Here is a 71,879-nt window from a genome sequence, read left to right on the forward strand (position 1 = left end):
TCATTCTAAAGTTTGTTACCAATTGTCTGTCACTCTGTCTAAAGTGTGTCACCAATTTTAATAGACGAACCAAGTCATGTCTATTAAAATTTTTTATACGACTCTTTTGCTCGATAAAGCTGTGTTCGGTGATGTTTCAAATCAATGGAAAATGCTAATTGAAATGTTAGTGAAGAAATTAAAAATTTATTACATAATTATTTCCGCAACTTTATTCTTGACGCGGTTTGTTCACTGCTGTTCACGATCTTGCATCTCTCGGAATCGGAAAGTGGAAATTGTTGTCGTCGGGCAATATTCATGCGTGTACACGCAGTGTCGATTGCGAGTAAGCATCATAGGACGCCAGTAAATCTTGTCCTGGATTTTATTGATTTTTCTGTTGACGTAAGTGGGCGGAGTTAGTCAGAGAATTGCCTCTTCGAATATTACCCTGTCCTACGTATTTCAATCAGCGGATAAAAATGTCGCGAACATCCCGTTTTGTTATTTAAAAAATAGTAGCGATGGCCGATCTTTGCAAAGTGTGTAATCTGATTTCCGGTGTGGATGCATCTGGTGGATTAACGAATGCATTGGATAAAGTTAATCGAAATAATGATGCTGCGCTAAAGAAAACACGAAGAAAAACGTTCCGTCCATGATTGATTTCGCTTCGCGGTTTAATCGATCGCTCGCTCTTGCATTAGCGTTATTACAGCGAGTTTGGTACAGCACGCATTATCGATTTTCCTTCCGCTTACATTAGGGAGAGCACCAGGATAGGGGAATCATCTTCGATTGGGGCGATACACCCTATACACGCGGACGCTTTACCGGCGTCTCTTGTGCATTTACATTAAAACAGACAAAGGATTTCTCGGGCAATTATTAAAACAGTTTTGTGTGGATGAACTCAATTCAATATTAACGCGATTCAGAGCGAAAGTCATCTTGAATTATATCTAATTTTCGTCTGCTGTCTTATACAATCTTATACTCCAATTTCCTCCCAGACGAAGAAAATCGTTCTCGATGAGGAAACAGTTCTCCTGCGATTCTCCTGCTGCAACGCTCGGTGACCTTGACCTCGTGCTCGGTTTCAGGGTCTAGGACTCGAGACGCCGTCGGTCATTGCATCCTCGAACGATCAACTGTGATCGACATTGCGCTCGGCGGATAGCGACAAAAGAAGAGAGTGGGAGAGAGACGTGGTGACGATTACAGGAAGCCGTACGAGAGAGAGAAGGAGAGATCGAGAAAAATGACCCCCACTCGCGGTAACGAGGAGATAGAGGGGCGCTCGTATAAAGACTATGCCTACAGCCCTGTACCAGTGAGTTCCTCTTCGGCGGTGTTTGATACCGCCACCCCCGACAAGGAATCTGTGCAGTTGAACGTGGAACGCGACAAGAAATTCTGCAGGACATCATCGTGCGTCGTCGCCGTACATCACCCCGAAAGCATGACGGAGAAGGGCTCGAAGCTGGTCCAGTTCCTGGCCGCGGCGGCGGGTAAGTCTCCCAACAAGGGGTTGAGCACCCTGCGGGATAAGAGCGATTGATGCATTAAGGATTTCCTGATTTTTGCAAGTCGGATTGATGTCTCTTTATTGTTTTTTTTTTTTTTTTTTTTTAAGTGGAGTTTGCAGTAGAGTTGAAAAAATGTTTTATACTTCTATACTTGGCGTTTAACATTTGTTTGATGATAGCGATTGTAATAGACAATTCTCATAATTACGACTAACAAGTCGTAAATAATCGGTTTTACATTAGCGGCTCGATTAATCTGCGGCCTGATGTTGATAGAGCTCTTTGACACGTAGCCAAGTTCAAAGTCGTTTCGACTATTTTTATTTTCAAAGCCTAAGGACACAAGCCTAAGGTGAAGAGACACTTCTTTCATAAAATAGACGTTAAAACTCATGATATTACAGCGTTAAACTGGATTTCATTCTTTCAATAAGATTCCTTCAATAAGATCTAAACATAAGATCACTTCGAATTCCTTCGAGAAGAATAGATTAAGTACTTCTTGAAGTTCTTAGAGGCAGCATGGCGCAGTCTCTTGTAGGGTTTAGCAGACAGATTAGTTGATGGGACAATGGATCACTCGATTCGCTTTTTAACGGTGCATTTACTCCCTTTGATATGAATGATATTCATTGAGGAAGATGAAGAGGTGCAATCCCGGCTCGCACCACGTGTTGTACGTTGCAGCTGCAGATGCAGACTGCACATGCGTGTAGCACGATTTTTTCGGCGTTGATTATTGCTATCGGCGAAAATTATTATCTAGAATTTGTGTTAAGCATATCTTTAAATATTTTACGACTGCTTCGATATCTTTTATCTTTTTAAATTCTGGCTTAGTGGTCAGTTATTTAAAAAAAAAATGAACTTGCCATATAACAAAGCAAGATTTAATTTTAACGGTCATTATATTAAAAGCAGTTTATATGAAATTTTAAAGGAGATTGTACGGTATTTGCATGTGCATGACATGAACAACAATATTTTAAAAATTGCAATGGAAATATTGAATCAGGTGAATACATGCAGCAATTTGTGCAGCAATGGTGCATCCAAGTGCAAATATTATTGTAATAATATTAAACAGTATTTGCGTCGCGTGTATATTCTTCATCGCTAATTGCTCAATTATCATTACATGTTAACACTAAAGATAACAAATGCAATTTGCGTAAATCGGTAGAACAACACGGTTGCACTTTTTATCAAACGTAACGGATAAAAGACCGAGAATTTATTAAAATAACTGAATTTTGATTTAAAAAAGTATTTTTAAGCATTTACGGTATGTTGAAAAATATTCTTCTTTCAAAGAAAAGAATAAGCTCGTCAGGAACGCAAATTTTCTAAATTACAATATTAAAATCTCTTCTGCGGCGAAAAACATCAAAATTGTCGAGTCGCGCAAAAAAAGGAGCGTTTAATCAAATCTCTATTAAATTCGCACAATGTGCGGCAAAAATGAAAAAACCGAAATCATTATTCGGCTCGATAATCGCGGCGATGATTGAGGCATGATTAATGCAATAGTTTACGGCATTAGCATCGGAAACAGCCGCGCGGAGTAAAACGAGTGCGATTCACGTCCATCGTCGAGTCCTTCGCGTAGCCGATTGTCGGGAATATTAAACGATTTGCATCCGGTGCTCGACCGAATTCAATCTTAACTGACAAAGATCGCAATCGGCTTAAACTACTTCCTCATTACCGGTGTACGAGCGGCGGCTCCGAAGCGGTGAATCCCCCGCGGGAACGGATCGCTTGAATTCGTAATGGCAACTGTGAGTTTCTCTATCTATCTCCCTCTGTCGCTTTCTCTCTCTGATCGTTCTAATCGATAATGATTACCGATCGAATTGGCGGAAATCCCGTTTCCAAAATTGAGAACCGAAGGCGAGCAAAGGAAGTGGAACCACGCGCTTCTCTTGCCGTTCTCGCGGCGTTATTAAATTACCGTCCTTTTCCTCTCTCTCTTTCTCTCTCTGTCTCTCTCAATCATATTCTATGAGAGTATCCTCAAGTGCGGAGCTGAATTACTGAAATTTTCGCGGATGCAACGGAATGACACGGTTTCGGGATGGAGATCCAAATCGCCTGCGACACGCGACGATCGCGAATTCTGCGGTCCGCGTGATCGGCACGCACGCGATCGAGACGCACGAGTCGGAGGAGCAACAAAATCCTTGAGCGGAGAACGGATGTCTCCCTCGCATTATCCGCTTAATCATGTATTTATACGGGAATTAACCGGGTGATTTCTATTTGTTATAAACATGAGCGTGGCGTACCGACTCCGACCGTCAATCGTAGCATCGACTTGTCCTCGTGACGTCAAAGTACTCGTTGACCAGAAAGGCCAGACATTTCATGGCCGTGCTCGTTAGCTATAGACATTTGCCAGGACGCGTGTACCGATGCTGTTTTGCGATCTTGCGATTTGTCAACGCGATCTATGTCAACGAACGAGCTTCCGGTCGCGCACGCAACGCACTTCTCCGCCTGCGGAATTTTTTGCACAATCAATGCGACTTTTTTCTGCGCGTTTCAGAAGCTGCGCCGCTTCGTTTCCCCCTGTCCATCTGAAATTTCCGGCCCCATGCTCGTAAACAAACGTCTCGATCCTGTTACGCTAAATACGCGGGGACTACGCAGCGCGAATAAATTAATTGCCAGGCGCACGAAGGTTGCAGAAAAAAAAGAAAAAGAAAAGAATAGAGAGCCGATCGCGAGATGGAATTTTTATTTGATTACACTTACGTCCTTATCAGTGTTCGACGACAAGATCTCGCACGTATCGACGCAAGTTTATTATTTAAAAAGCCCGATAACTATGCGACAGATAATGCTAGTGCAAAAAGAAATATTACCTTTTTTAATGGAGCGTACAATCAGGACTTTTCTCGGTTATCGCGGATATCCAGAGATGATGACAGATGATGACACGCCTCCCGTCTATCAGTTGCGTTATTCCATCTCGCGTCGCATTCCCATTTGTAATAATAATACGCTGCACAATTTTTTGCTACTGTCGAAACTACAGTTTGACGTTTCGTCTTGCGTACATCAATGTTTGTCAACCGGTCTTGACGCAACTTTAATGCGAACGGTTATGCAATGTAAATGACGTTAAATATCTAGAATCGAGCGTGAACGTACGCGTAATAATCCGTCGAGCCCCTCCCCTTTGCTATCTTACTGCTAAATCGGGCATGAAAACTAGTTATATTTTCATCGAATGCATTATCGCTATTTGTTATTGAGTCAGTCAGAAAGAATGTTTCAATTTTTAATTTTTCAAGTTAATTTACATGTATAATGCAGGCAACAACGTTGATAATGCCTACATCATATATAATTATGTCTAATCATAGACAACGATGGTTACTTTGCATGATTGATGAATCTGTTTCTATTAAATGCAATAAAGTAAAATTGATGCAAAAGTCAAACTAAACTTTTTAACTGACCCAATATTTCGGCGATCAATGGACCAGGGACATGTTCTTCCTGCATCGAGTGGTGCGGCCGCCACAATTTTCATTGGCCGTAACTTCCTTATCAATTTCCTTATCGCGCCGGTAAAAGCGACTTTGATGCCTGCACTCCTCCCGATCGTCGTGATTGTCAGTGCCTCGATATTTAATCCCGCACCGGAGTTATCAAAAATTATAATAATTCTAGTCTCGCAACTTGTGAATCTTACTATAATAAACAATAAATATTAACAGCATCTCAAACATCCGAGTGTCTCAAGCTCTTTGAAATATTCCCGTGAACAGAAATTAGCATTCGTTTAGCTCGCTGTCAGATCTTTCAGACCCTCGATCAGCATCTGATGCTTTCCGACCAGCAATATCGCAAGCTGTAGATTTAATTGATATTGTTCATATTGCGTTTCACGTTTGCAGAGACCGTTTTGTACTGTCTGTATTGTCCATTGCTGTTTCTCTTCTGCAATAATCCGGCACGTTCAGCGCGGCGCGGGCAGAAGCGGAGAATTGTCACATACGAATTGGGAAAAAATCTTGATAAGGGTGTGAGATCCGGCAGCTTCAATAAGCTCACGAATAAAACGGAATGTTCAGGATGGATTATCCAGTCGACAACGACAAATCATCGTCAATTCTCTGTTATCTCGGGGAGGGCAGAGGTGTATCACTGTGTCGTGGCAATAATAAAATTTATTCGACACGCCTTCCTCGTATCGGCATCTTTCGTCTAATGATAGTCTCGCGATACTTTGTGCTGGTTTGTTTAAAAATAGCTAATTTTTGAGAAGATTGTGCGGAGAAGTTAAGAGCCGCTCTGTTTGAAGCCACAATAAAAAGTTCTTGCGCAATGTCACTGCTTAATTTCCTGATAAAAATGTCTCTGGGCAGAGTGTATCGTTTAATATCGGTTGTGACATTTGTGATATAATAACGATAATAACACGATTAATACAGGAAGATCGTATCGTCGTTCATTACCTCATTGCTTCATTGCGCGATCATCGTTCCCCGCAAATTCCGGGAGCTGGCTGAAGAACTAATTGTTCGTCAATGGAAAATTTATTCTTAACTGCTAATCGAATTTTTATTACATGAAGTTTTATTCATCGCATTCGAATCGTAAATTTCTCGACACCGTCTGCGTTGCAAGTTTAGTAACTGGATTTAAAATTATAACATAACACGCAGATGAAATGAATTTTATCATGACCGGCCGAGATGTGCCGAATCATGCGGATGTATGGTGTGATTAACGGATGATACGAGGTTCACGAAAAAAAATGATAAAATAAAAAAGAACGCTTATCAACGCGGAAATTTTCCGGCGCCGTTGACCGCTCTTGTAGCATCCGGCGCTGCTTCCCTTTCTCCCCCTGTCCGTGTTACCTCGCCGCAGGTTCACGAGAGGATCACGGAGACTGCATGCGTATCGTTCCAGACCTGCAAGCTCGCGATAATTAATCTGTGCCGATTAATTATCGCGGTGCCGCCGACAGATAATCGGCGTCAGCTCGCGCGGTCATCCGACAGGAAACTCGCTGAGCACAGCGGAATCGAGAATCATGGCGATGCGTGATCGCTCGGAAATAGGTCAAAGGAAAACACGGAGGTGATAGTCCCACGCAACGACGCTGATTATAGGACTCACGGGTCAAAAAATCGGTTATCCCCAGTTCACTTATCGCGGGTCATCGACCCACAGAACCGTAAAGTCAGCAGCTCGGATTGTCTATCTATTTTATGTAGACGTAGATTACAATTAAGCGGTTCTGATCGTTCGCCAAGAGTTCACCGAAAGGTCGATAGCCTGTTTGTGACGGAGTCACTGGAAATTTTAGATCAGTCCGGCTTATCCTGCTTCGATTTATCTGCGTGGTTGCCGTGACTGTTCTCTGTCTGTTGCACTTTAAACGTAGGCATTTGTGGTCTTTGAACGTGCTGCGGACGCTATAAAACCGGAAGCGCCGCGGGCCTTGAGCCTCACCGTATTGTCTGAAACGCGCAATTATGCAAAACCGCTTTATCGCCGGAAAAGCCTTCAAAGCACGCTTTGACTCGTATTTCGACGGGGCAATGCCGGCAGCTAAACATAATTGAATTGCTAATCTCGAGGCGCGGAAAACACCCTCGCGAGAAAAGTCTCCATTCCTCGGAGGACGATAAAAAGCGCAATTTCCGCCAAAATCCCTCGAGATAAAATCACCCTCAGGCGCAGGCACTTTTCTCCACGACGACCGAAATCAAGTTACGAGTTGCGGCGATTAAGAAGTGATCCGAGCCAATATTAACAATAGCGGAAATCGCCGAGGTAGTCGTCTTTAAAAAATGACGTAACAATAGAGGTATCTTAAATATGCGATAACACTTTGGAGAACCGCTGATACACGCGAGAGACACGAGCGGGTAGGTGTGCATACAGCATACATAATTTATCTCTGCGCGTTTATCTGCTTAATACAAATTTAAGGATAGATCAATAGATGCTTTATCGAATCCCACCGGCGATAAAATAGTAATCAGAAGACACGGGCTTTAGATACGAGAGCCGCAGATTAACGGCGCGCTGTAACAACTCGTCAAATGCCGAAGAATTGACGACGTCGATTGCAAGTACACGGATGTTTATGTGATTTTATTCAATATTTATTCACCCTCAATATTACAATTTTTACAGGCAATCTGAGCGTCGTTGCGACCGGTGCCATGCTGGGATGGACGAGTCCGATCCTCCCAATGTTAGAGAAGGATGGTGGGCCCTTAGGTTCGCCGATTAGCAGCGAACAGAGTTCCTGGATTGGATCGCTGGTGGCCCTTGGCGCGATCATTGGCAGCTTCATCTCGGGATACCTCGGAGAAAGGTAGCTTGTCTGATTGATTTTAAATACGCAAGTTACATCATTCGCGAATAATTCTGCGACTTGACTGCGTTCTCCGCTCCTCGACGCAGCAAATTGGAGTCGAATCATTTACGAGAAGTTGAGACGTGGATCCGACTGCTTCAACGTGGAAATCGATCTGACGTCTTTCTCACATCGACGATTTTACAGGTGGGGTCGTAAACGGTCGTTACTGTGCTCCGTGGTGCCGTTTCTGATCGGATGGATACTGGTCGCCACCGCAAATCACGTCGCTCAGTTTTACATTGCTCGGTTAATATTTGGAATCGCCCTGGGCTTCCCGTTCACGATTCTGCCCATGTACTGCGGCGAAATCGCGGAGGTAAATTCGCAATTTTTTTTGTAATTGTTGTTGAATCATTCTCCGTTCGATGTGTATCTGTTTGGAAATGAAAACATTTGTTGCAATTCTTAAAATTTCGATCTGATTAAAATATAAGAGCGTTATTCCGAATCTCTTTAAAGTTATCCATTACCATATGTATCTACAAATGTTATGTAATTGTTATGTATTGTTCATTTTCGCAGGTCTCCATCAGAGGAGCACTAGGCTCTTTTCTTCAGCTCTTCATCACATTCGGCTTGCTGTATTCTTATGCCATCGGGCCGTTCGTCAGTTACACAGTCTTCTGGATCGTCTGCGCCATCCTGCCGATACTTTTCTTCGTCTGCTTCATGATGATGCCAGAGTCTCCATATTTCCTTCTTGCTCAGGGCCGCAGGGACGAAGCGATCACATCCCTAGCGAAGCTTCGAAGCAAATCCGAAGCGGCTGTCCAGAAAGAGGCCGACGAAATACAGGTGAGCCATACAACAATTTTCCAAACGTTATCAGCTTTAAAAATCCTGAAATTTCGGAGATTTTTAAAACTATGGACATTAAAAATTAATTCCGTCACCATTTAATCTCTAGTGGAGTTTTTCGCAAATAAAGAATCGAATCAAGATTTAGCGGCTAGATTTAATGATGCGCTTGTGACGCGAATTATTCTAATGAAAATTAGTGATTCCGCTCGCGAGTATGTACAGCTTCGCCGAGTAGATTTCTTCATGGTCCACTCGAGTGACAAGGTAATCGCTAATGCTCTTATCGACTACGAACACGTGCTCGATCATTGCTGGACGCATGTCTGTCCGAGTGTATTGTCCGTCAGATCACGTTAAGTAAAGGAGGTCGCGGCTAAGGCCGTTCCTTGATCCTAAACGATACCGCTCACGGGGTCAATAATGACTACCTTGCACGACGTTTTCCTTCCTGCAACGCAGTTTCTCTTCGGAACCGACGCGAGTGTTTTCTCAATCGCACCTGCTGAAGCGATTAACTTCTTACACGTGTCACTTGGAAGAACTTCTTGCCTGCATCTGTGAATTCTGATTCGCACGCTAAGTAATATGCTCCGATAAGTAATATGCTCTTTTGTATTCTTCAGGTGATACTCGACGAGGCGTTCCGGGAACAAGTCAGCATCTCCGATCTGTTTACGGTAAAGGCCAATTTCAAGGCCCTGATCTACACCTGCACCATGGTGATGTTCCAGCAGTTCACCGGGATCAACGTCGTGCTGTTCTACATGCAGAAGATCTTCATCGCCGCCGGAAGTTCCGTGCCAACGGAACAAGCACCGATCGTCATCGGTGCTGTGCAACTGTTAGCTTCAGCCCTGACGCCCATTGTCGTGGATAGGGCGGGCAGAAGGATACTCCTCGTCTTCTCCGGTATCGGCGAGGTAGTCAGCTTGGTAAGCAGATTTTCGATCTGAAAGGTCCTATTTTTCAGGCTAGAGATTCTATCAATGGTCGTTCATAAATTCGCAGTTCAGTTTAACTTCATTCTGAAAATTTCTCTTCGTTTGATTCATTAAGATCTTGCGACACGCTGAAACACTCGTGTATTGAGAAAAAGCAAAGTCCTTCTTTGTCTTCGACAAGGTTCGGCAAAGTTTCTTGATCGTATTTGAAAGTGTCTGCCTCATTGGCGACGGTAATTGCCCATAGAAATCAATTGTAACAGTGCTAAAGTTAGGATTACGTTCTCGGAAGCAGGCGAGAGAGATCGACAATGTCTCACTCGCCTTGAAAGAGAGCAAGAGGAGACTAACAGTAAAAGCTGGATTATTTTCGGTTTTTCTTTTTTTTTGGTTTGTGAATTCTTTTGGTATTATAATACGAAAATCTCTCTTGTCAAACGAGCATTTAATGTATCTTGTCGTCGCGTAAAACTTAAACAAAGTTGAACGCTACTCTTTGTCTCGCTTGATAAACGGTGGATCGATTAGCGAATTTGCATGAAAAATCTATTCGAAATTAGCGTATTCATGAGAGAATAGATGCGCAACGCGGTTACGCGTAAAGTTTGCTCGTGGTTTTATGGAACATCTCTCATAGAGATTTCCTCGCTTCACAGCAGACTGATGAACTCGGGCAATTCTTTGAACACTGTTGTTATCACCAAGACTATTGATGAAAAATAAAATACACTTTCATGTGTTTTCATCGTGAAACGCGCCAAGCTGAGAAAAATGCAGAAAATAAAATCCTTTCGCTTTTCGTACCCTGATTTTCCAACAAGAACAATGAACGTCCCACGAAGAATTCCCTCACGGGTTTCTCCCAAGATCGATGACGCGGAATTTGCGTTCAGCGGGATCATCCGCGCGAGCTGATTCATTTCCACACCACGCTCGCGTTGTGGATTACATGCATCAGATCATTAAACGCATACCACGGCCGTGTGTTCACGGCAGGCGTGCGTGTAATCGCGCCCGATGCACACTGAGAAAAATTTCCATCGGATAAACCAATTAAATAGTTTTCCGATTGTTAATTTTGTTTTCCAATTAAATGATGGATATGTTCGATTACCTTCATCGGATATATCCGAGCATTTTCTTTGTCTAACATACAATTTAATTGGATATATCCGTTTGTTACTATGTAATTGGATTATCCGATTAGATAGGTCATGATATTTTTCTCAGTGCAGTTATACATGTCACACCTTAATCGCTCTCTGTTATCGCGCTCTTCCGAGGACGGGACGATGGATTTAATTATTAATCGCAACCGACGTGCAGGCTCGCGATTTATATAGAATTGTCGGTTTTTTCTTCTTTTTTTCCTCTTTTTTTTGCGATACTACTGTGGAGAAGGAAAGATAGAAGGAGGATGGAAGAGCGAAGATGGGAGCCTCGCAGTCTCGGGGACGTCCAGCGTGAATGCAAAATGCAACAAGTGCATCGCGGGATGCACAATGCCCGCGACGAGGAAGGTCGATCATCATTATGCATGCCGATATACATACGCGTATTCCGTCGGAATGCGGCAATCGTTATTGCATCGGGATGCAATTCAGTGCGGGAACTTCCATGCGCGTCCGTTCCATGTGTGTGCGATTACGTAAATCGACGCGAATTCCTGACGAAAAGCAGACGTTATACTCGCGATAAAGCGGCGCAGACGGACGATTCAATCAATTCCGCGCAATTCTGCGTGCCTCTCTGAGAAATGGGCGTTTACAGAGAGAGAAAAAGAGAATCATAATCCAGAGCTCTTTCATCATCATCGAACTATTTTGAAATCTGAGATTTCAGACTGCCGGGAACTCTCAGGAAATGAAAAGCAATGCCAATTGACGTTTGAAAGATTCTTTTGCTCTTCTATGAGCTTCTATTTATTATTTAAAAATATACAGAGTAAGGCACCTAAAACAGGCCACCTGAATATCTCGGCTGTTATTGGTGATAGAAAAAAATGTGTCAGACCAAACTTGCATGGTTTCGAGGGACACATAATTTGTTCTAAATAGTTTTTTATTAGGTGGACGCGTAGAGGTCATATGAAGGTCAACTTGGTTTTTTTAAATGGTATGATATGTTTTTTACGTACCATCTAGTAGAGCGCCCGTAGAAATTTGTTCTTTTTCCGCGAAGTTCTGAGTTGATGATATCATTATTTTTTATATTGCCTAGAGTTCTCTGCTATTGAAAATACCGTAAATTCAGAAATGAAAAAGTTCTAGCCCTTAGAAATATTTTCTTTTCCGAGAAGTTCTGAGTTGTTGATATCTATATTTTTTATATTACCTAGAGTTCTCTGCTATTGAAAATACCGTAAACTCAGAAATGAAAAAGTTCTAGCACTTAGAAATTTTAGCCTTCAGTGACCTTGAATGATTTTAACCCGTAGATCAATGTGCGCATCTTCAAACGCTCTACTAGATGGTACGTAAAAAAACACATCATACCATTTAAAAAAACGAAGTTGACCTTCAAATGACCTCTACGCGTCCACGTAATAAAAAATTATTTAGAAAAAAGTATGTGTCCCTCGAAACCATGCAAGTTTGGTCTGACACATTTTTTTCTATCACCAATAACAGCCGAGATATTCAAGTGGCCTGTTTTAGGTGCCTCACCCTGTATATAACATGCGTTCAATTTATGAAACTTCTCTTGCATACATTTCTGTTATATTTAAATTTCAGAAATTTGATAGGAATTGGTAATTTTTAAAAAACTTCCTTTACAAAGATTTGAGTATTATTATTACTATTATTACTATTATTAGTATTATAATTATTATTACCATTATTTGTTCACTTTACAGTGTGCCCTGGGCTTGTACTTCTACCTGAAGGAGGTTGTGCAGGCAACCGACGTGTTGGAGCAGATATCCTGGCTACCGGTGGTTGCGCTCATCGTCTTCATCTCCACCTACAGCGTAGGTTGGGGCTCGTTGCCGTGGGCTGTGATGGGAGAGATGTTTGCGTCGAATGTCAAGGCGAAGGCTTCCGGCATTACGGTATCCGTCTGCTGGTTCCTGGCCTTCCTCATCACCAAGTTCTCCAGCACCATGGAGGAGGCATTGGGCAACTACGCGCTCTTCTGGACGTTCGGAGGCTTCTCTATCCTCAGCGTCATCTTCACAGTGTTGTTACTGCCGGAAACGAAGGGCAAGAGCCTCCAGGAGATCCAGGACGAGCTCAACGGGGTGACTTCGATCAGCCAGGACGTCGAGAACGTGACGAAAAAGTGAGGGCAGTTGCGCGACACCCCGAAAATTCGGCATCTCTTGGCAAACGGTACATTCGATGATGGTCTCTTCACGGTGCCCACGAGAGAAGAACTTGGTATTCGTCGAGACAAAGGGGAATTCAAGTGGAATTCAACCTGATTAATCTATGTGCCTATCATTCTACTGCCAGAATCGAGGAAACCGAAGTGTACGAGCACATTTTGTACATAGAAGATAATGGTTTCTATTTTTGCGCGCGGAGGATTCTCTCCACGCACGGGACCGAAATGGCGTTTCAACCTCTCCGTCTTCCTAACGCGTTACGTAATAAGAGGCAAGGCACTGCGATTGTACGTGTAACGAGAAGAGAAATCACGCCATGTAATGTATTTGCGAATGCACTTGCGTTGTCGTACTTCGGTACGGTCCATTGTCAGTGAAACTTCGTAAATCGTGCGCGAAGGAATTTGTGACGTGCCAGTGAACGTTCCCTCGAACGTTTTCCAACAAGTTCCTGTCTGGCCCGTGATCCGGAGGACGTCGCGATTGTTAATGATTACGATTAATCTTTAATCCTATTTTTAATCCTAATCGCGATTTTTATAATATTCTGACTACGGACGCAGTGGGGGAAGTCGTACTCTCACGGCGTACCTCTGCTTCACGGGTGAGAGACTAGTCATTTTGTAATGCGCCTATACAGAGAACATAATTATTAACGCCGGTAATATCAAGGTCTGGACTAGGGCTCGCTATTATACGTTTAAACGGAAACACGTTTGCACGTATAATTAGCATATCCGTTCATTAGAAACGTTTTCCCGAATATACGTGTTTTAAGGTATTATACGTATAAACGGAAAACGTTTACACGTATATTAAACGTTTATCTGTTATAATCGCGCCTTACGTATAAACATTTTTCTACAAGTAAACATTTTTCTCCACCTCCTATTTTTAATTTCATTGGCTCGTCATTGGCTTGTCATTGACGTTACACCAAGTCGACGACGACGACGTTGCACCACGTCGACGACGACGACGTTGCACCACGTCGACGACGACGACGTTGCACCACGTCGACGACGACGATGTTGCACCACGTCGACGACGAGGACGACGACGACGTTACACCACGAGGATAACACAAGCTGAAATTGGTTGCATGTAGTCGATTACCGCATAATTTCAAGTTATTGACCTTCGAAGACTACTTCACATCTTCGAAGCTTCGATCCTTAATTCGTATAATAATCGTATAATAATCGTATAATAAACGTTTACCCACAAGTAAACGTTTATCTGGAAATAAGTGTAAACGGATAAACGTTTAACGTTTACACGTATATTCGATAAACAAAATAAAATCAGAGCCCTAGTCTGGACGAAATCTTATCGTGACTAAATGAAAAGAGAAATAAGTTAGCATTGTTAGGACTGCCAATAACGTACAGTTGTTTAAAGTAACGCCCTTGTTAACGGATAAATTGACGATAATTTGACAATCAGTTGTTTAATCGCGTGCGATAAGATACGGCTCTCCATACTTTGCATACAATATGAATAGTTAGTCATACAAATTAAATGATAAGCAATATTTAAATACCGTATTACTAGCTGAGTTACAGTCGTTCTTTAAGATAGTTTATATATGAATAAAATGATATTTCTATATTGTTTTATTCATATTATATCTTGCATAGTGATATTTTAGTACTATCTATCTTTAAATATACAACGCATTTCTTTACTTTAATAGATCGTAGAAATAAGAACAATTTTTAATTTAATACCATCTCAATATTATCGAGAACTGTGACGCTACGTATCTTCTTAGTGAAAAACTGATCTTTTTATATTTGGGATTATTTTACACATGTTATATGACGCAGTCTATATATTCAGAATGAAAATTTATAATTATAGAAATAATTCTGTAATTAAGCGCTGATCGCACAAACAATTAACGAATAAGTCTTTTATAAAATGTTACAGTATATACTGTATAATATGCAGGCTATATGACTAAAATTATTGAAACAATCTTTTGTAAAATATAATACGTAATACGTATGAGAGCGCTCTGTTTAATGAATGACGAATGCATATAAGTTCTTTTTACCTTTCACATTAAAACGTTCATCTTCTATGCGGATAAATCGAGTTTGAAAGTGATAGACCTTGCTTAATGATGTTCCACGTTATTCTATAACAAATCGATTCTGTCGATAATAGTATCGACACATGTGTAGACACATATTGTACATATATTATATTTTAGTACGCAAGATACTTTCGCACGTCGATACACGCAGATATACTTTTGTACATTGTTACAATTATAAATAAATTATAAATATATTTTAATCAAATCTCATTAATAGTGATATTTTGCTACATATATTTATAGGAGAGAGATTTCCTTTCAAAGCATCATCATTGGTCATCATTTGTTGAATATACCATTTGTTGACACACGAAGATATTGCAATCAATTTTTTATAAACTGCGCGCATGCACTCCGATAAAACTGGCAACATAAATTTCCTGGCACGAATTCCCCGAAATTCCGAAATTTCGTTTGATTGATGTGTTAATAAATAATAATCGTCGCCGTGCAACGTCAGTTTTCGCAGATTGACAAAACAAAAGCCGTGTGCTGCACACGAGTTATGTGACACGACGTGTAAGAAAATTCATTTAACAGCGCATTAATTAAAGTTGGAACGTCCTGCTCGACGTTATCAAAACGCGACAAAATATTTTGCGAAAAGCAGCAAGAAGATTTATTAAGAGCGATGAATAAACTCGAGCAGGATAAGGAAGGTGATTTGGTGAGCGTATATTTTAATTTAAAAAATGCATTAAAAACATCAATGTTGTATCGAAATCTGTTCTCATTTATTATTATTTCACATACCTCACTTAGAACGAGGAGGACAAAAGATTGCAGGAAGAACTGTTGCAAGCGGTTGATGTATTGAAAGTAAACTTCGATCGATCGATATTTGATAAGTTTTCATCGTGAAACTGGGAGATTTACCGATTTCTTCTTTTAATAATTAACACTTAAACTGCCCAGTTAATTTCGAGCCGTGATAATATTTAATCTCTTATGCGTGTTTTTTACATTAATATGTTATACAAATTATAGTAATTATTATTAATTATATAGATATTATATATTATCTTATTCTCTTTCATAGCATCTCTCTAGATATAGTTAATAAAAAGTTAGTAAACTTACTATTGAAGTTGTTAAAATCTATTCTCATGTATGTATGACGGGGCAGTCTAAGCGTTAAAAGAGGCTCTTTCTTCCTTTGGAAGAAAATCGAATCGGCCAAGTAATTCTCCCATCAGGGTACAGATGAAACAGCCATGCTGCTGTCGTTGAGCCACCTGAGGATGCTAATACGCACGTCCACGACTTCGATGACTTCCGTGCCGAAACCTCTCAAGTACCTGAGGAATTTTTATCCGAGTTTGAAAAGCGCATGTGATGGACTTACATGCAAAGACGTGAAAGTACGCTTTGCGGAAATCCTGAGTGTACTTGCTCTAGCAGGAGCCGCTGCAGGATCCAAGGATTGTTTGAAATTCTGTATCAAGGGATTTGTAGATAATCCTGGAGAGTGGGGCCACGAATACGTGAGGCAACTCGAGGCAGAGATTGTCGACGAATGGACCAATGCACCGATCAAAGAGGAGCAGGAAATTAGGTGAAACATCGATTATTCAAGACACATTATTCGCGATGATGCACCGAGCATTAGCAACAATTTTTATATATAATATCTTGACAAGTATGCACTCGCCAATAATTTTTCTTACTCGCGTATACATAAATATGTTTATTTCTGGAGAGTATTAAGAAAGAAAGATTAAATTATTTCCGCGTCCTCGTAACAGAAACCAACTCACACCGCTGATTAAAAGCATCATCGCGTTCGACATGAAACACAACGCGGAGATCCAATCGTGCGACCTGTGTTTGGAGATCGACGAGCTGAATCTTCTTCCGGATCATCTGGATTCTACGAATTTTGCGCGAGTGTGTCATTACTTGATTAGCTGCGCGGCTTACAGGTGACGAAACCGTGATTGTGATCAGAAGCATGTTCTTGCTTCTTACTTTATCCGAGCTTTCTCCTTGCTACTTTATCCGCATTGTTTGAATTGGTGCATATGTGCACGTATATTCTTCAGCGAGGACACGGAGAGAAGACAAATATTAGAGTTCGCCACGGAGCAATATCTGAAGTTTAACGAGTACACCAGGGCGATTCTCGTAGCGCTGCAACTTGCGAATTCGGAGCTCGTATCCAAATGCTTCACCGCATGTCCCGACTCTTTAATGAGAAATCAACTAGCATTCATCCTGGCCCGGATGCAGGTAACGTCGCTTTTTATATAAAATAAATGATTATCAATAAAACACCATAATCCATTGAAATATTGTATAATAATTTTTCATCAATAGGATCAACCTCTGCGAACGGAATATCATGGAAACGATGCGAAGGATATCGAGGTGATCCTCAGCAATGGCCACGTGAACACCCACTTCCAAATCCTCGCCAGAGAGCTCGACATACTCGAGCCGAAACTTCCGGAGGATATCTACAAAAGCTGGTTGTTGAGCGGATCTAGGCAGATCGAGCACGATTCCGCGAGGGCGAACTTGGCGGCGAGCTTCGTTTCCGGTTTCATGCATGCGGGTTTCGGACAGGATAAGCTGATGGCAAACACGTCCAACTGTTGGGTGTATAAAAACAAGGTTTAAATCCTTTAAAAATGTCAAGAATTAAAATTGCAAGACTCGTAAAAAGACTTCGTTTAGCTCTAATTGTTGAGACTGTAGTGTGAGAGCAATAATTAATTTATTTTACTTGGAAAATGCTACTGGAAGCAACCGTTTTCTTTCGCAGGAGCACGGGATGCTGTCAGCCACCGCATCTCTAGGTTTGATACACATGTGGGACGTCGATGGCGGTTTGGTACCCATCGACAAGTTAATATTGAAATATTAAGCAAGAAAAAAAGAGAACTTTTCTTCATAAATTTGTCAGTTCAATCTCTGCTCATTGTTTATTAAAATGGCGCGTTCGTTTTATGTAGGTATCTTTATACGAACGAGGATTACATAAAATCCGGTGCCTTGCTGGCCATCGGACTGGTAAATTGCGGAATTCGTAATGAATGCGATCCGGCTTTGGCGCTTCTCAGCGAATACGTGAACTCGAGCAGTCAGACTCTTCGTATCGGAGCTGTCTTGGGATTAGGTCTGGCTTATGCGGGTTCTAGAAGGAAGGACGTTACCAAACTCCTCTCTGGAGCTTTGGCCAATGAGCAAAGTGAGGCAGATATAATGTTGTAATTAGTATGAGTGTAATTCCATTTCGTTTTCGAAATAGATAGAAGAGTTCGATTTTGCATTAATTATCACATCGGAGATTATTTATTGAAGATAAAACAATTAAGGGCAACGTTTTTCCAGATAACGTGGAAATCTCGTCACTGACTGCCATCGCTTTAGGCCTTGTGAATGTGGGTTCGGGGGACTCGGACGTTTCCTCGGAGATACTTTTGAAATTATTAGGACTGTGCAAGAGAGAACTCGCTATTACGCATTCCAGGTGCTGCTAATAATGTTACATGTTAAATAGCTCTTAATAAAACACATGGAAACACAGTATACCTGGAGATATTTTTTATTACAGATTTTTAGCCTTGGCTCTGGGAATGATTTACATGGGGACTCGGGACGTTATAGAAACTCCATCCGCAGCGCTCGAGGCACTGCCGGAACCGTACAACTTTGCGTCGCAAACCATGTTACAGGTGAAACTTTTGTCAAAAATAAAATTTCTCGTAAAATTTCTAATAAAAAGAATTTTGTTGCAGATTTGCGCGTACGCGGGTACTGGTGACGTGTTAATAGTGCAAGAACTATTGAGGATCTGCTCAGAAACGGTCGAGGGGGTAACGAGTGTGAAAACCACACCAGACAACACCCCGACGGCAAGTTGCTGCGATCAAAGAAGACCGCGAAGCAGCTCTACCACGTCGAAGGAGAATGGCAATCAAGCTGAGGAGTCTGCTAAGTACTAAGAATATTTCATCAAAATTTATAAAAACATAAATCTTGTGAAACAACATTGCATCGAAATAATCGCATTTAAACAAATAAATAAAGAATATATATATATTTCTCCTTTTTAATCGTTGTACTTTACCTTCAAAGAATTATAATTAATGATTTATTAATATCAGGGATATCGGACTACCGCAGGCCATAGCATCTCTTGGAGTGGGCGTAGTCGGACTCGGGGAAGGAAGAGAGAACTCGAGAATCTTTGGTCAGGTAAGAGGATAAGTCACAGGAAGTTCTCAATAAACTTGAATGAATATTTATGGAAGCTCTCCGGTACGTCTCTAAGAAGAGGAGCAGAAGGTGACAAAGAGACGGTTAAATCTCGATTCACTTTAATTAATATTTATGGGTTCTTATGGTACATTCAGTAGCTCAATAGATATTGCGTCCCCTTTTTAGAGGTGGAATCACAAAGAGATAAAGACAATTATTCAAGAGGTGCAATTAATATTGATTAATATTTATTGTGGGAACGCTCGTGAGGTCTTGCTACTTCTTTGCAATAATCTTTTGATAATGGTTGACGAATCTAGGTCGGAAGATATGGTCCTACTCCGGCACGACGCGCCATGCCGCTCGCGTTGGCTTTGTCGTCTCTATCAAATGCCGAGCCAGCGATCTTGGACGTGTTGAACAAATACAGCCACGACCAAGACGCCGACGTTGCTCTCAATGCAATCCTCGCCCTCGGCTTGGTGGGTGCTGGTACTAATAATGCGCGGCTGGCGACGATGTTGAGACAGCTGGCGGCTTACTATGCGAAGAATCCGTTTCACCTGTTTCTCGTGCGCATTTCTCAGGGTCTGGTACACTTGGGCAAGGTAGACGTCTCTTTAAAATCACGAGAAAAAAAATAAAAGAACTTATGATTCGATAAAGTTGATAGCAATGAGTGAACGAATAAAATTAAAGCGATAGCTGTAGTTATTTCCTGACAAACTAGCTTTGATATACGATGAATATTTATTATTATATACATTCTTGATTATATTCTCGTGTAATGTCTCCTTTCAGGGCACATTATCTCTATCACCATTGCGATTCGCCTCGAGAGTCCTAGATCACACTGCTCTGGCTGGCTTGATGGTCGTGCTGGTCGCCTGTCTGGATTGCAGAAATCTTATACTGTCGCAGTCTCACTATTTGATGTACTGCCTGGCAGTCGCGATAGAACCGAGGTGGCTGGTCACCGTGGATGAGAACCTGAAGGTATGCAATTTTATTGACGTAAAGAGGAAGAACGCGATGACTCACTGAACACTTTTGCAGAATTTACCGGTGTCGGTGAGAATCGGTCAAAGCGTGGACGTCGTGGGGAAAGCAGGTAACCCGAAATCCATTGTTGGCGGTCACGTACAGACCACACCGGTCTTGCTGTGCGCGGGCGAGAAGGCGGAATTAGCGTCGGACCAGTACGAGTCGCTCTCCGGCGTGCTCGAGGGTTTCGTGATCCTGCGCGAAAAAGTAAGTCCGCATTGTGCAATATGATCGTACCATACCAGCGCTTCTACCTGTGCACGATTCAACGCATGAATCTTCTTGCAGCCGACTATGGTGGCTTGAAAAGGATCCAAGTTTATGTTCTACTGGGACCACCTTCAATCACCGGTTCGCCTCTTTTGTAAGAACGACGTGAAATGTATCATCTTCAAGAAAACTTATACGTTGAAAAGCTTCTGCGATGACTCCGCGTGAAGCAAGACCGAGGCGGAAGGTAGAGACGGACATACGGGTCTCGTTAGGGAGGACAAGTCGATGAGAAGACGTCGGGTAGCTTTTAATGTTTGCATTTATTTAACTTTAGGGACTAGCGGAAGCAATGTGCTCTATACAACAGAAACGTACATTGGTTCGCATTGCACAGTGGGAACAATAATGTTGCACCATGATCGGAGAACACCGGGCACGTAGAAAATTGGCAAACCTCAATGTGGATCATTCAGACTACAACAGGGACAGAAATCAAAAGCGGATTATTTGACATATACGTTAAAAAAAAGAAAAAAATGAACGAATGCTATTACGACAGTGTCGGCCTTAATGACGTCGAGGCAGTGAAATAATCAATTGAACGTTCGTGATCATGGAGCGCACGTCGGACCTTCTTTGTGACGAAGCTCTTACCCGAAGCGACGCGAAGACGTTCGAAGAAGCAAAGTCTACGAAACTGTCGCAAAAGTTTCAGGACGAATCCAAATGTTTTTCGAACGTGCGTGTCGCTTCGCTAAGGAATTGTAAGTGTTACACAAAATGTACAGCATGTGTAGAACGCTTGTAAGACTAACGATTCCTCTCTTACTCTCTCCTCTCTCTCGTTTCCTCTCGCGTGAAATGTTCCACGACATTCGCTTCTAGGCACATGACTCAGGATAGGAGGCAAAATGTGTATAGTAAAACGCAGTCGATTCGATAAAACGTTGGATGCGCGTCAATCGTGCCCGCCCAAAAACGCGATAAGCGCGTTTATCGGTACACAATTAATCGAAACTCTTTAATTCCGCGCAGGACCTAATTTAAGAGTGGAGGATAATTGTTGTGGTGCCCACAGAATTGAAGTCTCTGGCTGATAGCGGGTTACTAATAAAAGTTAGTTCGCATTTCTGAAAGCAGCGTGAGACAATGAGATCGAAAGAATGCGCTCGAGGTGGAAGTTACACTCGTGTTTCGCAGACAATTTTTATTTGCTCTAAAAGTATCTAAAACTTTCAGTGTCCTCTTCTTGACACCTTACTGCAATAGAGGAAACGCTAGAAAAATTTAGACGCGACAAACAGCGACAAACACCTGATCGAGTACGTCAGGCTCGATAAAACGTAAACGTTAATAAGGCCCTCGATAATTTGATTGCTGAATCCACCACGACTGTAAATTTGGTCCTGACTTCTTTCCGTTTTTTATTTATACTCTAATGTAGAGCGATCGAATGGACCGTAGTATAAGTCTATCGCAATCCGCACTGCAGAGCGTTTTTCTTAGTTAATACATCAAGGGTAATTAAAAGGGATATATGGACCGGATATCTTCTCGCAAGGACAACGCATTTTGCGCGCAAGCCACCTTACAGGATAATCCTCGCCACAGAAAGTATGTTAAAAAGTGATAAATCACACACAAGTCATCCGATTAATTAGCGTACTCGCACCATTCAGCAAGCTGGGCTCACCTACTTATACTTAGTTTCTTATGTGTTGCACATAATAAAATATAATAATAATAATATTAATGATAGCAATTAAAAATTAATAATAATATTTCCTACGTAATAGCGTACCTCGCGTCGTAATTTTTCGCGAGGCTAATATGTATGTAATGCAATTTAGCGAATACGCTCAGTTATGTACTTTGAGACATCCTATCTGCTTCGCCGCTTCGCACCTCTCGATCTCCCGATTAATTTCTTATTTACAATAGCGAATAATTGCATTAAGAGTTCCTAATTGATCGTAATCTCTCCTGTCTCTCGTTTGATTATATATCCTTCTCTAGAATCGCACTAATATCAGCCATCATTGCGTATTCGTCAACGTATGTGTATGTGTGTGTGAGAGTGTGTATCCGTGTGGGAGTGAAATCAAGTCACGATGGACCTCCGGATGGATGATGAGAACTCGAGAACGATTTAAATCTAAATCGCTAAATAAATCGGGTCGTAGGGTAAAGCTGCCTGTGGATTCGTTGCTGCGAGAAAAAAAATTGACGACAAGTGGCAGTGCTTTCCGTGTCATTACATGTGTATGTATGTGTGTGTGTGTATGCATGTATGCATGTATTCCTGTCTCCTCCGTCTTCTTTGTGTCGCGAGGAAACGCCGGTCGGCAGATGGTCGGAACGGTCGTCGAATACATTTTTTTCTCGGCGATGCACCTACCCACGCAGTAGGAATGTACAGTCTGTACCACAGTAACACAATCGTGACACGATGCGATTACAATAAGTAAAACGTAGTAGTGCGTGACGCATGAGTTAAAACAACCGAGCACGTTTTTTGATTTCATTGCGACGCCACTGTGGCATTCTGTAGAATTCCGCGCGGCTGTATTGGAGAACCGCCTCGAATTCCGCATCGGAGAGATGACGCTGAGGAAAAGAAAACAAAGATCATTTTTATTGTGACGTTCTCTATCTAGTGCCCGCAGTATAGCTATTCTATGACTATGAGATATTATCATAAATTACAACAAAGAATCATTATTCAAAGTAACTCGTGGTTGAGTAAACTAAACTTTTATGATTGCACAGTTGCTCACCTCAAGATTGCAACGATCCACGTCAGCTGGCAGCCTGTAGTTGGTGATGAGGAGTAAATGATAGGGGTAGAGCTTGGGTGGTTCGGTTGGTGCAGCGCCCATGTCCGGTAGAGATCTCCTCACATGATGACCCCCGTGGCTCCCAACAACCGAACCTAGGCCACCTGTGTACGTGGTGGACGATGGAAGAATTCCACCATCATTCTAAATCATGATTAAACAGGATCATGAATCTCGCTGAACGAAAATGGACGCGGGAAAAAATAACACATTAACGTGGATGACGCAAGAGAAGACATAAGAGTTGCATTGTGCAAATTTTCAAGAAACAGATTCAGATAAAAAATGCCACCTTAGTGTAATCTTCTTTTTATATTAAATATAAGGTTTATGTGGCATGCATCCCTTAAGAATAATCTTGCTGGCGTCCATAGACAGTAAAACACATTCCTCTCACACCGCAAAATATGTTCTTGTCGCATAATGAAAAATCAATATAATTGATGAGCTAATGCTTCTTATGTGCATGAGATAATTATGTGCACCTCTGCATTCGTATGACTCAATAGGCTGCGCCTCAATGAAAAACAGTGACTCTTTACTAATTAATGATTAATCCATTTCCAGCTGCTAAACATGTTATATCGACTGGCAGTTTCAACACTTTGTCTCTCGAACATCAATTTCTTCGAGATGTATTGAAGCAATCATTCCATGTGCAAGCATTTTAATATCTCTTGCAAAACTTATGCAATGGTATAAAATTGTTGAGAATAATACTACCGTTTGTCGTCCATTTACGGTTTATTTATTCTGAATTTTGTTAATGTATATTAAACATGCATTTCTTGCAGTTGGAAAATATATTTTTTGTTAAAAAAGTTTTATATATGCAAAGAATTTGAATACATGAATAATGTAAATATTAAACGGATAGTTTTGACAACACTATTGAATAGTATTGAATAATTGACAATATTGAATAATCCATTTTTACAAAAAGTTATTTCGTACTAATATGGCATATCAAATCTGTGATATAATAATGATATCAGATCATTCACACTTTTGTGTTATCTTTAAACACGCTGAATGGATTATTCAAAGTTTAATGAAGAGACGTTCGATGTTCCTCAAGGCTAACAACATTTTTTCAAAAATGCAAAATTGATTACACAACATTCATATATAAAAACAGAAGGAAATTCCATTTAATATAAACCGATAAAGATAAACACCGTGAACTGGATAAAATAATTATTCGATGAATTAATTAGCCTAACTTAATTAAAAGAGGCGGAGAGAAAAGTACATTCTCTCTTATGACAAATCAAATATGCAACATCGAGCGAATTGAGAGTAAATACAAATAATCAAAAATGCACAACTCAAAATCAGCAAATGTACAGCGTGCATGCATACTCATTATACAGCATTGTATGTACAATATTTTACATTGCAATATGAACAAGTGGCAAATCAAGTATAATAATACATATATGTATAAATCATATGCATATCTTTCACGTCGTAAGTTTCAATCGTACACAACTATACTGTCCTGTTTCTCTATAGATAAACATGTGCGTTTAACGTAACATATCTGCAACTTTAGTAACGCGTGCTCGGAAATGTTAAATAAAATTACACAAACTCCATTTATCAAAATAATGAAATTGGGTGTCAATAAAATAATATATGTCTGTTCTATCATTAAAATCCAAGGGAGTTATACACGTCAAAAAGCAACTGTTGAAATTATAATAATATAAATAAAATTGTGCTTGTGTGAATGCAGCGTGTACATCCCTTAAATCGTTCTGATAAACGGAGTTCTGTGTTTGCAAGATGCAAGAACAAGCTACAAACCATGCTAATTCGCCGGGAGTAGTATGGGGCTGTGGTACATACCAATGCCCGTCGATCCACATCCGTGATGCTGCCTGTTGATACTAAAATTGGGGAAATGTGAAAGAAAACCATGTCAAACCATATTGCACAAACCATTTCCTATGTTAAATACAATCTGTCTTTTCGCCACAATAATGTTTCCTTGCGTTACCTGTGTATCTTACGCGATATGTATCTCACGATATCAGCGTGGAGAAGCGCACAGAATAATGCACATAATTATTCAAGTAGAAAATAAACAAGGTAACGTGGGAGAACATGATTGTTTCGTACTACTTTAATAATATATCTACTATAAGATTTCCAGATTTATATAAAACAGTTGTCGTTCTTTCAAGAATGTGTCAGCTGAAAATTGCAATAATCGCGTAGATACATACATAATCTTTTCTTCATTCAAGAGAGACTGAGGAATAAGATCTGGTAGCTATATATAAGAAAAGACACTATCGTTTAGGCACAATATGTAGATAATAAATAGCCTCGTGGTTAATTAAGACCAACCAAGTGTCGCTTTCACAGATCTTTAATGTAGACAAACGTCGTATGGCGACGTACGGTCTCAGTGCGATAGTTCTCAAGGATATCAGTAAAGCATGCAAGAACACAAGGCGATACGAATTAGTATGTAAAGAAAATCATGTCGTGTTGCAGCATGACGCGCTCGCAAAGATCGGCGACGATTTCATCATAAATTGCATTATATTCGATTTCCTTGAAAATAATAAACATTGGAGAAGATAAAATCAGTCTGCTTCTTCTGATGTATTTACGATAAATTCTCCAGTTTTCGGGATGTCTCAAGAGTCGCGTACTTTTCTGAAACACAAGCACCTGCGAAGCCTCGTTAAGAAGACTGTCGAAGCGATAATTTTTAAGTTACAAGCGATTGAAGATTATAGGCGAATTAAGCTTCAGTTAATTTTAAGCGGACTTCGTTGCATCGAAGTATTAGTCTCGAATCAAAGGTCAAGACATTTAACAGGCATATTTGATCAAGAATAAAGATACATGAAATGTTAACAGAAGAAACTCAATTCCAATTGAGACCGCAGAGTCTCGTTTCGCAAGGCGTCTCGGCTCCAGCGGTGTTAACGTGACTTTAGCTTGTGCCAGATGAAGCCTGCGCCCGATTTGTGATGTGATGCTCTTTTTATGCATATCAACGCAACCGAACTCGCGAGCGCGTCAAGCTTGCGAAGCGTGGTGTGATACATTGAACGCTCGAGAAGGCCGCGTGTGACGGCGGATAGGACCGCCGCATCCCGTCGGTCCCTCTCGTTTTACTCACTGTCCGACTTGCCAGACGAGAAATCAGTGCTGTGCGTCTTGTCGCCCATTCCACTGAACGAATAGTCGCCCTAGACGACAGAAAAGCGTTATCTTAGAAAGGTGATGCGCTCGGCAGCCGCGCGCGGGTCGGATTCTACGTGCACTCTCGTTTCTCTTTTTTTCTCTCTCTTTTTAAAATGTATTAATAATATTGCACTATCAGCGCGGTGCACGTCGCTTTCATCGACTGTGACGCGGTGCAATGACTTACGGGGAGAGCAGACACGGAACCGCCGGTCGAGGAGAAGGTGTGACTTCGCGGTGCCAGACCGTACCCCGGCTTCGGGATGTGCCGAAGGGAGCTCACAACTGGTTTGCAAATCAGTCAATCGACATGATATTATTACTGATTAGTCTTTCTCGTGGCGGTGATTTTCAGTTCGTTCAATCCCATACGAATGCCCAACGTTCGCTTGCCAGATTCACGTTACCGTTCAAAAACTCTACCCGGAGCCGCACATCGCTCCACCAAAGTCACCAATAGCCCAACCACTGTCGAACGGATTTCCCCTTACCTTCGCGACCCAACAATCATACACTCGGCATTTTCCATTTTGCAATTCCATTTCTCTACGAGTTGATGGAATAAAAAAAAAATAGAAAACAGATATCCTTCAGTATGTACGCGCACACGCGATATAATTATATTAATAAGTTATGACGATTAACAATACAGCTCGCTATGGCAAATTCCTCGAGCAGTTTGCGAATTGTATTGTAAGTATGTCGTGTAAAACTTAACGTTTTCTGATTTTACGCCGTAACAAAATAAAGGATATCTGCGGCGACAAATAATCTCGAATGTATTATCGCACCCCCATCGGCAAACGGCGGCTAAAGGTGTCCGACAGTTTCGAGTGCAATAAAGCGTTGACTCCCGTAAAGTAGAACAGTGCGAGGCAACACGCGATTAAAAAAAAAGAGGTACGCAGAAAGCCAGCACCCTGTGCAAGTACAATAGGCTCCTCTCGTTAAGCGCGCCCGCCGTGATGACAAGTCAAAAACTTTCCCTCTTTACTGAAAAAGTGCAAGAGAAAACGTGATGTGACAGTGAAGGTTTTGGAAAAAAAACAATTTATGATAGTGTATATGCTTTATGATTTTTATACATGGGATGCTGCCTTTGAATTACCCGAGTTCCAATTGAGTTTGAGACAGCGACAACTACGAATGTATTTGCTCGTTTCATCGCCAAATACACTTTACATGCTTTGTGCTTGACACGTGCTCAATTTGCAGTTCTTAATCGCACAAAAATGAAGAGTAACGAGATAACGTTGTAATTAGAAAACACTTAGAGAACACATTGAGAGTTTCTAACAAACGATACAGAACGCAGGAAATGAAACTGACAGATCAGGAAATCTACGAAATGCTTCCAAGCGGAGATCGGTTTGACTTGGGACCAACGGCGGGCGAATTGGAAAGTTTTCGGACTCACCGAGTGATAGTGCCTAGTGGCGTTTGGAAGAGTGAAGGCGCGCTGAGTACCAAGGGGTGGATAGTTTCTGGGAGCCGGGGAGCGCGCCGATGACCTCCCAACTGCCGCCCACGCAAACACAACACAAACACAAAAACACAAATAGAGACACGATGATAGTAGACGACAGATAGTAGCATCGTGACTAATGTAGATATTTCCATCGTTCCCAGTTAGACCTAGAACGCTAGTTTTCTATTGTTATTTTGTATTACTGCACCCTGCGTATCTCTTGCCGTTGCGTAATTCACTGACAAATAGCGTTCTAGAGTTAACTGGTGGTCCAACATTGGAAGATACCATAAAGCAAGATTCTAAGTGTCTGTCGAAAAGCAAAAATGTGCGATGCAGGACAGAAATAATTGTCATGCGCTGGTAGCAATGAAAAAGAACGAATTATCTTCCAACATTGTAGATAAGACTGTAACTGGAACGTATTTAGACTTTTAATCGTTTTTCGTATTAAAATCAACAATTTTTCATTAGCAATTTTTAGTTTATTTTCAGTATCGAATAAGGCTGATTAAACTATTACTACTGATAAAGAAAATTCTTTTGAAACGTAAAAAGGATAGTGAATCGATTTTCCAATTGGTTGAAACTTCCACACAGCTCAGAATTTTATATAGAGATACCGTCGTGCTACAGAGATGAAGAATGATGTGCATTTGCGGCGCAATGTGTATCTGTGTATAATGAATTTCGGTGGTCCCAAGTACCATGCAAAATGTTACACAAGACAGGATCAATTACCTCGGGAAACGAGTCCAGAGCTAAAGATTGCAACGGCGGTTTAATCGTCCGTTTGATTTCGAGGCTGCCGCGTTCCGGCCGCACTCGGCCAAGATAAAAACAATAAAATAAAATACGCAAGCACATCGAGATGGGAGGACAACAACATGCATAGGCAGAAAATACATCACCTGTTACGTTAATTGGGCGTCCAGACGTATGCAGTATATTCGATACTACTTAAATGCCGCTTAAAACAAAATCCTTGCCCTCAAGATAAGTTACGTACTGTCTTATCACCGTTTTGTTAATTAGCGTGAAACCCTGCCGCGTCAAGAATTGCATTCGCCGACTGGTCGTGCTCCACGAAGCGTACGTATTTAGCGGTAAAAACGGGACCATTTACGACCTCCCGCCCTGGGAAACCCCGCTCTATCGAGACCCACAGTGTTCACTAATCGATGTTACTTCAAACGGTAGAGTGGTATGTTAGTGTCATGTGCGAACGTGTGGACATGTATGAGATGATCGTTACTTAATGTTAATGAGAACAATTACGGACTAGCGTAGTGCGTGGCGGACGGAAACTCACCGTTATAACTAGGCCCGCTGGATCGGTAGCTGAAGCCGTCGTCGTCCTCCCAGGGCCGTGCGTGATCGATATTACGCGACGGTGCTGCACAAAAGATCCCTCAAATTATTCTCCATAAGAGTAACATTTCTTTTTTCGTTACGGATAGAGAATCAGGCGCGCAACTTACACGCGCCGACCGGGCTCTCGTAACGTAATCTGTACGTAGGCTCCCTGGCCGCGGATGGCGTCCTCGAGGCGTTCCTAGGATCAACGTTCGCAGCCCTGTGTCTCAAGTTCTCTCGGTCTTTCTCGCGATCTTGCAGGAATACTTTGGCTATTCCCGTGTCGATCTTGTTCAGTTCGTCCTGCTGCTTCTTCAGTTTCTGCTCCGCCTCCTTGATGTACGTTTTATTATCCACTTCATCCTCATCGTCAGATGCAGGTACTCCCTGCATATTCGGATTGGAAAAATCATATAATCGACTTACTGACAATCGGCATTATTGATGGAATAAACGGCAGAAAACTGGCAGGCGATAATATTTTGTTGGAAATCCAGCGATAAGTACCTTGTAAGTGTCGGACCATCGCCTACGTCTCTCAGGATCAGTGTAAGGATACGGCGGAGCAGGGAAATCATCTCTCTCGATTGGCGGTTGGGCCCCAGGCGGTGGCTTCATGGCGTCCGGATAATGAGCTAATTCGATCGGCTCGTCGTTATCCACCTGGCTTGCCGGCGATTTCGGTCTGGTGTCGCTCAAGGCATCGACCAGAGCCCTCATTCCTGATCTGCTGCTGCGCCCACCGCTGCTTCTTATCGAACGAGAGGCTATGCGAACAGAACAAACATGTTCTCATACGGCTATAAACTAATCCGAGAGAACATACATCGATTAATAATCCGAACGCGCAATAACTTTTTCATAAATTTCCAAAAGTGCAGATGGCGTGAAAAGTAATTTCTTTAAAAATCGAAGTTAAAACGCATCAGAATTTTAGATTTGTAATTAAAAAAACAAAGAAAATAATAAGTTCTATGCGATAGATTTGATACAGAATGGCACAGATCTATAATTCTAATAAGGATTAGAAACACGTGTAAAACTTACAGCTAGGTCTATGGAAATGCGGGCTAGTTGGGGGTTTATCATACGGCTGTATCGGGCGTCTCAGGTATCCTTGACTGGGCGTTTCAGTCAAGTACGAGTAAGTATAAATCCTAGACACATCTTCCGCCGGACGTCCGTATTCTCGCAAGATCAGGCCGGGACTCCCAGTTCGCGCGGGATAATACTGAGGCAACCAACGTATCTTATCACGCATGTGCTATGGCACGATTTTTACGTATCTGCGTACTAGCATCAGCCGTGCAAGGTGCGTCGAGAATCGGATAAATGGGAAACAAAGTTCTCCTTAACGTAACTCGAGACAACTATTATGACTGCGTCCGAGTTTTCGACGCACTTTGCACACAGAAGAATAAAAAATCGTGCAAGGCGAGTAACGCTCTGTCGAGAAATACAGCAGGCTTTGCGTTAATCAGCTTGACATATAAATGCGCAAAATTATAGAAAAAAAGATGGAACAATTTTCTTTTTGCATCTATATTATATCTACAATCTAGACAATTTGCAGTAAGAGGCAATCATTAATTAAAATGATTTAAAGATTGTCGGTACAACTCGATGTTACAAGTCACATTATTATTCCATTAGTGACAAGATCTTGCATTTAAAAGCATTTTTTGTACATTATCATCTAATAAAAGTGTAATCTGTTAAACGACACCTTTTACTTGCAAGTGCGTCATTTGACAGTCTTCCATCGGACGGATCGATGGAGTTGAAATCGGATCGTCAGCGTCTCAACAGAGCGAGAGCACGCGATGCGAAGAGGAGAGGTAATAAGAGGAGAGGTAACGCGAGAAGTGATACCAGAAATACTTGTCGAGAGTGTGCTGTGCTAAGTGACACATGGCATACCTTGCGACTGAGGCTGCTGTAAGGGCTGCACAGCGATCCGTTCAGGCTTGGCGTGCGTGACCGCAATGAAAACTATACACAATGATCGTGCGGAAAAAGTAAATAACGATTAAGAAAAGCGATAATTAAAAACTTAATCAAAAATCAAATACGATAATATAATCTCTGACGTTTCGTTCATTTCCTACGTCGAGGCGTGTGCGTGAAACGAGGGAACGGATAAGCCAGACGATCTCCGAGGCAAAAATCAAGCTACACAGAAAGCTGACGAAACAATGAAATATTTCTTAGATCCACGTTCTATATCGTCACCATATAGAGGACACTAAACTAATAGTTACATGTTGCACATATAGATTCATCAACGGACAAAGTGTTCTGCAGGAGAATTGTTCTGCGAAATCCGTCGTGTTATTTTTTTATGCCAGGATTTACAACATTAATTTATGGGACGCGATTTACGAGAATCGTGTGCAGAACACTTTGCTTTCCTTTTAATATTATAATTTAATTATGCAAACTAATACGACTATTAGTGTACAATGCAGTTAAATCGAATAATGCGAGTGCTAAACATAAACAGCAGCATGCATTTTTTTTATCTATAGTAACATATAATATTAACAAATATACGATTTTTCTAGCAGTACTGACATGAAAACGAGACGTTAGGCTAACTATTGAATCATACGATGCTAAACTGCTCACTTGAAAGGATTACTTTACAAAGTTTCAATGTAGAATGAATCTACGATCGAGCGCACTGTCTTGTAACAATAAATATTAAATGCTAACGAAGACCAGTTATATTTAAAGAACATCGGCTCGTTTAATACTCTTCAAATGAGAGAGGGATCACAGACATTCACGATGTATTATTTTAGAACGCTCGGGAACGCGACGCTATTTTCATTCACTATTTCGGATGCGCGAGCGTTGCCTCGTCGACGTAACGCGTACGATACGCGTCACTGAGCGCACCGAAGAACACATCAGTTAATTATTACTCTCCTATCCGTTCCACAAAGTTTTTCGTTAAATACAATTCTTCGTTATTCCCGTAATATTTATCGTTAAAGAAGGTGCGTCTATTTAAAAAAAGAAAAGTCTGTACATAGCAGTATTTTACACGCATATTAAACTATTATGTCGTTCAAGATGCAAACCCGAAAGCTTGTTTCACTTTTATCAACATCCTACGTAGACCTCAATGAAACAGTCGAAATTTCTGTACACACAATACGAATGCTGCGTACAATTTTTATTCACAGTAAGCTGCGTGAAACGTAACGTTGACGTAAGAGAGAATGCAATCTTTTTACAATTGTTAATTGGACAATCGCACACACACGGCGTCGGTCGTGTGCAACACATGTACCAACGCGTTAACGTTATTACGGAGGCCACAACTGCTTCGTCCAGTTCTCGTATTGTTAAATTAACGAAGGACAATATTAAAAACAAGCTTTTATAACAGCCTGAAAATCAATTATAATACACGAATGTACAGACTAAGTGCTGCGAATCACCGGTCCGGCGCGACGCGGCCGGACTTACCTGCATCTCCGAGGCGCTGCTGGAGATCCGCTCCGATTCCCGATGCTGCGGGGTGTGGGCGTCCCCGTGTCCGTTCACGATGCCGTTGGGCCCGGTGGGTCCTGGACCGCAGCGCGGATGCCAAATAGCGGCGCCTTGCAGGTACATCTCTTCTCCGTCGCCAAACGGATCGCCGCATTTCGTGCAACGCGCGCACGTCGGATGAAAATGATGATTGTCGCCGGCCTGCAAGACTTTGCCGCTAATGTAGCGGTTGCAGTAGGCGCACTTTACCCCGAACTGCTTCTGGTAATCCTTCTCGCAGTAAGGCACGCCGTCCCTGCCGAAAAGAAGAGCGTGAGGGCAATGCAAATCGTGCGGATGTATCTTCATTTCATTCCGCGGCGGGATAAAATAAAGACGCGTTCGCTGAGAGGAAGCAGATCTCAAGACGAGAAAAAGAATTTCGAGAGCGCGATGATTTATCAATCGTCTCTTCCGAAGCTATAAGCTTCTTTGAGATCTCGCTCTCGGATTCTTCCTCATTCCACGTTCGCTTCATACGCATGAGGGCAGAGACGTGTCCTTAAAATAACGCGACCGACGCTGCGGATGATCATGATGACGCGAGGATAGATCGCGGACAGATTTGTAGACCGCGTTTTGGACTCACTTTCCCATGTATTCTCCATGGAGCACGGTGTCGCAGCTGTGACACTTGAAGCACCAGACGTGCCATTGGCGATCGAGCGCGACCAATGCCTGACCTTCCCTCAATTGGTTTCCGCAACCGGCACAGGCACCAGGGTCAGTGTGCCCTCCACTTTTGGTACCAGCGCTATTGCTGATCGGTGTGGAGGCCTCACGAACTGGGATACCAACGCATCGATGACACAGCGCTTGACCTACGAACAATGCACAGTTAGCGGAGATTAATGAGATCCGGCCGGCGAGCCTCGAGGCGTCATCATTAACCTTTGCCTGCGTGCCAATTGTCTCTCCTCGGAAACGAGATTTATCATCCACTTTCATTTATCCCCGTGAACCTTTCACTTGGCAGAAATCGGTCTAAGATTACGCAGCTTGAGTCGGTTATATCATTATGATCAGATTAGTTATTATTACTTACACGCTTTTAAATAATGTTAAATTGCGGATTAATAATAATTAATCATAAATAACATTACCATCATGTGGAATGTATAATATTTTTATAAATTATTGGATAAAATATAGAATTTATCTCTAGTAACGATTAATTCTTTAGTTAGTAAAAGTTGTGATTAATTGGCTTTTATTATATTAAACAGCTGCCAAACGTGAAATTGACGCAATTTACTCATAACGTCTAATCGTCCTTAATTTCTTGTAAATGTGTCATAGAGGCATAGTGTACACTTCACCGTGTACTTTGTGCGACAAAGTGATGCACGTCACAGTGGATTTTTACTTATGATCGCGCAATTGTTACAAGGACGTACATAGCACAGACCTGCGGCCTTGCGGCAGTGGAGTAACGATATGTCTAAGTGGCAATTTGCTTTAACAGATTGACCGCCACGCTAATTATGAAAGCTGCACCAAAGTGGCGTGCACGAGACGCAATCCCGACGCGTATCGCTATCTGCAATTGACGGGAACCGTTAATCGGATGGATTAGCTAGGTTTCCACGTGCCGTTTAGCGTTTTCATTTCATGTAAAAACTTTTACGGAGACACAATGCGCGGCTAAATGTACGGATCGCATGTTGCTTCGTGTGCGTGCGTGTCAACATCAGCCATGAACGGATCAATCAAGTGCGAATCGTTTGAATGAACGTGTACCTTGAACGAGAGACACTTTCGTCCCCTGTCCCAGTAGCGGTTGCCGGCATCTTTGGCAATGGAAACAATTTGGATGAAACGCGTGCTTCTCGCCGGCGGTCACCACGTCGCCCTCCACGTATTCCCCGCAGCCGGCGCATCGTGTGCCCCACCGTTCCCGATAATCCTGAAAGCAGCAAGATGATGCATGTATCAAGCTGCCCTTATCTTTTTTTCCAGAGAGAACCTCTTGTGATTAAGATTGAAAAATCGAACGAGTATGCAAGATAAATCACATCGGGTGCAGTACAACTTACCTTGGTGCAATAATAGGAACCCTCGCGAGCAAAGAAACCACCTTGCGCTAAACTGGTATTGCACTGAGCGCATTTAAAGCACCCTATGTGAAAGTACTTGTCCTGCACGCGCAGCACCTCCCCGCTGCACTTCTTCTTGCAGGACTGGCAAAACGTTTTACCTGAAACGAGGAGAAAAGTACTCGTCATCTTCTCCTACTCAGCATTTCGAAATTGAACAGCGAGTAGCTGATGCTTAATTCTAATTTTCATTTATTCCTTTAGACTACGTCTTTTGGATCTGATCTGATTAGGGGAACGTCTTGATCGACAAGATAAAGTAGTTTTATTATAACGCGAACTTTTTCTGACAACTGTACCAGGAGGAAGTTAGGAATAACGGGAGAAGAAGACGTCGTATGAGTCATACACCTGCTCGTTCGTGCGTGCTGATCATTTGAGATTTTATTGGAGTGTGTTTATGTAACAATGGCGATTTGCGACTCCATCACTTGCTCGTTGCTCTAGCGTGGTCATCGGCATTCGCTGAAGCGTACGCAACTTTCAACAGTTATGTAACGCATCTGTCGTCGTCTAAAAAGGTACATTACAATGCTCGCCTTCAGGAGGAAGATTGGACCGCGGCTCACGCGCCTAATAGCATTCTACATTGAAGCGATCTGGATTAGTTCCAAAGTAATCGTATTCTAAATTGAAATGTAAAAGTTAAATGTCAGATACCATACTAAAGATAGTTCAGCTTTAACTTGCACTCCTGTTGTGTATGAGTTGAATATTCAATCCTTAACAGTCCTAAGAATTAAATGAATAATTCCTGACAATAATTTGACAAACTCAAATTATAATTTTATGCATTAAACTTTCTCCATCCTAGGTTTTTTTCTCATAGATTTCTTTCGAATTGATGACTTTTAAATGGCTACTCGCTATTCCTTCCTTTCTTACATATCAATCAACAAGAGCGACTGATTCACGTGCTTCGTCAGTACAAGCGGGAATCACGTTCGCAACACTGTTTTCGATTCGTACGTGTCGCGAATGGAAATTACGCCATCGATTAAAACGGGCGCACTGTATTTTGACACGAATGTGCACGCATGCCATGAATAACATGGATACATTATTCATTGGACTGTCCAGTTTTGGACAGAATTGGATCCTCGCGATCGCATCTGCATTTGGCACGTCCCCTTCATTACATTGTTATTACGTTATCTGATATTCGTTACATTATGAATAATGAATATCTCGATCTGATGAGCGTCGGTTATTCAGTTCTGTCACGATGTCAATTGTCGTTCTTGCGTACACGAATCATGTTCGTACTTCGATGTATAGAGCCTCGAGTCGCAATCAAATCGAAAGCAAAAGAAGACAGAAAACGCAGGAATCCTGATAAGTGTGGGAGACGGCGGTGACTCGTCCAGAATGAGTGCTTGTGCTGTCCAGTCGGTCGGATCGACGACTCGGTCGCGTCCCACGAGAAGATGCGATGAATGTGGCGCCTTTATTGAGTTATCGGTTGTTTTGAACGCGCGGAGTACGTGATAAATTACAGCGTATCTATAGCACCGTTACACGGCCGGATTGCATGAAACGCCAGGGGGGTGTTTCCGCGCGCGGTGTACCAGTCAATATTTAGAGAGGCAGAACTAATAATCTTTCTCCGTTTGCGCGCTCGTTGCACCGCTCGAGCTGTTCCCCAGCTGTTCCGCTCGGGGATCGTTTCGTGCTCGTTCCGAGTTAACGACGTGTACGGAAAAAAGAAAGAGATACGCGCGGAAGCCTAGGCGTTACGTTTCGAGCCGAACCTTATGATGCGAGACGATTTTTCATTATGCAAATGCGACGCGCTCCAGAACGAAGTACCTGTCAGCTGGCGGATTCCTTGGCGAACGCTAACGAAGACGCGTGTCTCATTCCCTGAGGGTTTTGACGGACAACTACTTCCGGGGAAAATTAAATGTGGAGAATCGAGTTTCAGACGTACATAACAAAATGCCGCAGACGCACATGACTAAATTAAATGCGAGTATGTGCTTAAAAAGTTTACCTTTAAGGTAAAGTTCAATCGGTCACGTGGAAATTTCAACTCTCCCGGTGATTATTTGGTTTGGTAAATGCGAACATTATACATCCTGTGTAGATTGCGCATTCTTTCAAACAGACGAGGGACCTTTGCGAGAATTCCACGCGAATTTAATGAAACAAAGGCGGACGTAGCCGGCGGTATTTATAAGCAGCGGCGTTGCTAAGAAGAGAGTGAAAACGTGCATAAAATTTCAAAGCGGGAGGTAAAAAGGCCGGATATCTCGCCTTTAAAAATACACGATGACATCACGACTCTCCTCATATATTTGACGTCACCGGGTCGTCGCATGAGTTAAAGTCGACGAGCGAGAGCAGTAAATCCTCCTCGTATGTAGGCAGGCGGAATTAAACGCGTCCGCTTTGTTTCGGTATACTCGGGAAATTGGTATGAAAAACTATTTGGAACTTGCATCTATATGAATGTAACAAACGGACAATAAAATAAAACAAGAAGTCATCGTCGAATTTTTCCCGAGGGAAACATACGAAATATACTCATAAAATTAACAATTGCACATTCTCCCTCTATAAGATAACAATGTATAAAGAATAAGTCTTAATTTAATGATAATTAATAAAAATAGTCAAATTTCATAATGCTGATAACATAAAATTATACATGTGCACGTGGTGACCGCGTGTTGCTACTTGATGCTTCCGGCTTGGAACAATGTCGACGGGTTGACATCTCCAGCTCGTCGAGAGAGGATTCAGATGAAAATATTCAGATTCAGAAAAGATTCAGATGAAAATATCAGGATTCAGAGCTGAGCACCGCTGCGATGCGAGCTCGCGTCGTTTAATCGAACGGGGGCACTCGTCCATAAAGTGACACACCCTCGTCTGCGCGTCACATCTCGTTTAATTTACGGCACGCTTCAACCGGAGCGAAAAATCTGTTACTGTAAAAGAAAAACATGTCGACCGATAGGTTCAACAGGCGCGACTGGACGATAACGGAATTTATCGTTCTCGCGATTTGCAGGTGAACGCGCGGGGAATGTCAACGGTCGTCATCGGCCACGATAACAGGGTGTCGATGTCATGTGCAGCTCACTCTAAAAAAAATATGGAGATTCATCGTTCAAGTGAGTTCTTCGGTGGCGTGACGATTTGAATTGTTATACTATAAAAGATGACGGACAAGAGTAGATCATAAAGATTCTTAGTTTGATTTGTCAGAGTCGACCTTGATAAAGCTTCTAAGCGCTCCAAAAGATTCGATTAAGGGATCAATTAAACCGATATAAAATAAGTAGGAAAGACACGATAACCGGCACATGCAGCATGACACAGCTGCGTTGGTATATTTTAACGTGAACGAAGCGAAAAGCAGAATGACAGTACAGATGTCTCAACCACTTTGTTAATTACTAATCCAATATTGATGTCATTCTCCATGTTCGTGCGAAAAAAGTGCCGCGTCACTCAAGTACGCGTAGAATAACCAATATTTTTGCGAACTTAATCTCTACAACTGATAAGTGAAGGGTCAGTATGTCCTTAAATGAAGAATCGATATCCCATAAGACTTCATTTACAATAATTTTTGTACTTGTAGTGTTGAGTACTTTTGAAATCACACCTTTACGGTTCTGTCAATACGAAGACCCCCACGCGAGATTAATCGACGAGGATGAAAAATAAGATCTCGTCGCGACTGCTACAGATAGGCACCGCCATGGCAACATGGTATGTTAATATGATTCATAAGTGGTCTAAATAGGATGTAGCAAAGTGGGGTCAAACGCAGCGACCCTGGACCGCCCTGATCTCTCTCGTTGCACTCTGGGTCAGAAAATCGAATAGTAATCGACCGTGCAACGATCGTCTACGCAATTTCTATCGCATCTTGTACAGACTATTTTCATCGTAGAGTTCGTAGAATTCGTTTATTAGGCCAAGTGAATTCGTTCGAGGGAAAATTTGGATGCTGGCAAAGCGAGGGCAGCTAATAATGAATCGCGAGTGATATCTGGGTCTCCGAAAATGCGTTTCCAGGAAACGGCTTGTAGCTCGGTAACGTTGTCAAATCGTCCGGTATACTTCATGGCAAATTAATGGATAATAAAATGAATAACAAAAAATACTATTCAGCACATCCCGTTCATTATTAAGCATTGTACTCGTGATGTGTACAAATCTAGCGAGCATTTCGTTATTCCAACTCAGAGCAAGCATTAACCGCGATAACTCGAGAGAACGGTCGAATTTTGCTTAAGTGTGCTTATAATACGTAGTAACTTTATATTATATTATACAATTACTATTAGAAGATACTGCGATGCAAGCATGGTACATGATGCAACGCAAGAGCACGTACGAAATTGCTCGGGTTTCGCCGAAACACACACGAAGCATTTACAGATATAAATCTTCTGCTGCTCCAAGCAGAAAAATCTTTTGCTTTATTGCTTACTAAATTATTTCTACAGATTTTGATCGTTGACGTTAAGTTCCAATATTTCTTGGATTGCTAAAAATTCGTAAGAAAGAGGAAACCAGAAAGGTTTATTTTAAGGAAACGATTATTTATTTAGACTCAGTTGTTGGTTTAACGAGAGTAATAATCTTTGCTCCAGAAATAAAACGCAGCATTCTTTGAATACCGACTGTATGATTAGAGTATCACGAGCGGAATATTAAGTTTAATTACCGTCCGTACTTAAACTCGTTCTAGTTAATAGTGAGACGTCAAAGTTGCACTTCGATTACGCCGCGATAATGAACTGACGTAACGCATAAATTTGTCGCGATCAGACATCGATAACGCGAAGATGGCAATTATCTCTATAGATGTTCTATGTTTAGAAAATGATAATTCGCGTTTCCTTAATGAATAAGTCTCTCGGCAGCGCGAGCTAATGGAAATACAGACTGTTCAAAAATGATCAAAAACGTTAATGGCAACTGTACGACGATAATAGCTGTGGCTTTTGCGGTCAGTTTTTATCATACACGGTAACGGTTTCCTGGTGTCATTTTTGTCCCCCTAAAATATACAGATAAAATAATATAGAAACGGAAAAGAATTTCTTATTAAAGATAATCTGCAGTTTTCACAATCAGTAATAGTTCAAGGTCGTGATATGATGCATAATTTGCACATTACGTTACGTTACACATTACAACATGCAAGTATTATTACATGATGATACCTTACAAAAACAGATTGTACATGACGCAAGAAAAAGTACGTATTTTAAGGCGCGCTCATTGTATGACACACGCCCGGCAACTATTTAATAATACATGGGGCTGATAATTAGCATCCCACGATAGATCAGGAATTAATTGAATTACAAAATGTTCACACTTGATTTGCAATGTATGTTTGTACGTGCGTATATAACTTTCATTATGTTCAATAGTGTTAACGAAGTAAGATCGCAATATAATTACATCCTGTGATGCAAAAAATTCCTCGCGAGCCAACATGTTATCAACTACTTGCTAACTCGACCGTGTCCTGTGTTGTTTTAAAGGAAAAGAGCATTTTACACTTTCGAGCATTTCGCTGCGACGATATTCCACGTTGCAAATAATTAATATCTTCATGTAACAGATTATCTAAAATATTCATACGTAACATTACGATTATTAACACGTAATACATTAGGAAACAGATTGAGGACGATATCTTGGCTGCTGTGCATTAATGGACTTTCTGCAAATATGTCACAGATGAGATTTGAACCATCTGGTGTCGCGGAATATACAGATATTCTTCAGTAAACCGATGAAGTTCGAAACGTCTTCGGCGTGCGCGCCACGTCACGTTCCTCGGATTCGCCTCGTCACGAGCAGCGAAAATCGTGACGGGGCTGTTCACTGAGGGACAACATCGTAACATGCAAATATCTCGCTTTCCTGAATATCGCGGTATACATTACGCAAGGTTTCCTCTCGCATCATGTGTAGTTTAAGTGTCGAGTCGTGTCGCCGTGATACATCATCGTGACACGCGGCGTTTAAAACCAGTTGTGAACAGAGTTGATAAGCGCGGGATAATCGGCATATCGCAAAATGATCACGCCGACTATCGGAACCGATTTAACATTATCGTGTAAGTTTTAATTACGTCGAGCCCTTTTTTCTCGTCTAAGCAGGTTCCACTCTAGCGCGAGATATGATATGGATTCCGGTTGCGCGAATCGGAAGACACGAGAAAATGGGATTCATTAATCATCATTATTTCACATAATTAGTAGCGCATAATGTTTGGCAAATTGGTCACTTTGATGGGCCCCAAAGATTAATGCGAATATCGATACGTCAAACAAATCTCTTGACGTACGATCTAATTTCGATTAATTTTAATTGTGGATGGCGCAGTTTAACCGTCCCTTAAGCAGAAAATTGATCAATGTCGGAAAGCGATTAAAAGATACCGAGTACTCATTCAATGGTCGTGAAGAGGTCTTTATAAATAAGAGCTATCAATTTTATCATTGGGAGAGTCTGTATTCAGTCTCACAGTCATCATTCTTGCACATTATTACCAATAGATCAGAGCCGAATTCAGACTAACAATAAAGAGGTAATTATTCATCGCGGCCAGGACGGAGGCCCTTCGGGGAACCGATTTGTCACTCTTTATAGTGCGTCCTGTCCGATCCTCACCTTTTTTCAACTGTTTCTGCTTGTGCTCGCCGGCACCATCCTTCCAGACCCCCGCCTTGCTTTCACTCGCTATAAAACTCTCGCTTGTCTTCGACTTCATCGCGCTTGCCGGCTTGCCGCGTTACGTAACTCCCAGGGCCACGAGTTGCCGGGTACACACACCTCTCTTGTATCTTTTTACTTTCCGCGCGCGATGTTGAGACACCGATAAGATAACGTTCGCGAGTCGCGAAGGTAGGTAATCGGTGTGCGATTCGCACCGCTCGAAATTCGATTCAAACCTCAAGTAGCGCAGCCAGTGATCTTCCTGGTTGGGTCCGATCTATCGTAAAATCAAACTCAGCTGAGTTCTAGGTGAGCCAGCGAGCGAATGATCGATTAATATAATCTTGACGGACTAACTCGAAAAATCCCGCCCGAAAGATTAGGCAAAACATCGACAGACTTCAAGCATGACGAGCAACAAATTGGAGATTGCTTCACCGTTTCCTATTTCGGTTAAACGCGCTTCATTTGCGACATCCTGTATACCGTGAATCGAATATCGTGTCTAGAGGTTTTTACCGTCCTCGGTAGATTACCGAGATATCTATTTCGCCGAAGGTGATTATGCTGTTTGCCGTGAGAGGAGAGCGTCGATAATAGCTCGCAGCTAATTTTTACGACGTGCAGAAATCTCGACTACGCCCATATTTAATGTCTATACACGGTAGGAATTTTTCTGTCCGATTAATCGATCGTTCACCGATGAGCTGACCTGAATTTCGAAACGGATACTACGAACGGTACGGAAAATCGACGCGATGAACGTCAACCGGTACCACGTACGACACGATCGCCACGACTGCCGATCGTCGACTGCCAACCACTGCCAACTAAGCATTGCTAGTGGAGGAGATTCGCGCGTCGAGTCCCGATTGTCAACCGGTACAGTCTAAGCAGATAATACTTGCTTTTCACGGTCGACTCCACCCTGCGGAGTCTAATCCGAGGCGACTTTGCACCTCTTCACTTCGCGCTCCACACCTTGCCGCAGTCGTTTCTGTTCATTTTCCTCGAAAATCGATTACTATTAAAAGGAATTATTATCGATTAAAGAACGATTACTTAATTTTAAACGATTAATAAAGAATTAGTTAATTGAATTATAAAATTGTGGAGGCCTTTTGCTTTTGTTTGTTAAATGCTCAATGCGCGTTTTTCAAATGAGGTCTATGTAGAATTACGCGTAATAGCTGAAGCATAAAGGTGACTCTGCTTTGAAAGATTTTTCTCATAGAGATTATGAACTATATTACTATCGAGATTACGTGAATCCACAAATATGTATTTGTGGATGATAAATTTGTAAGTAGAATCGTTGCATAAGGCTTCAATCCATTTAGCTCCGAAGGTCTGGTGTCTGTCATAATTTTATCATCAACATATACCTGCCCCCATTCCGTCAGCTGAAACTAGTTTAACTAGTTTATACGATTAACACTAAAATAATATAATCACACCTCTCTTTAATTAAATAAAGAATCGCCAGTAAATCTTGCGTCTCAAAAGACGAGACAAGAAATCTACCGTGTACAGGTAATTTTATTTTGCTAATCAATGAGCGTTACTGCGTTGCGTAACTTTGGTGTTGCTTTACATCTGCCGGGACCGAGCCAAAGGACCCTCCTGGCACAGTCAATGTATGGTGTGCATCGCATGCACCAATAAGCGCCTGAAATATTGATCCAGGATGTACGCAGAAAACTACTGCTCTTTCAACTGGAAAATCCCACTTTTTTCTTCATAACATATAATTAAACATTTTCCGACAAATGATATCTAGATTCATTTTTACACCAAGCGATTTTAATATCATTAACGGTATTATTCTGTTTTGACTTAAAAACTTTGATTTGGCAACTTTTTAAGCGGAATCAGAGTAGTAAAGATTGATTCTAGATTATCCGAAATTTTGCCGTAATTTATTGAAATTACAAGAAATTCAGTGCAAAAATTACGCGGGTTTTAAATTACACTTCCGAAGCCAAACGTTTCCGTCCTCGACTTCCCGTTGACGCCAATTAGGGGGGTCTTCACTGAAGCTCGCGGGATTCCCCTTGAAGAAATGCAACGTGCGTCTACTGTGCGCGGGGACAGGATATCGATTAGCACGTTTGCAGTTTCGGCGAAACGTACCCGACACGTTAATGGCATTTCCGAGGGTGGGACCCTCGTACGCATAAATGTGTCAATGTACAAGGGAGACTGAGAAAAGGATCAATACCGCATGTCGATCGCTCCGTCCGCTCCGAGTTTACGCGCGCCGCCGTTAACTGATCTATTATGTAAACGCCTCCTCGTGCGTGAAATGGCCGCGCGCTGTGCTGTCTCACGTGTGTAAAGTCTCCGCGTATGCATTGTAAAATCGACGGCCACGTAACGCCGCAGATCGAGGTTGCGATAGTGTCGTAACGCGATCGGCGAACGGGTGTCCGTGTCGAAGATGCGAACAATGACCAGATGGCAGATCCACGCGCCGCGGCCGTACAGCTGATTGCTCAAAATTCGCGTAACTCTCGATTATCCGAAGAGAGGAATGCATTGAAAAGCGATTTCAGGGAGATGCAGAGACGTGGTCCAATCTCCGACGGTTGAACGATCGTGAACAAGCAACAGCTGTAGTAACATCCGCGTAACTCTAGAATCATTGAAAGGGAAACCTTATTAGCAGAAACCCGGTTATCTGATTTCTCACGCACGATTGTCTTCCAAAACGTGAGGGTGTACCATCATATTAAATGGGAGACAATGGGGTGACGTAGCTACATTGTACGAGAGCATTACGGGATGCACCGTCTCGGAACTGCACGCGGGCCCGCCACGCGCATCGGCGCATCGGTCGCGTGAATGGGTGGGGGATGCGATTGCAACGAAGGAATTATGAGCGCGCTGGCGTCGTCGACTTCTCCGTTGTGGCATCAGACACCAGCTCCGTCGTAATTGCGATCGCAAATAATTCGGATGATCGAGCGAGCAAGAGCGGCGGGTACGCGATTCGCTGATTCGCGAAGTAAAGCAGGTCATTGTGCGCTATATCGGTATTAAAGATAGGGACCATAAAAAAACGTGGCTAAAAGATCGAAGTGGTAGATATCTTCGTAGCATCTTCCCGCGTCAGTAATCATTAATTCCGTTCTGAGAAAGGAGCGCGCATGTAACGCCTGTTTCGTGTAACGTGTTAACATCGACGTTATCTCTCTGTCGTCGGTCAGAAAATGATTGATACTTGCAATATATTAAGCGATAGCAAATTACCGCAGTTCCCAAGCAAAAGCATCAATGGTAGCACAGCGGCCCCATTAGCCATCTCTATTCAGTACTCGCTCGTGGCGGCATTCACGGCGGTTTGTCAAAAGCGCGACCGCGCGTTGCAATCAGCTGCACTCCGGTCCGGCTTGCAGAATACGTGTCGCACGTATATTATGAGGGGTACAAAGAGAGTGCTGAACAATTAGTTTGAAATAACGAAGACTTCAGCAATGGTCTTGATTAATGCGATATTTTGGTGGAGACGATTCATTTACGTATTATATTGATTATATAATTTTATTAGCGCGTTGTCTATCTCCGCTATGTTGATATGAATGGATCGTTTACTTATCAAATCGTTTAATTATTCAGAAATGCAGTTCCGATAACCGCATTATCTAGTCTTTATTCTGTCTTTCAAGCTTGGTGCACCATTTTATTAAATCATGAGAAGAACATTGCAAAAAGGCTGTTTATCGTCGCATATTGGAATTCTGGGGGCAAAATCCTCGGCAGTATAGCATCCTCGTCTGTCTTGGACAGAACCTGACCATCCAGGATGCAATGCGGATAAATTGACAGAAAGAAGAGGAAGAAGATGATCGCCCTTCTCACACGGAAGGAGACCATAAGACGGAGGAGGAGAAGGAGCAAAGGGAAGAAGAAGGCACATCATTAAATAGCAAGAAAAGGGTAAAGAAAGAGAATACAAAAAAGAAAGAAAGAGAGAAAGAGACGGTCGCGGAATCGAACGATGCGAAGTTCTTCGGACAGGCGCGTCGCGTAAAACGCGATATGCAAAACGAGAAAAGGAGGACGGAGGTAGAGAGCAGAGAGGGCACGTATGGCAACAGCCCCGGAGGGGTCGCGGGGGGGGGGAGAAGGGGGAGGGAAAAGGGGCAAGGGGGAGTCTCGTTCACGCAGAGATACGCGCGTATACGCGCGCGGGATAGGGACGCCCTAGAAAACGTCACACCGACGGATTCACCTATTTATAGACCACCGAGTGAGTTCGCGCCGTACGAGCCTTTCGGAAAACATTGGCCGCTCGCTGCTCGAGAGCATAGTCGAGAGGCAGCGGCAACGCGGCTCGGCGGAGCGCGAGCGTGAAAATCGGACGGAAACCGCGCGACGCAGGGGCGTACCCCCTTCCTGCGTACGCGCGCTCGCGGGCGGACGGACGGACGGACGGAGGCCGCATTCCTTCCTTCTCTCCCTCGCCCCTTTGTTAGCCCGTGGCTGGACGACTCGCGAGTCGTCCGGTCCGCCGACACGAAGAAGCGAAGAGCGGCAGAAAGACGGAGGGAGAGGTAGGCGGAACGGGGGGCGAGAACGCAGCCGGCGTTCGCCGATCGCTCCGTAGCGTTCTAAACTCACCCATCTTCGGTAGGAGCGGCACGAGCTGCGGCGTATCGGCGGTGGATCGTCGTCGCGTGCGGATCACACGTTCATAGCACGGCACTGGACAACGGTGCGAGCGCGCGCGACGCGCGTTTCTCTTAGAAAATCGCGGAAAACGCGAGCGACGTTCCTACCACGGTGCACTGGACGGCCGACATTGCGGTGTCGCGCAGTGCGCGGCGCGCAGGTTGCGCCTGCGCGCCGCGCGCCGAGAGCAGCCCGTCGGCGGCGGCGCGAGATTCGAACTCGGCGCGTGAAATTTGTCATCAGATTTGCCGTTACGTTGTATGCGAATTTATTTTTCAAATAGTCTCAAGAAGATATTACTTGGGATCTCGATGCGCTATCTATGAGCGAGTCTTCAATTGCAATAAAGTATTTACGAGAATGAATTGCATTAAATTTGCGTTATGATAATTTATCTAAATATTGATTAAAAAGTGTAGATAAAAAGTTCTGCGACATATGTAAAATAGCTCAGTTATTTGCGCGATTTATAATTGTTTGCTTTGTTCCATTTCATGTTATTTGTTTTAAATAATCTGGCGCAAGTTAGTTGACGGTTTCATGCTAAAATAATGATACATGGAAACCTATGTAAGATCATTTTGAAATATTGCACATGTTTAATGAATTCGGAGTATATTTATTGACTACTTGACATGTACAGTATAGCCATCTGATGTAGCATATCCTTGAATAAGTTGCATGCGATCGTATTATCATCTTATGATAAACACCATTTTTAGCTTGCGCATGATAAAACAGATTATCTATGTACCGATTGATGCAATTATCTGCATTACCATAAAAATGTTAGTAAAATAGGAAAGGCATTGGAAAACGCGTTGCTATCATATAATTTAACATTATATTACTAAAATAATTATTTTTATTGTCTCTCTTTATATGTACTTTTCAAATCCTAAAAATATATTAATAATAGGTTAAAGGAATAAAAAAAGTGTCTTTAACAGATTCGATCTTATATTAGCATTCAATATTATCCATTTAAAATAAAAATATTTTATCGAATAACAAATTTTGTGCCGTTCACTTTTAGTTATTATTAATAAATAACTTCTGCATTCAACAGGAAAAACTAGTGATAAAATAATTATTATCACTAATTACTCGTGTAATCACGGCGATTTGCTACTTCGAACGGATTCTTGCTCGCGGATTTCAATTAATTAGAATATATATAGTCATAAAGAAAGAAAGGGAATATTTCATATTTTCTGCCTGCAGTACCTGCTCGCGCGGGTATGTACGAGCGAGACGGGGCTGACAAGATAGAGGTGGCGGCAGGGGCACCGCTTTCCCGTTCATGCAGCTCCATTGCTGTCCCCATTCGGCGCGTCTCAGCAGCAACAGCAGCCCGAGAGCGCGCGTTAATTGGTGAGACCAATTAATTCCGACAAGTTCGCCCGATGCGATTAGCGCGCGTATGTAGTGGTGGTGGTGGTGGGGTGGTGGGGTGGTGGTGGTGGTGGTGGTGGTGGTGGTAGTGGTGGTGGTGGTGGTGCTGGTGGCGATGATGGTGGTGGTGCGTGCAGTTTATGCAGCTCGGACTGCGGCCTCCCCTGCGCCCGGCGCCGCCGCCGCCGATCTGCCCCCCGGAAATCGAGGAACCTGTTCCGCCGCGCGACACCGCTTTCTCACATTCTCGCTGCTTTCGCACGAAAGATATCGCATCGGCGCGACGCGTTCCTCTCCGGCGAGCGGCGCGCCGGTTGCGGACACAAATTACCGGAGCTACCGGAGCTACCGGAGCTACGTATGTGCCCGCGGCGATCTCGCTCTTTAGCGAAGCAGGAGGATGCCCGAGAACAGACACCGAGTAATGCGACACGCGGTTTGTTGAGGCTGTTGCAATTAGACCCGCTGCGACTTGTACACGATGAAGCGTCGCGATTCATTTGCTCTCTCGATTTATTCGTACAGAGTTATTATATGTGACTATTAGCCAGCTGTTCCCGATTTGTTTGGGGGTATCTGCTGCAAGCGTAGAATGCGATTACTTCCCAGCAAACACAAAATATAACTGTCATATAACACAGAAGTAACACGCAATATAACAACTGTTATATGTTATTAATGTTAAAGTTACATAATTTTCTTTGTAACTGCAATATAACTGTGTTATAAAACTGTTATATTGCTCTCTTATATATTGGTTATAATAATATAACAGTAATATAACTTAAATATGCGATGTTATATAACTGTAATATTTGCATATTATGTCTATGTTATATACCATTTTTAACATACAGATGTCGAGTCGTCCGCTAGATGGCTTCCGTTTCTCGTATGCAAAATATGATACAAAATATATATAAGAACGGTGATCACGGCAGGATACAACTTGTATTATAAGTTTATTTCTACAATGAAGTGGTACATTTTTGAACGAATAATAAATAAGAGCAAAGTACTAACTCCTGCATAACGTTTAGGAAAATAAATTAAACACAAACCTGTAGTTGTAGAAAGAGGAAGAAAGAATAATTATATTTCATTTATGTAACATTTAAGTAACATTTTAGTAACACGTTATATTACTGTTATATTACTGCAATTTCGTATGAGTGGGAAATTACAACTAACATATACATTACATGTAACGAACATGTTATATTGCGTGTTACATTCTGTTATATTATGACAATATCACTGTTATATGACTGTGTTTGCTGGGTTTAATCCTGAGTAGTGGTTTTGATTGATTGAATTACGCTATTCCCTTTGGAAGGCTTAGCGACTCTTGGATGAACAATCCGCGCATTTTGCAGGCTGAAACTTGCTCGGACGATTTAATCGAGATCCGGCGTCGGCGGATGTCGATACAGTTCGTTCGGCGAACTCGCATTCGAAATTAGGCCCACGGCGTGCGTGTACCGCACGTATCCGGGGATGGTCTACCTATGAGTCCAGAAGGTCAGGAGCGCGGAGCCGCGGCGGAGAAGGTAAGCCGGCGGTTGATTTATCGGCCAATTAGTCCACCGTATCGGGTGCGCTTCTCCGGTGCGTCTCATCTTACAGACGATATCCCGACGAAGACCGGCGCACGGGTTAAAACGCCGGGAGAGGAGAGCCGTCCAGGGCCGTAGCTATGCGCCTCGCTGAAAATACAAGCGATCGCTGATGAGAGATAAAGAATGGACATTCGATAAAGCACAAATTAAAAAAATTAAAAAAAGAAGAATCATGCAACATCGATATTTTTTACGTTTAAATAAAGAGGAAAAAATTGTTCATTTATGCGTGCATCGGCGGATAGCCTCGATTTGCCGTTGCAATAATTACAAATGCGTGGAAGCAGCGGCGTTTATTTGACGCGCGTCGGTTTTTTTCGCAATCTCGTTCTGCGATGGCTTCATTAAGCCGGATCCGCTTCGATTTGCGGTTAATGGTGCACGAGCATCCGCGTCAGGCTGTCTTTCGTATCTTAAGGTATCTCTGCATGGTGTTTGTCAGCGCACACCATTTAGCGCTTCGGCGTCTTACCCGGGCTAAAATAGACGGCACCACTCTGCTTAAACGTTCTCAGAAAAATGCACGTCGCTCGAGGAAACAAGATTAAAAGGCGTTTGCAGTGCCAACTGACAGCGGCACCCAATTACGCTCCGTTTTTGGTGCAAAAGTTGCAGAAATAAGAAAGAAATGAATAATAACGGCGTCCACATGCAACCTGCTGTGCAGCGAATATAAATTCATAATAATAAAACTAAAACAGCGAATATGTTACGAATATTTGCACCTCTGCAGACAGTTTATACTCCAGTAATTAACATTTCGCTATTTTTAATATGATCTAATAAAATATGATAAAATAAAGAGATCTAATATGATCTCTTTTGTTGTGAAAGTCAATGAAAAAATGCGATGCGCGTTTTACTACACTTTTTAATTTTTATGATCTCCGATTGGAAGGTTAATGAAATGTGCAAGCGCAAGGAATTAACATTGTGAGCTGTTGAAGCGCCATGAGAGCCACGAAGGGTCGATCGCAAATTCTCGTGTTGCCATTGCGATGATACGCGCATTAGCTAATGCTCGAAATACGAGACGACGGTTTTCGCGTGCTATAGCGGCCACAATCCTATTTTTCGTGGCGGCGGGCCCCGGAAAGGGGGTCCGTACGTGATGACTTGCCTCTGGCACCATTAGATCTGCCGGCTCGAATTTCAGTTGTGCCGCTGCGAACCGAACGATATAGCGGCACCGGGCCCACTGTTCCGCTGGGCCCCCTGAGAGGTCCCAAACTTTACGCCCATTGTCGAGAAACGCGCAGACGGAGCGACAAATTAAACGTAATTAACGCGTCACGCGGAGGGAGTCGTCAAGGTGTTACGTAGAAGGTAAAATGTTCTCCAAACTGAAACAATTACCAACTGATCTCCAATCGCTCAAGTGGAGATCGAGGCGCAGAGTCTTCGTATTCATATTCTGTAATCTGCCGAACGTCGGAGTGATTTAAACAACATCAGTAAAATTGCAAAATCGTTATTCGCGCATCGCTCTGCCCCCATATTTTCCCACATTTAAAAGCGAAACATTTTCTCGTTTCCGTCCAATTAATAAATTAATAAAATTAATAAAAAACACGAAGCGTAGACTTTGTTGCTCGCGAGCGTTCTTCACGCGTTGACGCGTTATCATATGATTCATAAGCAACGCGTCATCGAATAATTCATAAGCAACGCTGATAAGTGATAATGTGCCCTTCCGAGGCGTTCGCGCTGATGCCCGCTCGCCAAACACGATCGCCTGGTGAATCGCTAATTTCGCATTCAGCATTACGCACGGTAACGGGTGACAAAGTATCGCGAAGGTTCACGGCCACATAACGCGTCGTAACGCGCGTGCCGATGGAGAGAGAGAGAGAGAGAACCGAGTGTTTTCTAAATCGTTTCCTCGCCGGGGCCCACCCCCGGGGGCACCCGGGGGGTGCCGCGCGCCTCCGCGCGGATAAGCGCGCGGCAAGAGCGGTTTACGATTTTACTTTATTGCCTCGGCGATGCATTGTCAAAATGTATTACGGCCGCGGCCGTGTATAGAGCGCGGTTTAATATCCTGTCTGCATTTAATCGTACCGGTATTAGAGTAGCGACTACGGGTGGTCCTATTAACCGCCACGCCGGTGCGGTGCCGGTGGCGGGTTTACTTTACCTTTCGCGGATATATCCGGCCCGTATTTGCGTTATTAGCTCGCCGTTACGTCACTCACGCTTTTTCCTCCCCCGCCCCGTTCCTACCCCTTCTCACTCACCCCGAAAACGTTGATTAACGTTGTTCGCCGCCGCCCGCGCACACAATGCCCGCCCGATAATTAGATGTCGATGCGAACGCGTCGGGCCTGGGCTAATTGGACCCTTGGGCCCGCGAGATCCCCGCGGGATCTCCTTTTGCCTCCGCAAATTTTGGGAGGATGTTCGCATTCAGTGTCGGTTAACGTCGCCCACTGGCTGTCCATCAGGATGATCTGGTACGCCGCGGTAAATTCGTTTGCATTTTACGGTGGACTCGAGAAAATAATTCTTGATGAATTTGCGAGCATAGGGTTCAAGAGAGTTGGTCGAACAGCTTCTCTGGAGACTTTATTTCAATTTTTGTATTCTGGTGTATTTTGCACACGTAATATATGGGATGTTTAGTTTTATTTAATAAATGCAAGCGCACGTTCAACTTCGCCACTTCGTTTTTGCAGTTCAATTCCTGCGTTCTTCGTTCGCCATTGTGCACGCAGCTTTACGGCGTTCCTGCGTTTAAAAGTGCGAGGTTTTCCTCGCTCGATACACGAGGAAGAGGTCTCGTCGCGGACTTGGGGTATTTCTGAGCGGTGTTACACGTGCCCGTCGCGCCCTGGCGTCCGTCTCTCTTGACTTAACTATAATTTGCACGCCGTAAATACGTACGTATTGCTCCGGTGGCACCACACAGGGCACACGGACGATGAGAGGCTAAACGCCGCAGATGTGCAACCTATGGTACACTATGTCTCGGTCATAAAATGCGCCGACGGTAGTTAAATCCGTATTTCTAGAGCGGACCAGCTCCTCTTTGTAACTCTGTTCACGTCTGCGACCTTCCGCACCCGCTCTTCTCTTCGTCGAGCCGCGCACATTGCGTCCCTAATCGTGCCGAAGTTTTATATACAGAACTAGAAACGTGAAAATTCTTGTAATAACTTTCTGGTAATCAAGAACGGCCTGCATTTTCTAATAATTTCTAACAAAGGCAATCCCCAATAAAAAACGCTATGCGTTGTTCTATTATTTGACAATTAGTCGTTATGAGAGACAGTGTATCAAGAATGACCAAAACACCGTTCTGTAAAAGTGGCGCACAAGTATTACAAAATATCCTTCTGGAAGTAGCTTTCAATTCGTCAGCATTATCTACTCTTCGTGCTTTAACTCATTGCACCGTCGCACTTAATATTATATAATTTAATTTGGTGTTATCTTACAAAACGTAGATAGGGTCGCATAGAGAGGGTGCGGGTGTAGAAAGCTCCCTTAGCGGACCGTGATCGTGCGCCGGGGACATTTTCCCGCACCGTTATTGTATCCGATAAGTCGGGAGATAATCGCGCGGGCTGAGCGTCGTGATGTCCCTCGACGCGAACTCGACGTTTGATTCTTCTCCGGCCGCGTGCACGACAAGATCAGGATTATTATCACGATTTGATCGATGAGCGAGGAGTGTTCGTTAAAACGTCCCCTCGCTGTTGCGCGCGCGGGCGTGCCGACAGCTCGCGACGAGCAAATCGGATGCTCGATTTTCACCCTTGCACACGTCTACACGTCGCGAGAGATGTCGCATGAAGCTGAAACTGCGAGTCCCTGTAACAACGTGACGACAACAAAATTGTAATCGAGAAATAATGTCGCCATTTTTTTATTAATTCACGTTGATAGTTTAATATCATCGGTCAAACGAATCGAACGTTTCTAACGCTAACGACAATCGGATATCGATAAGACCGAAGAAAGTGTCTCGTGAAAATTTTCTGTCTGGAATCAGAGACACCTTGGGTGTCGAGCGCGTCCCCATGGTATCGGCCATGTTGCACAATTCGATGTCCACCTCTGGTGTCCGTTCTCGGTCGGGGACACTCATTCGCCAGGACCAAGTCTTCAGTGGACTCCGCCAGGACTACTGCATATGTATTATATGCGATTGTGTTCCGAGAAACTTCTGTCGGACATACGAGAGCGAGAACTCTGTTTGTCCTCCTTCCCCGGGATCTTGTCGTCCCTCTTTCGTCGTCTCTCCTCCGGTCGCGCGTCCTCCCTTCAGGGAACTCTACCAGAGTCACTTTGCACCTGGCTCCTGTTTCTCGAGTCGTTGGCAGCTACTTGCGACGCTCCGGACGAACTCGAGGCGATACCGTCTCCCCCTTTCTCTGCCTTTCTTCAGGTCTATCTTGTCCAGACCTCCCTCTTTTTACTCGCTCAATGTCCCTTCAAGGGGAAAAAGAATGCTCGAAACGCCGCCAGTCAGTCGTCCATCCAGCTCGATGATCGCGTGGTTATTCCTCGATCTTTCTCGATAACAAAATCGAAGATTACGTTAAGATAGTGCAGGCTGTTCGTTTCTCACGCAGAGATCTCCACGTAGAGATATCCAGAGCTTAAATGAATACATAAATGACTAAAATTAACCCTGTCCTGAATCCCAATTACATTGAATCGTTACAACACTTCCGACGTCAATGTTCCGAGACGTACTGCACTCTTCCCATGATCAGCGTGCATATGTAAGCATTAAATGTCAATGCCTGCTCCCCCGTGGGCGTTCAAACATTGACCTCTGGCCCGCCGTTAGGAGATTGTATTCCAATTATTTTCATTACATCGAGGCTCTAATTGATTCAGTAATCGCGCGACAATCGCCGGAAATCGCCGTCGCTCGAGCGCGATCATTCGAGTGTCGCAACGATCATCAAGCGTAAAAAGACTATCAGCAGATCAATGATCGTTCGATCCATAGTCCAGATCTCACGTTGATCTTGAGAGATCATCATCAGTGATCTCCCATGCCTGAATAGGGCAGGAAGAGCGATTCGCGGTAAGATCGGGACCTGCAAAGACTCAAGAATAGTGTAAACGTAATAAGCAACTTTTATTTATGTTCTTTCTCGAGATTTTTCAGGAGGAAACCATGAAATCTAGCTGTTGATGACGCATCTCCCGCGTGAAAGGTTCGAGATAAATTTTCAACGCAGCAGCATCCTTCTATGCGAAAGGCACAATCGATCCTCTCGAAATCGAGGGCAACGCGACAAAATATTGAATGAACTATCCCGCATCTCCCGTAAAATTCTGGACAATGCGACATCGATGTCCTCATCCCGGAATGATTTTCCAGGATCTTTCACGCGCGCGCGCACAATGAGCATCCTCGGACTGCTCATTGTCGCGGCACACATTAATGAACTCTTTACTGAAAGTGACTCCGGAATTCAGTCAACCCTTAAAATCGGCAGCACGTATTTTCGCATGACACAGCGGGCGAGCCATGACGCCGATATTTTTCATGGGGAACCAGCTCGCGAGTGAAAGACCGAATTCTCCGCCAGCTCGTAGATGCAATTCGCTGGAAATGCCAATAGGAAACATCACTCAGCAAAATAAGTTTTCGCATCGATGACCTCGTAAGAAGTATCACTATTTAGCAAAAATCGCGTTTGTATGTCTACGGTAATTTGTTAGGATTTGCATAGAGGATCGCTGTAGGATCATCAGGTACCGGAGACTTGAAGGCAGAAGTTTTGAATACATTAGAGAAACGTTTCTTATAAACTCGCACAAAGCGAGTATAACTGTTTAATCTCAAGATTCATTCATGCTTGGAAATCTGTTCATGTGTAAAGACGGGACATGCATCTGTAAAAATGCTTGACCAATTGTTTAATGGATTTTTTAAGGAGTTTTAGCGGGATGAGCGATTGATATACTTGTACAAGGTGCAAGATAAACGGATTTCGAATTCTCGAGAAAACTCGAATAAGTTACAGGCGAGCGAGCAGATCGCGACGGCGACCACGGGCGCGCACACGCTTGGCCGTCTATAAACCTCCGACATAATGTGCTCCGAACGAGATTATTTCACAATTTATCACGTCCCTGAATGCGCGGGGTGGTCTATTAGGTATCGGACGGGGTGGCTGGCAAGATGGCGGCCGGTGCCGGCGAACAATTGTATCCCAGGCCCGATGACAAATGAAGCGGCAGCCGTCTGCGCCTATGACTTACGGCGGTTTCTTTGTCGACGCTTTGGCGATACCAGGAATCCTCCTCCTCAGGTGTTTCACTCGGTAGAAAAGTCTGCGAGGGCAACCCTCAACTCCCAACTCGCCCCTGATTTACTTTCAGACGTTGCACGCTGGACCGAACCTGTGATCGTTATTGCAATGTTTGACTGTACAAAGCAGATTGTAAAAAGGATTTATATACAGAAGCTGCTCTAAATTTATCCCTTGCTTACTTCATAACGGATGGATTCTGCTAAAACGTCATGTTTGTTGTAATAAAGGGGGAGCAAATGGATTAATAATAAATCTTGTTTCGCAATTTTTTAAATAATAATTTGATACTTTTTGAATAAGATTCTTTAATTATAAATTATAAAAGGTAGTCACCGTATCTTGCTGTAAATGATGAAAAATGTTTTGATACAATAAATAATTAAAAACTAGAAAATCCCAGAATCGCTGAAAAATCGTCAGTCGCGCCACAAAGATTTTCGCGGGTATTTTAATGTTTAACGAAGTTATCGCGTTCATTCATCCATTGTGCCATTGTCGAAGTGTCTCTCGAATCGTTTGGGGTAAAAATATGAGTAACAGCCCTGGTAACGGTCTCGTAAAGGGGGCTTTACAGGATCGTAACTTTCAAGCGGCGTGGTTCGTGCAGCGGAGTCGTAAAAAGCCTATTATCTAAGGAGCTCGTTTAGCGCGCCTGGTTCGATAAATCTAATATAATTATTTCTTTCACGTTGCGCTCGCGTAGTATTATCTGATTAGGCTGATCTTTTTCTCCGGTACCACGCGCTGTCACGTCGTCCTGGGATTTTTCTCTCTTCCTATGCCGTACCTTTTACTCAAGATATAAGTGCAAGATCCACAACGCCGATTGCGACATTAATAGTGCCATCGATCTGACACGATCATTTGACAGACAGATTTACTATCTCGTTATTAGATCCAGCCTCTCCACTAGCGAGGGCAGCAACGACGTTAAACGGTAAACGACTAAACCATTGTTCTTCCTTATATGATGACAAATATCGCACTGCGATTTTCCTTTCCGAAAGAAAAAAAGTTCCTCCAGAAATTAACGCGATCGATCTCGCCGCGTATGTGCACACGTTTATTAATCTCCACGCGCGAGGGAGGAAAAAAATCTATTAGCGCCCGGCGAAAAAATGCAATCCCGATGCAATCTCCGTTAGGGGGCGGGCGGCGAGGAAAAAAAAGAAAAAAGGAAAAAAAATATACGAAACACGGGGGGCGGAGGAGGGTAGGCAGGACACGCTCGCCGGACGCGTCACGGCGATATCCGCCTCCGCTCGCGGGGGAGGAATAAACGAAACGCGCGTTTTGCGAAGAAGGGAGAGACGTAGAACACGCCGGGGGTGAAACGGGGGTGGAACGGTGTAGCCGCGCGCGCGGTACCAGATCCCGCACGAAAATAGCACAATAGCTCATCTCCCGCCCGTTGATACGGAGCACAGTCGCGGTGCTCTGACTTATCGAGTCAGGCATATTTAATTTCCGCTCTCGCTGCGAGCGGACGGCGGCACACGCTCGCGCGCGACGTGTAAATGCGAAAACGCACACCGATATCCGCGCACAGCTATGCGCCCCCTACGTAAGCGCGGCAACGCGCGCGCGCCCTTATCTACCCTTTTCCAATAAGACTTCCTACTGCGGAATTACCCCTTTGCCAGCGCGACACAATATTCGGCTCTCTATGGCGCATTATGCGCCGTCTTTGCCACTCGGTCATTTTATCACCGGGCGACGTCTCTTTCTCGTTCTCTGTTCACTCTCTCTCTCTGTTTTGCGCTCCGCTCGTCTCTGTCCTCATATTGGTCGCGCCGTCGCCAATAAAACCGTCGACGAAGTTGGCCGCCCGATTTCCGGAAGTGCCGGCGACGCGCTCTTTCTCGTGCGCGAATGAATTTTTTCTCGATCGCTATTTGTTTCCTCCCTCGCTAGTGCTTTTTTTTCTTCTTTCTCTCTCTCTTTTTTTTACGGCGCGAGCTGGCACATTCAGCTTTTGCCGGACACACACGCGCGCGATTGTTCCCGCCTGAATAAAGACCGATCGAAAAACACGATCCGAGTGTGTACCTCATTTCCGTCAGTCGTCGCGAATTTTTCTCATTAGCTCGCGATCATTTAAATGTCGCGTTCACGAGCGACGACGTTCCTCTCTCTCTCTTTCTATTGTTTTTTTTCCTTTTTTTTGTATTTCTCTATTTTCTATTTTTCAGCGCGATGTGTCGCTGTAAAAATACGCGTGGCGAGTCGCTCGTGCGTGTGATCGGCCACGTGTAGCCGGGGCTCTTTGTCCAATAAACGATATCACTTTGTTCCGCTTCGTCGTGAAATCGATTCTCATTTTCAAAAGCCTCGTAAGCGAAACGTGCCCGTCGCTTCTAGCACTCGACAATCGATTCGAGCGCTTTTCTCAGCGTCAGTAACGACGACGCGTCTGCCTGATGTTTCCGTGAAGTTTATGAATTTTATTATTCTGTCACTTTACACCCACGACAGAGAATCCGATATAAACGCTGTTCTCTCCTACGAGTCCTTTGGAATTTATTATTTTATCGGTTTTCACATTTTAATACGGAGAACGCGTTGCGTGGATTGCTTGAGCATTGCGTCGGCAGCGAGAAATATTGTAATATACATAAAAGTATTTCGCGGAAGCTTATTCTCTCGAACGGAGTGCTGTAACTATGATTTATTTCGCGATATCGAATCCTGAGAATTCCCGCTTCGCGATCCGGCTTATCTCAATTCACCCCGTAGGGCTCGTTTCGATCGCTATCGGCGGAGTAAATGGCGGCGTCTCATCTCGGGACAGCCACGAGGAATATCGCCGACCCGATGGCAATTCATCTCGCGCCGCGCAAGCCGGCACAATGGGGTGCGGCGCGATTTTTCCGGAAAAGGCGCGATATCTGCAGCGCGGTCCGGGGGTGCCTCCGCGTGCCACCCTCCTTCTACCAGCGCCGCGGATCCTTCCAACCGATACGTCATACTTAATCACCGGTCATAAGTCCGGAGGGGGCTCAGACGCGGCGCGCCCTCTCACGCTACCAGATTTCCCCTGGTAAACCACGGTAAACCATACGTAATAGACAAACAGAGAGAGCGTATGGGGTCCGTCGTCGTGGCGCTTGACTTTCGGCACGTAATGCAGGCCGTGCCGCGTTCGGGAGGGTGCATAAATCGTCGGGAAAGATTCGTCCGAGGGTGACCGGCGCGATATCGTGAAAGAAACTTCCGAGAAAGGACAATATTTTCGCTCCACTGTTATGGGGTTCCCTTGGGATCTTGTCCGCGGATCTTCGGCTGGGCGAGATTCAATTTAGGCTCGCGCGACATTAAACGCTCATATATATTATATATATATCGTCCAATAGTTTTTGCGTCCTTCACGATGAACGCGGAGGGAATATTAGGGTCTGAAATCACCGATATCACGGAGTGATTGTGATTGCGGTCACCCCATGCGGAAACATTTAACCCTGCAGTGGATAATTCCGTCTCCCTTGATAGTGGATTTCTTACAGAACGGGAAAAACTTGAGTAAACGATAGTTGTAGTTGAAAAAGAAGCGCAATATCGTAAGACGATATTACATTTCTTTTTCATCGGACAAAGAATTTTTAGTTCGTAAAGAATTGAGAAAAGTTTTCACTTATTCTTTCGATTGCAATTTCAGGAATTTTTGGTACGAGAATTTTTGTCGATGAAGACGAGCAAAATCGGAAATGACTCTGCCGCTCATGTTGCTTGCATCGCGTGCGGACGTGACAATTTGTTGGATCATCGCACGTTGATGAGCACGATCTTCGTTTATCTTTCATTCTCGCGCAAGAATCCGAGGCAACCTCACGTGGGAGGTCAATACCGTTGGAAAGCCAATACCGATATCGGGACGACACCGACGTGACGTAGCAGCGGTGGTTGTTTTCTCGGAGAAGTCTCGCGTTCTCGTTCCATTGTGCGACGATTTCTGAAACAGATCCTTTTTCCTTTGTCTCCGCTCCGTCGTCGGTATGAGAGATCCTTTCTCACCGTAGAACAAGTTAGTAATTAATTTTTGCGAATTACTCGGCAGTCGACGTGCTGCCACCGGTATACGTGCAACTGGAGCAGTATCTTTCCTCGTTTCTCGCGACGAGTGATGGCTTTGAGATTAATTTACGCTGCGCAAGTAATTAATAAGAAACAACCAACTCTCGAAAGTCGATTGGCAAGTTTGACAGACGTGTTAAATAATTGTCACTGAATAACAATCTACTTGCAATTGCAATCAAGAACGGTATATATTCGTGACCAGTCGTGCATGATTAAGCGACAATAATTATGATACATTATTGATTATTAATGATTGTAACGTTAATCAAGCGAGAGATCAACGACGGATAACAAAGGCACAATGGACGCCATTGGTAATTAATCATTTCTCGTTTCGAAGGCCGTAGAAAACAAAATAATCGATTTATTCATGCGACGAGATGATCGATCGAATCAAATTATTAATTATAATCCTGGAACATTCTAAATAATAAAATAATTGTTAACACAAGCGACTGCCACTCACTTTTTTACCTACTCCAGTCACACAGGAATCTTTAATATTCTCCACAATTTTACCCGAAAAATAAAAATGTACAATTTCCACCGCTGAACAAAAAATCAACGATTGCACGCAGAGATCGATACCAATATGTCTCCATTCTATTGCCATCACAGCTGCGTATTCTGCCCAACAATAGCATATCGCCAGGCGTCTGATTTTACTAGTTTTCTCTGAGAATAATGTAAACCGGCGCGAAGCGCCCTGCCTCGTGCGATGGAAAGCCTGATTCGTACCATGGGCTCGTTCGCAGCCATCGCTCCGCCAATGCGCGGTGGCTCGACACCCCCTTACCCCGTTTCAGCACAACTCAATTTCTCGTTTCATTCTCCAGGCACGGTCCTATCTCGTTCGCCCGCCTGAGTTCCCCCGACGGCCGCGTATAATACGCCACCTACCCAGTTATAATAATGGCACACGGAGGGGTTGGCACAGCCACCGCCGCCACCGCCGCCGCCGCCAGCTCGCGAGTGCCAGAGAGAGCACTGGTATTGGTTGATATTTCCAACAGTTATGTAATTTCCTGGGTATTGTTGGGGGCTCCCGAGAGCTGCTACTACCTACCACTCCTATCGTCCGCGAACGCGGATACGAGGGGCGAGGAGGGTTGCTCTCGTCCACACATGCAGCGTGCAGCGGCACGTACTCTCCTCTCTCGCGCGCGCGCGCGAATTGCTGCTCTCTTTCCAGCAGAAGCAGAATTCTTCGGTCCCGAATCGCGCGAGTCTCGGGTTATCGTCTCGAACGATTGTACCGAAAGGTGTGGTGGTGGTCTTTGGGGGTTTTACGACGCTACATGTTTTCACGCCCGCGTTCATTCTGAGGTGTCGAGACCGAGCGGATTCGCTCGGTCTGTCGCGTAAATTGGAGAACGTTAGCGATTATCGACAATCGAAGTCATGAGAAGGCTGCTTCATTGCTGATGGTCTCGACAGGAACTCTTCTCAAGGGATCATGGGGTTTTCTTCATGAGTATTCAAGCGCTCCGTGATCGCGGAGTGACACCGCGAGTTGAAGATGAAAAACGGCGATAGCGAATGCATGCTGCGGAGGGTTGGGGTGTGCCAGATACGAAAATGCAAAAAGTACTCGCGGGCGACGGGGAAACCGCGCGCGATACTGTATCTCTCGCGCTCTCTTTGCCGTTTCTATGGTAGCTAGGGCGGAATCTGACGACTTCGCGGCAGTAGTGCCTATATACGATAAGGCCGTTATCGAAAGGAGCACCGTGACGCTGCTACTCGGTAATTTCCTGCGTTTTATGGGCTGCTTAAGGGACATTCGCGCAGCTCGTGGCGCTATATCGAATTTGTGAGAATTAGGGCGGCAACCGCGATCTCTCCCTCTCTCTCCCTCTCTCTCTCTCTCTCGCTCTGCCTGTTGGTGTAATAATACGCAAAGGAACGACACGAGTATCGATCGTGCGTGTTTAACCCTTCGCGTCAATGTGCAGAATATTGGCGAACGGTCGGTCGATCAGGTCGCTCCATCGCAGCATCCGTTTATATCGGGTGATCCAAAGTCTCGCGCAAATAACATTTCAACCGGTGCTCTACGCAGAAGGTAAGTACCTGAAAATAAACGTAATCTTCGGCACGTTGTATCTTCACTTACTCGATTCTACCGATTCTTCCGCTCTCACGCGTGTCAAGATCGAGCGGCTCATTTTTCTCGGATGCAATCGACGAAGTAGCGGAGGAAAATATTGGAAAAAGCGTGTCCCAGCGGAGACATCGCGCCGCAGACATTTTGTTCCCTCTGGTGTCGCGTCAGTTAGTTCTCCCGTTTTCCCATTCTACCGTCGCCGCCGTCGGCGTCACCGCATTAATTCGCCGTAGTAATTAAACTGCCGCGTTATTGCCGGCAGCTCGATGAAACGTGCTCGGACTGCAACACAATCCGCGGATTTTCTCCGCGTATTGGCGCCGGCTGGCTTGCTCTCGCGCGCTCGCGCCGGAAAAGGCCGCGTCGCGGAAAAGCGCGGCGTCGTGCGTGTGCTCGTTCTCTATGGCACCATCACCACCACCGTCATCACCACCACCATCTCAGCGCGCCGGCACTTATCGGCAAAACCGACGGACTTCTGTGAATGCGGCAATGGCGCGGCGACGCGTAGTTTAATTAACAATGAGCACGTCGCCGCGACGTCAGGCTGAATCGCGGACAATGAGAAGTTGTCAGCGGCGCGAGGCTAATGCGTGGGCTGCGGGGGATGCTGGTGTGGTAGTCGTTGAACGCGGTTACACGCCGCCGATAATGGTCGGGAAACGTTTTGTGCACCCCCAGCCCCTAGTCGGTTTTCGGAAATTAGAAAGCGGGTCTGCGATATTTACGGCGGCGCGTCGCGCCGCGCCGCGCGCGATGCCAAGGAATCGATCTGCGAGAGGTAATGCCAAATCGCACAAAATTCCTTTGAACCATCGAGATTTCGGAAGGATTTGCCGATTGCGAGCAAGAATATAATTGTGACAAATGGTGGAATTAAAATTCGATTAAAATTGTCGCTATTGTCGCGTCATCGAGTGCTTTCAGTAGACGACGTCTCCGACCGCTCTCTTGTCGGATTTTTAAAAGCGAAGTTAGAGAATGCGATACTCATGTCATAATCTAGGAAAAACGTCAAATATTTATGATATAATACTTACAGAACCACTCATAGGATTTACGTTAACGCGATTTACGGAGAACAATAACGGAATAAATAAGCCGACATGATTTCTATGAAATGACGTGGGAATTATGTGACTGCCGGCCATAATTTCCGCCGTCGACTTCCAGCTGGATACTGATCACAGCTAAATATCGGAGGGCATTTGTATCACGGGAACAACGTAGCGTTCCATCGTCGCGCGAGCGATTTCTATTCTCAACTTTATTTATATCGCGTTTGCGTAAAGCCGATAAAGTCGATTCGGCTTCTGTCTCACTGCAAGAAGCTCTCGCTCGCCATGCGGCTGTTTGCACGCCGATGACACCGATGTCTCGAATCCGACTCGTTGGTTAATATTGACTGGCAGCGGTTACGCCTGCGCCAAAGTGGCTGTTTGCCCTGAACAACCCTCCCATTTTAACTCACACCCGCTGCAACCTCGGCGCGCCGGTGTAGCTCTGTAGCTAAAGCCCACGGCTCCGGCTTTATGAGCAGCTAATGTAATAATTGTGCGGCACGTATCGCATTTAATGAAAAAAGAGAGAAAAAGATATTGCAACGGCTTCGAACACGAACGTGAACACGGCCGGCTCACGCCGCAAACGCCGAGTACGTTCCATTCCTGCTTCCGCCAGATTAAATCTCGCCCAGCTCCGCCATGAAATATTTTCGAATTTTAGGAAATTACCTTTTATCTGGAGCTCCTTCTCGTCTGCGAGCCGCGATGCAACTCTAAGCTTGTTAACTTTCAAGCGTCGCGCCTCGCCGTCTCTTCCTCTGTCATGTGCTATTTTTCGAAGTGCAACATTTGTCTCGTCTGGAAAGTTTTATTTTTGCCATTTTTGTCCGATTTCTCTCCAGAGTGCAAAGGGAATCAGACTGCACGAAAGACAGATTTAATTAAAATTCGCGCAAGTAATAATTTGTGCCGATGACATTTGTCGATCCCAGTGAGCCATGAATGATAATGTCTTCGACGTCGCAATTACACGACAATGTGCCAGTACGTCGACGTGGCATTACGTCTAAACAATTCGGTTATCTCAGCTGCAAGCTCGGCCAAGTCGTACCGGATCCCGAGAAAGTTCCGACGTTTGGCATTACGAGTTAACGTTGATAACTGTTGTGCAAACGGAGATGTGCATCGTCGAAGAGGCACGTTCGCTATTAACAATTACCAAGAGCCAGCTCGGGTCAGGCACTTGTCTAGCGTTGATCGCGCTTCACTTGCCTTCTCTGTGTGTACTACAGTTAGAGTTACGTCCGGAGGAGAACAGACGAGCCGAATTGTGCTTCAGTTTACCGGGGGTGGCTACCTACCGCTAGGCATTCCCGTATTCCCTCACCTCTGTTTAGCGTCGCACTTAACGCCAAGCGCGAACGTTTCATGCTGGATCCGGTTTAACGTGGAAACGCGGCTCGACGCTCAACGCGCGAGCATCGGCTCGTTCTCTTCTCGCGTACAGTCAATTTCGATCTTCCTCGAGTCTTCATCCGAGGATGAAGGGCACCCAAGCAGCTGCCACTAACGGACCCCGCGAAATTCCGTGCTCGTCGAATTACGGTGAAGTGCAGTCTCGCACGGTAGCAGAACCGAACAGCCCAGCCGAAATCCCCGCCGAAATTTCCCCTTAATCGTCGCATCGATTCGCCACCCGTGGCCTACGAGGCGCGAGATCCACGAGTCGCACCCCCCTCCCGCCCGCCGCCAGTATTCGCATTCAACTGTCGTCCTTTCGTAATAATTGCTACCGATTCCCGACCGCCATGCTGCATTTCCAGGTTTTTACCTCGGCGAGGCTCCCCCTCCTCTATCCGTCGCTCGTTGCTCCCCCCTTCCGACCCTTCCTCCCATTCTCCGTGCCCTTCTCGCTCCCTACCCTTCTCTCTTGGGTCCTCTCTCTCTCTCTCTCTCTCTTTCTCCCCTGTTCTCCCTGGCTCTCGATCTTTGTTCCTCCTTCTGTCTCTCTTTCTCTGTTTCCCTGCTCAACCTACCCTCTCGGCCTATCCTCCCACCCAGGCTCTATCTTTCTCTGCCCTTTTTCAGATGCGACAGCAGCTTCGCTCGCGATCGCCCGTCCCGGCCTGACTTCCTGCCTGCGTCGACGCGCACGCAGACTCTCGCATCGTCGCGCGTATTTACGAGTGAACACCGTGAACGTTTTCCCCCCTCGCTGCCGTTATCGCGGTCCTCCTTCAGCACGAGGATCTCCTCATTCCGCGCGGTCTCCGTCTCCGGCCCTCTTCCAGACACAACGGCCGTCTCACCGACACGCGCCCTCTTCGTCTCCCTCCATCTCTCTCCCTCTTCAACAGGGTGAACGGGGGCAGACGGGGTGAGAAAGGGAGATAGAGAGAGACAGAGAGAAAGAGAAATAGATAGGGAGAGAGAGAGAGAGAGAGAGAGACTTGCGCGTTCACGTGTCCACGGACACACGTCCGAAATCGCCGAGGTGGAAGAGCCTGCCTTCCTCGTCTCGCTCGCGAGCACGCGGGTAACATGGCCGCCCCAGTGGCGCAATTAGAGCAGGCCTGCGCGCGTGCACGCTGGCTACAATATCATTAAGATAGGACCTGCCTCTCCTTCCCCCTCGTTCACCCTCGCCAGGCAAGTTACTACGGTCATTTCTTTTTAAATCCTCTCACTTTCGTTCTTCGCCCCAATCCTGTCCGGACGATCATCCTCATCGATCATTTTCGTATAGCGTTGATCATCATCGGCCGGAGAGGGTGGAAAGAAATGGAATGGGGTGGTTATGCGATGAAGATGTTCGCGCATAGCGAGGAGTGAATTGTCATTGATGAAGATGTTCAATTGTCGAGCGCGGACGGTTTTCCCCCGAATAACTCAAGTGCAATTCAGGTGAGGATTGTAATGGCAGGGAACTCACTTCCGAGTTCTGTGGTAACTCGATTTACCCATGAAATTCGTTCGTAATTGCAATTGACTGCGACGCTGCTTCGTTAACTTCAAGTTCGCCATTATTTATGGAGATTCGATCTTCGAGATTTGGCTTCGTTCGTATTTCGAGGAAGGTCCGTTACCCTCGCCCGAGGACCACCCCCTCGTGAAAACTACGGTGGCGAGCGCGGGTCGCGGGGAAGAACGAGCGTATCTGCGCGCAGCTAGTATAAATCCTTATAAATTGACAAAAAGCGGCCATATCGGCTGTCGAGATCTCGTGGTAACCTACTCGGAGACAACCTCCCCCTGCGCATGTTCAAACAAAAGAAATTCTTCTCGCGGCGCACACTTCTAGACAGAAACGCGCGCGCGCAACTGTGTAACTGTGTAAAAAATACGTGAAGAAGGCATGTAAACGTCTACGGGCAAGATCGGTTTGTAATTAGATCTCGATCACATATCGATCAACACAAGAATTAAGTATATCGTATCAATATCCGTTACGCGTCACCATCGCATGAATCTCTTTTCAAGGACTAAATCACCGATCTCTTGCGGGATTCGAGAGGTTCGTAAATTCCAGGCTTCACCACGCGGGTCGTAGAAACGGGCGTCGAAACGCCCATGTCTTTGCGACTCGCGTTTATCAGGCGGGGGACATAAATCGATCGCGGAATTAATCGGTCCCCCGCTCGCGAGTGCTCGGCCTCGAGTCACGAGGACCGGCGAGTTCGGCGAGTTCCTCGCGTACGGCCCTGGAACTTTCGAGCGACCGGCCCGAAGAAGGGAACCGATCGGAGACGAAGACGAAGACGCGGAGAGCGGTTCTTGCTCCGTGAGTGCTCCGAGTACGAGCGCCGAGAGTAAGACAGTGGCCACGAAATAAGAAACCGGTTGGGACCCAATTTACTTAACAACGGCCGAGAATCCAACACTTACGGATGTCCAGCTTGGGTCTCGTGCTGGGGCCCGCAGCCTGTGTTACCTCGTTAGGCCCGTGTGTATGTGTGTGTGTGTGTGTGTACATGGCCGTACGTGCGCGCGTGTTTGCGTTCACCATTACACCGCCACCGCCATTACGATCGCTACCACGGTCAATCGCTGTCGCCAATCGCGACCAATACCATCGGCGCTCTTATTACTACCGTGGTATTAACACCGTCGGGGTGTGCGCTACCGTTCGTCGGCGCCATTACGCCGTTCGGAAATCAGCCGGACGAGTCCGCTAATTAGGATAATCGCGCGCAGACAGAGTTACGTTGATCAAGAGATTACGACGGGGATGGGGTTGGGGAGTGAGGGACGCCGACAGAAATTCAGCAGGCGTATTAAATCCGAAGAACCTCGTGCGGATTCAACCCCCGCCAGTGTTAACTGGTTTCATCAAAGCTATTGTACTCTTATTCTCTTTCTCTCTCTATTTATAACGTCAATTGTCCGTCCGGCGACATGCAATTATCAGCCGCATTTTCCTCAAGTATTTCTCTCACGTATTTCTGTGAGATTGATTTAAAAATCGAATAATTTCCAATAACGTTTACACGGCTCCTGTCTCGCTGAGTCGCCTTGGCGACATAAATATCTTCGCGGTTCGCCACAACGACTGGAGAAAGAGAAAAGAAAGAAAGAGAGAGAGAAACGATCACGACAGTTGTCACCGTCACCAGCGCGGCGAACGTCGTCTTCGTTTCCGCCAGCGGCACCATCACCATCACCACCAATCCCACGCTTGTGGGACTTGTACGGTAGCCGGCTACTAATTTCGACTTCATCAGCGGAGATAAGACTGGAATTTTTGCCGGCGGGGACCAGGAAGGCCGGCGCTAAACCCACGGTCCACGGAGTCCTCAATTTATCTCGCCGTGCGACGCGATAATTCCGACTCCGGCTATCGCGCGCGATCGCGATAAATTACACTGACATAATCCGTCAAGGGCATGATGCCCTTTTTTCCCCGCATCATCCAGCAGTGGCCGCTGTCGCGATAACTTAATAGCGACAGCGCGTAATGGCGCGGTGACAACAACCGGCATACGTGTAACTTAACTATCTCCGAGGAAATTTCGAACGTTTTCGAGGAAGCACGAAGTCTAAGGTACGAAGTCGTTCTTCGCGAGACACGGCTCACGTCAATCGATCAACTCGCTAACATATCATTCGCGAACGGCACGGATATATAACGCCATCATCATTCGGCCACCACTAAAATTACATTATACGAGCTGCAAATACGAGCTCGGGAGAATTTCGGAGTGATTACCGTCCGCGGCCGGTACCTACGTGCGCGCCCCGTGAAATTCACAGCTGGATGAAGATAACCGATAACACCCCGCGGGAAAGAGCCCATAAAAAAAGCATACTGCGGCGAATAAAAACAAGGTTCCTCTATAAAAATTATCTTCGCCATAATAATCATGTAAAGGGTGCACGCGCGTGCGTGTATACGTGTGTGCGTGGCTGATCTTCGCCGATTCCGCGCGCGGGTTACGAGCGCCGATTATCCCGGGCACTATTTTAACTACCCGCAAGAAGGAGGGAGAGTGTGGGGGATGAGGCCGCTTACAAAAGTGGACGCGGCAGCTAATTTACGCATTCACGTAACGAAAATAATTGCGCGTATTAAATCTGATTATTTTACTGCTCGCCACACCGACGTACGCACCGTGGCGGGGTGGTTGGAGGGAGCGGGGTGGTAACGGGGGAGACAGGAGAGTGTCAGAGTGGAGAACCCGGGGGGAAAGAGAGATATCTCTCTAATTGTGAGTATAAGTTTCGCGTTTTATTTAGTTTACCTGCGCCTTCATGAAGTGCGGGCGCTCGCCAGCTACTAATTTCGGTTTCGCCGATCGAGATAAGGCCGGCATTTTTATCAGCGCGTAAGCCGCCTCGCATCGCCGAGTTCTTAATTTTCGCCGTTAAGACTCGCCCGGTACTGGCATTCCGACGCGGATCGTTAGATGCGCTTACGAATGACCAATAAGCGGCCCCGTTTAATCGACACGCTCGTCAATAATGTAAAAATTAGAGGATATCATCCCGCCGGTCACATTCCGCCGTGCAATAATAATAAAGTCGCGGTACGTCTTGATACCGGGAGAGAGATCGGTTTTCATGGCGCAGCGTGTGTCCATGAAAAGGAGTGCCCTGCTCGTCGGGATACGGCTTCGCACACGGCTACACGGATGGTCCCCCGATCGAGGATAAATCGATGCATTATCGCGTATCCCCCCGGCCGGCGACGAGAGACTTAAACGCGAGCTTCGCGCTGCCGATTTGGCGTCATCCGCCGTTTCTCGCCGGGCCGATTTCACTTTTGCCGATCTCTTCGCTTAATTCCGCGGGAAGAGATATCTGCACACGAGGCGGATGCGATAAATTATATCCGGAATCGTCCGCGGAGTATCTTACAATTACGCGAGACCGGCGAACGCGCCATTTTTATCGCTACGACTCGAAATATTTTTCCCGCCATAATTGACGTTCAAAATTCAAAAAGACGCGCGCGGCACTGAGGCCCCTATTAAATCTTCGGAGCGTCACGCTTGCGGCGATGTGTCGCCGGTCGTGAGTCTCAGCGAGGGTCTAATAACAATTAAAGCGAATGATTAATCCCGACGATGCGTGCGATCGTCGCGCGGACGCGCTTCCACGCTGCAGCGGAAGCCGCTGGTGCGCTACACACACGAATCGTAAACGAGGCGGCGGCGTCGTTCCTTAGAGCCGATGACAATCTCTCCGCAGGACCGGCTAGGTGTGGTCCTACGGTGGAACCAACGGGTTTCCAGGAACGCGAGCCATTAGACCTTCTGGCTGGTGTTATAAATTGTACATCGTTTAATTAGGCTCTCTCTTCGCCCGTGGCCGGGCCGTGTAGGGACGACTCAGTTATTTACCATTTACTCCCGTAGCCCCCTTATGTGGTATCTCCAAGCTACCGTGCATCAAATTGGATCGGAATTGGGAACGAAGGGCGTCCCCGGCATCCGAACTGGACCGAACTGGAGAACGCGGACCGGAGACGATTGTAGTACAAATCTGGATTCGTGGTTCCTCGCGCGTCCACCTTTCCAGGACGTTTCCATTCCTTCATAGTTAAACGATAAATATTACATTTGTAGGAAATGACGTAACTCCGATTTTCACGACTAACTTTGAAGCCTCAAATTCGAAATGAAATGTTAGTAAATGTAAATTTATACAAACGTAATTTTATTTACTTATAAGGAATTATATGTTTATTAAAGTATTTATTTTATTATATTTTTATGATATTTACTTATAACGAATTACGTTATTTATTATGAGTTTTAAGCAACATCGAGAAAATGAATAAAAACGTTGTCACGATATTGCGCGTTTTTTATCGATCTTGTTTCTCCCGCGGCTTGTAACAAATGCCTGAACTACGGATCGTCGCATACATTTACGTGTAAACTCGTACACGATCAGGTTTTACGGTGGCACTTGTGCGATATCGCGAATACCGGGTGCGATTCAGTCGTGTACAGCGTAACGCGAATTTCACACTCTCATTTCGCGACTCGCGCTTAATCGGATAAACGGCGGCGATGTGTGCGAGCGGGCATACGTAAACAGGGGTCAATTAAGGAAATCTCCCCGCTGGGTCTGCGGGGCTGCCTCCCCTTCGCTCTCGCTCGAAAACTCTAATTATTTCTTGCTCTTCGCGATAACTTCCGCGCGACCAAGTAGATACAACTATAGGCGTAACTGTCGCTGCCGGCTGGATTGCATACTTAATTGAAATCCGATAAGCTCGCCATGCTCTTCCCACGTACATGCACGCCCAACGTTTTCTCATCGATACATCTAAGCGGTTAAATGCATATTGTTCTACAGAATTCAGTACGGACGCGCGCACGTCTTTCATACTGACGTTCCATAAACAATTGCAACATTTTTTTTATTGGAATATATTCTTAACGATCTGATGACAACGGCGGTGAGAGGAATCAGCTCTGGTCTCTCTCTCTCTCTTTTTTTCCTTCCTGTCTTTCTTTTTGAGTCGATAGTGATTAAATATAACGGTGATGGAATTATTTTATGCGACGAGCAGATTGCTTAACGATCTCCTTAAATGAAAAACACTGTTGCGACTCGAATCGGACCTGGCCAGATATATTTCTTCGCGCGGCTAATTCCGTTTATCTCGAAACATATCGGGAATGTAAATTGCACGTATCAAAAGCCGAAATCAAAATTGCTTATGAGGATACGTCTCGTTGACAAATTTGCGGTGGAACGGCAGGCGTCTCGGTGAGAATCGAAACGACCGGCCGATCCCTGTCCTGCCTCTCGTAGTCGTGGAAACGGGTTAACGTCCGCGTTATTTTTGCTCGAAGCTGTCAACCCGAGAATCCTTGCGCTAACAAGGTGCCGCATCGGTCCAGTGTCTGAGTCCGTTTTTCTCAATGGCTCTTTGCCTCGGTCCCTCGCTGCGGGAGGATCTAACGAGGGACCGACTTTTTGCGCATTAAAATATCGACTAATTGCCCCAGGATTCTACCATCGTTCTTGCCGGCCCCGCCGCGGATGTGATCCGGCACTCGAACTGTTTCCGAAATTTCCGATCGAGCTGCGCTCCAGTTTTTCCGCAAGAACCAGCTCTATGCTGCAGTAACAGTAATTGGCTAATGAGCGGAACAAAAATGCAAACTCTTGACAGAGTGTAAATGTGCAATGCATCATTACAATGCTGGGAAACGAGACCTGCACTCAAACTATTTGCTTATGAATTTGTTGTCTTATATTAATCTTTTACGTAAAACCGTCCAAGGATTTGGAGCCATCAGCAAAGTGTTATAATCCTGACGTGTCTGTTTGCGGCATGTTCAAATATAAATACAAAAATACAACATGTGACTCTTTGAAATGTGAGTTCCAAACAATAAACGTGTAATAATGAATTTATATTTCTACGCAAGTACGTATATAAAATGCGAGGCCCGAAGATGAGAGACATCGCTCGCGGTATAACTCGATTCTCCCCGGCCGCGAGAAATCGAAAAAGTGGTTCTCT

The 71,879-nt window shown here is 44.4% G+C and overlaps 3 protein-coding genes and 1 long non-coding RNA gene across 15 annotated transcripts; 2 read left to right on the forward strand and 2 right to left on the reverse strand.

Annotated features, from left to right (window-relative positions):
• Positions 1 to 1,228: 1,228 nt before the first annotated feature.
• Positions 1,229 to 15,287, forward strand: LOC105276984 (solute carrier family 2, facilitated glucose transporter member 8). The gene is made up of 6 exons (XM_011335074.2): positions 1,229 to 1,493; positions 7,677 to 7,860; positions 8,050 to 8,221; positions 8,428 to 8,700; positions 9,330 to 9,638; positions 12,505 to 15,287. Exons 1-6 carry the CDS (start codon positions 1,244 to 1,246, stop codon positions 12,931 to 12,933), a joined length of 1,617 nt encoding a protein of 538 aa, XP_011333376.1. The 5' UTR covers positions 1,229 to 1,243; the 3' UTR covers positions 12,934 to 15,287.
• Positions 15,288 to 15,880: 593 nt separating this feature from the next.
• LOC105276985 (26S proteasome non-ATPase regulatory subunit 2) lies at positions 15,881 to 20,804 on the forward strand. Its single transcript, XM_026968723.1, has 13 exons — positions 15,881 to 16,634; positions 16,825 to 17,001; positions 17,122 to 17,308; positions 17,396 to 17,692; positions 17,844 to 17,926; positions 18,034 to 18,269; positions 18,413 to 18,551; positions 18,636 to 18,756; positions 18,820 to 19,019; positions 19,189 to 19,279; positions 19,603 to 19,890; positions 20,084 to 20,278; positions 20,339 to 20,804. The coding sequence occupies exons 1-13, from the start codon at positions 16,294 to 16,296 to the stop codon at positions 20,555 to 20,557; spliced, it is 2,574 nt and encodes an 857-aa protein (XP_026824524.1). The 5' UTR covers positions 15,881 to 16,293; the 3' UTR covers positions 20,558 to 20,804.
• Positions 19,385 to 20,137, reverse strand: LOC113561725. The gene is made up of 2 exons (XR_003406398.1): positions 20,047 to 20,137; positions 19,385 to 19,900 (listed from the first exon to the last, which is right to left on the reverse strand). It is a non-coding gene; the product is annotated as an uncharacterized LOC113561725 (long non-coding RNA).
• A 36-nt stretch (positions 20,805 to 20,840) lies between the features above and the next one.
• LOC105276986 (actin-binding LIM protein 2) lies at positions 20,841 to 46,559 on the reverse strand. 12 transcript variants are annotated; one of them, XM_011335079.3, is made up of 16 exons: positions 42,455 to 42,578; positions 41,698 to 42,019; positions 34,984 to 35,144; positions 34,688 to 34,853; positions 33,537 to 33,768; positions 32,885 to 33,203; positions 31,328 to 31,399; positions 30,455 to 30,638; positions 29,915 to 30,174; positions 29,533 to 29,794; positions 29,364 to 29,447; positions 26,771 to 26,868; positions 26,519 to 26,588; positions 25,186 to 25,268; positions 23,317 to 23,520; positions 20,841 to 23,146 (listed from the first exon to the last, which is right to left on the reverse strand). In XM_011335079.3, the coding sequence occupies exons 2-16, from the start codon at positions 41,795 to 41,797 to the stop codon at positions 23,033 to 23,035; spliced, it is 2,409 nt and encodes an 802-aa protein (XP_011333381.1). In that variant the 5' UTR covers positions 41,798 to 42,019; positions 42,455 to 42,578; the 3' UTR covers positions 20,841 to 23,032. The 12 variants fall into 12 exon arrangements, with proteins under 12 accessions (XP_011333381.1, XP_011333379.1, XP_019886428.1 ...); XM_011335077.3 differs by lacking the exon at positions 26,771 to 26,868 and adding an exon at positions 28,001 to 28,101; XM_020030869.2 differs by having other exon boundaries at positions 25,228 to 25,268; positions 42,455 to 42,577.
• Positions 46,560 to 71,879: the final 25,320 nt, after the last annotated feature.

This window comes from Ooceraea biroi, chromosome 3, assembly GCF_003672135.1.
Source record: "Ooceraea biroi isolate clonal line C1 chromosome 3, Obir_v5.4, whole genome shotgun sequence".
NCBI classification, from domain to species: Eukaryota; Metazoa; Arthropoda; class Insecta; order Hymenoptera; family Formicidae; genus Ooceraea; species Ooceraea biroi.

What these genes read in the sequence shown, in the direction of transcription:
- LOC105276985 (XM_026968723.1), top strand. Translation starts at nt 16,294, where the DNA reads ATGCTGCTGTCGTTGAGCCACCTGAGGATGCTAATACGCACGTCCACG. An exon ending in ACTCGAGAATCTTTGGTCAG is followed by an intron (nt 19,280 to 19,602) that starts GTAAGAGGATAA and finishes TGACGAATCTAG; the next exon opens with GTCGGAAGATATGGTCCTAC. An exon ending in CCGTGGATGAGAACCTGAAG is followed by an intron (nt 20,279 to 20,338) that starts GTATGCAATTTT and finishes ACACTTTTGCAG; the next exon opens with AATTTACCGGTGTCGGTGAG.
- LOC105276984 (XM_011335074.2), top strand. Translation starts at nt 1,244, where the DNA reads ATGACCCCCACTCGCGGTAACGAGGAGATAGAGGGGCGCTCGTATAAA. An exon ending in TCGGGATACCTCGGAGAAAG is followed by an intron (nt 7,861 to 8,049) that starts GTAGCTTGTCTG and finishes ACGATTTTACAG; the next exon opens with GTGGGGTCGTAAACGGTCGT. An exon ending in ACTGCGGCGAAATCGCGGAG is followed by an intron (nt 8,222 to 8,427) that starts GTAAATTCGCAA and finishes TCATTTTCGCAG; the next exon opens with GTCTCCATCAGAGGAGCACT.
- LOC105276986 (XM_011335077.3), bottom strand. Translation starts at nt 41,797, where the DNA reads ATGAAGTCGAAGACAAGCGAGAGTTTTATAGCGAGTGAAAGCAAGGCG. An exon ending in ACTCCCGGCGAATTAGCATG is followed by an intron (nt 23,521 to 25,185) that starts GTTTGTAGCTTG and finishes ATCATGATTTAG; the next exon opens with AATGATGGTGGAATTCTTCC. An exon ending in TGGATCGTTGCAATCTTGAG is followed by an intron (nt 23,147 to 23,316) that starts GTGAGCAACTGT and finishes TCTTTTCCTCAG; the next exon opens with CGTCATCTCTCCGATGCGGA.